The 72,089-nt window shown below is 36.9% G+C and overlaps 5 long non-coding RNA genes across 6 annotated transcripts; all 5 read right to left on the bottom strand.

Moving 5' to 3' along the window:
* Positions 1-1,272: 1,272 nt before the first annotated feature.
* Positions 1,273-9,019, bottom strand: LOC141379906 (uncharacterized). The gene is made up of 4 exons (XR_012396872.1): positions 8,553-9,019; positions 6,472-6,543; positions 1,575-1,640; positions 1,273-1,487 (listed from the first exon to the last, which is right to left on the bottom strand). It is a non-coding gene; the product is annotated as an uncharacterized lncRNA (long non-coding RNA).
* Positions 9,020-14,718: 5,699 nt separating this feature from the next.
* LOC108180813 (uncharacterized) lies at positions 14,719-19,833 on the bottom strand. Its single transcript, XR_012396867.1, has 3 exons — positions 18,341-19,833; positions 14,965-15,054; positions 14,719-14,879 (listed from the first exon to the last, which is right to left on the bottom strand). It is a non-coding gene; the product is annotated as an uncharacterized lncRNA (long non-coding RNA).
* Positions 19,834-24,526: 4,693 nt separating this feature from the next.
* Positions 24,527-29,932, bottom strand: LOC137488842 (uncharacterized). Its single transcript, XR_012396864.1, has 5 exons — positions 29,700-29,932; positions 28,207-28,275; positions 27,276-27,341; positions 25,979-27,189; positions 24,527-25,458 (listed from the first exon to the last, which is right to left on the bottom strand). It is a non-coding gene; the product is annotated as an uncharacterized lncRNA (long non-coding RNA).
* An 8,898-nt stretch (positions 29,933-38,830) lies between these two features.
* On the bottom strand, positions 38,831-43,400 carry LOC108180815 (uncharacterized). Of its 2 annotated transcripts, XR_012396862.1 has the most exons (4): positions 42,526-43,400; positions 41,369-41,413; positions 39,110-39,199; positions 38,831-39,022 (listed from the first exon to the last, which is right to left on the bottom strand). It is a non-coding gene; the product is annotated as an uncharacterized lncRNA (long non-coding RNA). The 2 variants fall into 2 exon arrangements; XR_001797094.4 differs by lacking the exon at positions 42,526-43,400 and having other exon boundaries at positions 41,369-42,388.
* Positions 43,401-66,470: 23,070 nt separating this feature from the next.
* On the bottom strand, positions 66,471-70,697 carry LOC101886193 (uncharacterized). Its single transcript, XR_225382.6, has 3 exons — positions 68,800-70,697; positions 66,713-66,802; positions 66,471-66,630 (listed from the first exon to the last, which is right to left on the bottom strand). It is a non-coding gene; the product is annotated as an uncharacterized lncRNA (long non-coding RNA).
* Positions 70,698-72,089: the final 1,392 nt, after the last annotated feature.

Raw genomic sequence — 72,089 nt, 5'->3', positions numbered from 1 at the left:
TTTTATAGTAGAAAAATAGTTTAAATTACAATTTAGAAGCAGCTGAAATCAGGTTAGTCGATCTTTTAAACAGCAGGTGGCACTGTGAAGGTCTGGAAGTGCAGGTCTAGCCGTCTGAGCGAGTAGGTCTGAGCGTGCGGTTAGGTCTCCGGGCCTGCAGCTTCATAGCAAAGACAGACTGTGATGCATCAGAACTGCATCAAGTCTCGTCACTCAAAAAGCTGCCTGCTCCACAACCACCTCTGAGCCCACCTGGAAGAGCCTTACGTCTTTTGCCATACCGCCAGGGCATAAACAATGCCCCATCTTTAGCTGGTGAACACAACAGCTCTCATTGATGTGTCTCGGGTGACTGCTGTTTAGATAACAGTATCTTTATCAGATGTTTACAGAACAAGCAGGAACCCAGTGTGTCTGTAGCTTTCTGTACACAGATATGTGTTGTATTATGTGACAGAAAACCGAAGACTTCTTCAGGCCGTATAGCAAACCACTTAAATCTAATCTAATTGAATGTGTCTATTAAATGAGACTACTGTAGAAAAAAGAGCTAATACTGTTAAGTAAGCACTTTTAAACATCAGATCACTGAACAATAAGTCTCTTTTAGTCAATGATTTTATCAACACAAATTGCCTTGATTTTATGCTCTTAAATAAAACTTGGCTAGATGGCAGTTGTAGTGCAGCATTTCTAAATAAAGCAGCTCCTTTAAACTTGAGATTTTTTGAGGGTTTGCAGAGTCAATAGGAGAGGTGGAGGCATCGCTACCCAGTTTAAAGATGCCTATGAATGTAAACAAGTGTCATTTGGTGACTATTTGTATTTTGAATATCTGAGTATAGCACTAACAGGTGCTCCATGCATCTTACTGATCATTATCTGCAGACCTCCAAAATATTCTCCAACTTTTATTGATGATTTTACAGAGCTGTTATCAATAGTGACCTCTGAATTTGACTATTGCTAAGGAATTTAATATTCACATTGATAATCCAGAAATCAATGCTGTAAAAGCTTGTGTTGTATTAAAAGCTTATGACTGTTCTTAACACTTTTGATCTGACTCAGCATGTTCAAGGACCCACACACAATCGTGGACTCACTCTTCTACTTAACCAAGGATTTATATATATATATATATATATATATATATATATATATATATATATATATATATATATATATATATATATATATATATATATATTTATATATTGTGTGTGTATGTGTGTTTAAAAACTTGCAAAATGATAGTTACTCTAAACTTTAAAGGAACTTTTTTATACAATTTTTAAAAAAGATTTAGTTTAGTTTTTAATTATTTTACAATAACAAATCAGCTGAGTTTTTTACATGCTGATTATAATGCCTTCATCTTCAGCATCTGGCTCAGCCTGAGGTTGCAGATTGATGGGATAAAAAGTTTCATCATATGCAATTTGCCCATGAAGTCCTCTCTGGTTCTCCACACACTGTACTGAAAGCTGGAAATGAGTAAACATTAGAAATGCATTTCAATTCATTTTTCAGGAATGAAAATACATGTATGATCTGAGGCCTCCTTTCTTTACCTGTACAGTAGATTCAGAACTGTTTTCTGAAAACTGCTCTTGGTTGTTCACAAATTGGTCAGAATCCTTAAAAGAGCAAAAAACAAACAAAGAAGTAAGCAGTCACTGATGCTGCACCCTTCCAAAAGATACAAATATGGGAGAAAAATTATATATACTTTAAAGCTAATATGTACTATTTAAAGAAAAATAAGCTCTTGTCTTACTCTGCCATTTTTTTACAGAAAAGTTGAATCACAGTTGAAGTCAGAATTATTAGCCCCCCCCCCCCTTTGAATATATATATAAAATTATTTATTTATTTATTTATTTTCCAAATTATGTTTAACAGAGCAAGGAAATTTTCACAGCATGTCTGATAATATTTTTTCTTCTGGAGAAAGTATTTTTTGTTTTATTTTGGCTAGAATAAAAGTAAGTTTTTAAATTTTTTAAACAACATTTTAAGGACAAAATGATTAGCCCCTTTAAGCAAATTTTTTTTTCGAAAGTGTCCAGAACAAACCATCATTATACAATTACTTGCCTAATTACTCTAACCTGCCTAGTTGACCTAATTACATAGTTTAGGCTTTAAATGTCACTTTAAGCTGCATAGAAGTCTCTTGAAAAATGTCTAGTAAAATATAATTTGCTGTCATTATTGCAAAGATAAAATGAATCAGTTATTAGAAATGAGTTATTAAAACTATTATGTTTAGAAATGTGTTGAAAATATCTTCTGTGAAACAGAAATTAGGGGAAAAAATAAACAGGGGGTCTAATAATTCAGGGGGGCTAATAATTCTGACTTCAACTGCATATATGATTTTGCAAACTTGAGCAAAAACATTAGAGCTGATTAAAGTAGACTGCAATCTGCCTGATAATAATAGAAGGTAACACTTTGCAAAACAGTACATAAATGATAATGTACTAATAATAATAATGAGTAACTAGAATAATAATAATGGTAATAATAATAATGGTAATAATAATAATAATAATAATAATAATAATAATAATAATAATAATAGTTCTTATTTTATAAATATAATAAATATGTAGCACATTCCTGCAGACTCAAGGTCGATTTACAATGTACAAATAATCAACATAAACAAGAGAAACAAGGTAAAATGCAGGTAATCAACAGAGACAGGGCAACAAGATACAGGTAAACATGAAATCAATTAAAATACAGTGGCAGATCATACAGTAAGCAAATAGGAAAACAAGATTGGAACAGGTACTTTTATGGTGGGTTTTAAAAAGTGTCTTGCAGTTTAGGTAGATCACAAATATTTTTGGGAACGGAGTTCCAGAGTGTGGGGTCAAAAACAGAGAACGCCCGTCCACCAAATAATCCTAATTTGTGGCTTGGAACTGCAAGTAGACCATTGTGAGAGTATCATAAAGGACAGGTAATCTAGTGACTTCAAAATGGAAGTAATATGAGTAGATTTTGGTGAGAAAGAAAAAAACCTTAGCTGCAGAGTTTTAGATATTTTATGACTTGTATGTTGTTGAGTTTGGTAGGCCATCGAAAAAAAATAGAATCACAGCAAGTCATGATGAAGGCATGAACAAATATTTTAGCATCTTTTGTGTTTAGGAAGGGACTCAATCAAGCAATATTACGGAGATGAAAGCAGGCAGATTTTTTCAGAGAAGAAAAGTGAGATAAGAAAGAAAAAGAGAAGTCAAAGATTACTCTTATTTCTATTATGGTGTTTAAGGTTGAACCAGGGTACCAGCAATATCAACATTGTCAACACAGAACTAAGAAATATGTTTCAATCAACCCGCAAGAACATCTGTTCTGTCTGCATTAAGCTCGAGAAACTTATGATTTATCCAGATTTTAAAATAGTTAATACAAACCAATATGGACAGAACTGTTTTATGGACAGAACTGTGTTGAGAACTGATATAAAGATGGGTGTTGTCTACATAACAGTGAAAGTTGAGGCCATGATAACTGATAATGTTACCTAACAAAAGTATGTGGTAAAGAGTACAGGCCCAAGAACAGAACCCTGAGGAACACTGTGAGAATCCGAAGTAGTGGATGATTTAACTAGGTGAATAATTACTACATTTATTACTAGTCAGTACATGTTTGCAAACTCACTAATTAACATTTTAGATTATGGTTCAATATAACTGGCTCTATAAGAAAGAATGACAATAAAAAGTGCACATTTTAAAATACGTTTTACTGATACATTATCCTCCCAAAGAAATGCATAAAGTTTCATTGATAAGCACCTGTTTTGCGTCATTATTTATATATTTATATTGAAATCTACCCATTGTAACACTGATCTGAACCCCAAGACACTGCTCCATTCTCTTAAAGAATGAAGTACTATTATTTGAAGCATCATTTTTCCAAACTAAAAATCTATTTTAGCTTACTTATAATTTTTTTTCTCCTTCTGAAGTTCTGTCTGCTGGTTTACTGTGTCAGGAAGAGATATAGTTCACCCAAAAATGAAAATTCTGTAATCATTTACACTCTTCTCACTTGTTCCAAACCTGTTTGAGTTTTTTCTTTTGTTGAACACTGAAGAAGATATTTTGAGGAAAGCTGAAAGCCTGTAACCATTTTCCCATATATTTGGAAGTCAATAGTTACAGTCAAGACTTAATTTGTGCCGTACACGCCGGCCCCGGATACAGCACCTCGGAAATCTGATCCAGCAAGTAGTTTTACAAATCCCTCTCCTTAACTGCCCTCCTCCCCCGTTCGCTGTTCACTTTCACTTTCTTCCGCGACTCCCCAACCCTCTTTATTTTCGTCGGCGACAAACCCCCGCTCTTCACTTTCGTCCGCGACACCTCTTCATCCTCAAGTAACATGCCAGATACCCTGATCTGTTCCTAGACCTTTCAATTCACAAATTAAGCACTGGTTACAGGTTTACAGCTTTCATGAAGATATCTTCTTTTGTGTTCAACAGAAGAAAGAGGTTCATAAAACCATTCATAGAAACCTTTCATAAACAGTGAGTAAATTTTCACTTTGGGGTTAATTATGCATTAAAACAAATTTAAAAATCATGTACTAGAAATTATAGTAGCCATTGTTTACACATGACCTGTGTAGTTAAGGTTAGTTTTTAATTAGTACAGTGCATCCAGAAAGTATTCATGGCACTTGACTTTTTCCACATTTATTTATGTTACAGTCTTATTCCAAAATGGTGTAAATTTATTTATTTCCTCAAAATTATTCACACAATATTCCATAATGACAATGTGAAAAAAGATTTTTTGAAATTGTTGCAAATGTATTACAAATAAAAAAAACCTTGAAAAATCACACAAACACACATACATATATATATATATATAAGTATTCACAGCCTTTTCTGTGAAGCTCTAAATTGAGCTAAGGTACATTTTTTCCCCACAGATTATTCTTGAGATGTTTCAGTAGCTTAATTGGAGTTCACTTGTGATCAATTCAGTTTATTGGACATAATTTGACACTTGTCTATATAAGATCCTAGGGTTGACAGTGCATGTCAAAGCCCAAACCAAGCATGAAGACAAAGGAAACGTCTGTAGACCTCCAAGTCAGCATTGTCTTTAGGCACATGGCTGGGGAAGGTTACAGAAACATTTCTGCTGCTCTGAAAGTTCCAGTGAGCACAGTGGCCTCCATCATCCGTAAATGGAAGATGTTTGTAACCACCAGGACTCTTCCTAGAACTGGCCGGCCATCTAAGCTGAGAGATTGAGGGAGAAGGGCTTTAGTCAGGGAGGTGATCAATAACCCGATGGTCACTCTGTCTGAGCTCCAGCGTTTTTCTTTGAAGAGAGGAGAACCTTACAGAAGGACAACCATCTGTGCGGCAATCCACCAATCAGGCCCGTATGGTAGAGTGGCTGGACGGAAGCCACTGCCTGCCTGGAATTTGCCAAAAGGCATCTGAAGGACTCTCAGACCATAACAAACAAAATTCTCTGGTCTGATGAGACTAAAATTGAACTCTTTGGAGTGAATGCCAGGCGTTATGTTTAGAGAAAACCAGGCACCGCTCATCACCAGGCTAATACCATACCTACAGTCAAGCATGGTGGTGGCAGCATCATGCTGTGGGGATGTTTTTCAGCAGTAGGAACTGGAAGACTAGTCAGGATAGAGGGAAAGATGAATGCAGCAATGTACAGAAACATCCTGACTGAAAACCTGCTTCAGAGTGCTCTTGACCTCAGGCTGGGGCAACGGTTTGTCTTCCAGCAGGACAATAACCCAAAGAACAACGCCAACATATCAATGAAGTGGCTTCACAACAACTCGGTGAATGTCTTTGAATGGCCCAGCCAGAGTCCAGACATGAATCCTATTGAACATCTCTGGAGAGATCTGAAAATGGCTGTACACCATCGCTTCCTATCCAACCTGATAGAGCTTGAGCAGTACTGCAAAGAGGAACGGGCAAAAATTCCCGAAGGCAGAGGTGTGCCAAGCTTGTGTCATCATATTCAAAAAGACTTGAGGCTGTATTTAATGCCAAAGGTAAAATCAACAAAGGATTGGGCAAAGGCTGTGAATACTTATGTACATGTGATTTTTAAGTTGTTTTTTTTTTTTTTTTATAAATTGCATAAATTCCAAAAAAATATTTTTTTCACATTGTCATTACGTGTGTAGATTAAAAATGGCTGTAGCAAAAAATTTTTGGAAAAAGTAAGGTGCTATGAATACTTTCCAGATGCACTGTAGATGCCTTAACTCACCATTAGTTCATAATAAAGTAATATTTAGTTAAAATGATAGTTTTTGATTATTTGTGTACTCTTTTTTTTAAAGTGTTACCAAACAGAACTTTTTTTATAACTAGTAAATAAGTGAACTAATGAAACATTACATTTGTATTAAAGACCAAAGTTATAATTTACTTACTTCATCTGTGATTGAGTTATCAAAACTCTCCTCAGTGCAAATATCTCCAATGTTTTCTTTTTCTGTTTTACTCTGTAAAACAACCAAAAGGCATTTAAATGCAACCAAGTAATGACAGGCTAACTGCATTTTGTCAATAAGGGCATAGACCAGGGGTGGGCAAACTCAGTCCTGGAGGGCCGGTGTCCTGCACAGTTTAGCTCTAACTCTAATCAAACACACCTGCTTATAGATTTCTAGTGATCTTGAAGACACTAATTAGCTTGTTCAGGTGTGTTTGAATAGTGTTGCAGCTAAACTGTGCAGGACACCGGCCCTCCAGGACAGAGTTTGCCCACCTCTGGCCCAGACCCACTCAGGTTATTCAATTCAATTAATAAAAGGGCACTGGTACAGTACATGATCTCTTTACTTCTCATACCTTCTTTTCTTCAAGAAAAAACAAAACAATTAACACAATCAAACTTCACACTATTACAAAATCAACAAAAGACAAAAGTAACAAAAATAAAAAAAAATCCAAATGGTTGCTCTGAAGTACAAATACTTCTCAACTATACAACCATAAAACACACATGCAACGCCACACTTGATTATCAAACAAACCAACTCTCACTGCACCACACCACACACCAATAGTGGTGGTTTTGTCACACAAAGTATGAACCCCTCAGTACCAATAAGAAAAGAATAAAACAAACAATCTATTCAGTTTTCACCTAACAAAATCAATAGATAGAATAGTTACATTGCATCTACATGCCAACTAATGCTCACTAGATTATAAGTAGACTGTTAAGTTGGGGTTAGGGTTAGTGTAAGTTGACATGTACTTGCAAAGTTTCTTATAGTCAGTTAAATGTCTGTTTAGCAGCAGTATCAACAGATATTTAGCAGACAGTCTACTAATACTCAAATGGACTATCAAAAGTTAATTCAAAGAGAGAAAAAAAACATTGACACAAACATTCAGTACTGGGAAAAAGTGATTAGATATATAAATATACAGTTGAAGTCAGAATTATTAGCCCCCCTTTAATTTTTTTCTTTATATTATTTTTCTTTAAATATTCTAAATATTTCCTAAATTATGTTTAACTGAGCAAAGAAATTTTCACAGTATGTCTGATTTTTTTTCTCTAGGAGAAAGTCTTATTTTTTTATTTCAGCTAGAATAAAAGCAGTTTTTATTAAAAATAAATAAATAAACATTTTAGGGTCAAAATCATTAGCCCTTTTCAGATATTTTTTTTTTCGATAGTCTACAAAACAAACTACATGGTTAAGAAATGTGTTGAAAAATCTCTCCGTTAAACAGAAATTAGGGAAAAAGATAAACAGGGGGGGGGGGGGGGCTAATAATTCAGAAGGGCTTATAATTCTAAATTCATCTGCATATAATAAGCTTCCTCAGAAATCTCCACAATGCATCCTATTTATAAGGAACCCATTGCATCACATTAGGCATCCATGCTCCTATGCTAGTTGCAGAATATTGTTGGCCACGTAGCAGCAGCCCAATCACAATAGAAAATGTACAGCTTTCAATCAATGGATGTCAAGTTTGTTATCGGGCATTATCAGTCTTAATAAACAACATGCATTTCAACTTTGATGACTACGATGCAATATGTATCAGCCACACACCCTTACAACCAAGAATGATACTGGCTGTGTACTTTGTCCACGCTCCCCTAATATAACGACAACGTCTATGTGGGAAAGGCAGCAATGTCCGGCAATCCGCCATTTAATTCATTTACATGGAAGTTTTGTAACCCACAGCCTTAGCATCAGTGCAAATTAAACCAAAAAGTAATAATAAAGGCAACCCTACTACATGAAGATGTTTTGTTACTAACCGTAATCATTTTGTTGCAACTTATGTGGGATATAGTTAAGATTAGGGACATGTTTAGGTGCTAACATGAGCCGCATGCGGTTACACACCACAGCAGCTGCCTGAAATGCTGATTTAAGGCATGACTGATTCATGCTTTCATGATGTTCACTCCAAATTTTGCCCTTTAAATCCAAATGTTGCCACAGAAATCGAGATACCTCAAACCTTTTAGACTTACCATTGTGCTGTTGTGCTGTCTCAAGCTGTTTGATAAAAGTTTCCTCTTCCGTGTCACACACGTGCACCAATAAGATTTGTGTACTCCAGTTTTCAAAAATAAGTTAAATGCTTTCAATTATTGATATTTTTATCAGCTAAGTGCAGCTAAAGCAAAACTAGACAAAACTTGAAGCCAAAAAAAAAGCCAAAATGGTAATTAAAGGTGAAATAAAAAAACAAAACAACAGGAAACGAATTGAAGTTTGACAAAAAAAAAAAAATCTGAACATACTGTATTCTTGGTGTTCTTATGACAGTACATTTATACAGTTAATTTCTTAAAATAGCATGTAAATTAAACAAAACAGGTGTCGAGAATGTTTTTTACAGTTATTGCTCAGTTTAATTTCGTTTGATTTATTTTGGAATATAACAACAAAGGAAAAAAAGCCATTTTCCCTTAAATAGTGTGAGATCGACAGCAATAACTCATTTGGAAATGTTTTATTTTATCCCTGGTTTACTGAACCTCTTTCAACAGATAGTAATTTAATCTAAATAAACACATAATTTTAAGTTAACTTTATCATTTTATAAGTTTAATTACTATTAATTAAAATAAAATTAGGTGTGCCCCTAGGATTACCGTCCTACACATGTGATTTGAAATGTAGAGAATTTAGAATGTAACTGCCAGATTTTTTAACCACGTTTAAATCTGCCCATCCTCTTGATTAAAGCATCATGTATCTCCATAAAAACTGAATCAGAATACAGTGTAAAGTTCTAAAGTGTTTTTGAAAAAAAAAAAAAAACACTACAGGAAGACAGTTGAGAATTTCTAAACTTACCGATAAAAATTAAAAATAAACCTACCTTCAAAAATCAAACAGGTCGTCGTCCTGTCCCTTCTGGATTTAAAATACATGGTTTATTATATATCAAATCCACATTCTCTAGTAATTAAATACAGATATTTAGCCTTGCCTCATGAACTGATTAAGTCTACCAGTCATTCTTCCAGCCATCCTCTGACCGTTACTGATTTGAATAGAGGTCTCCAAACCTATGTATTGGTTCAGCACGTGCCTGTTTTCATCTTAATAAGCAGGAAATACAGTAGGTTAGAACACAGAAATGGGGTCATGCATTAGTCATTACCAAAGCAGATCTGAACTGAAATTGGTGCAACCATTGGCGCCAAAGATGCTGGCAAATAACACCAGCTCTTGCACTTTTAAATACCATGCAATCTCCATCACTTCTCCAGTTAAATTTTACTTTCTGGTCATTTACCGTCCTCTCCATCAGTTGGGTCCATTCACTGAAGAATTGGATGGACTGCTGTTCTCATTCCCTAAGGATGACAGCCTGCTTGTAATATCAGGTGATATCAACATTCACTTGAACAAACCTTCTATTCTTTCATGACATAATTCAACCTTAACCAACTAACTACCATGAGCACACTATAATCAAGTAATCAACTTGACTTTATCTTCACAAGAAATTGCTGTTCTGATAAGGTCACAGTTAAACCATTACACACTTCAGACAACTTCAGCTTGACCTTTGACTTAATGCTTTCTACAAACACACCGCCACCCTCTCAACCAGTGTCTTTTAGTGTGCATTCACACTATGTTATCCAAACGGTGCCCAGGCACGTTTCCTGCTTCCTTTGAGAAGTGTGAGTCTCTGAATCGTGCTTAGGCGCGGTTCAGTTGCCCAGCCCTTGCCCTGTTGGAACTGGTGTACCAGAGCACAGCTTTGGAGCGGTACGCTTGTAGTGTGAGTGCAAAGTGCACCTGAGCCCAAAACTGAAGACACGTCATCACTTTTAGGGGACTGTTTCAAATGGATTTATTAGTCATTTATAATTTCAATGAATGCAAACTGTCATAGTTTATTAAAGACGCAAACTCCTCGCTGCACGTCAGCTGCATCTTCAGGAAACCTTGTAATACCTGCAGCTCGGGGACTCTTATGAGAATTTATTAGCATCAAAAGTGGTGGATTTATTCGAAAAAGTGTTTGACTGTGTGTCACTGCACCCCAAACAACTCAAAAAAAAATATAAATAAATAACTAATGCAATCTCCTCTGTGCTGAGCGAGATCGGTTCTCTTTCAGTTAAACTGAACAGTTGAATCATCGATGATGCAAGTGTGCTCAGGTCCAGTAGGTAAAAATGCTATGTAAATGCAGGCCGAGGGTGAGAGGGGATGGGGACAATCACGCTTTGACACAGTTAAAGGCAGCTGTACCTAATGATCTGCACTCTCTGTCCTCCACACATTTCCCCTCTACAGTCTCATCTTTGCTTCCCTCACACACCCAGTTCTCACTTCTTGATGTTAGCAGTGCAACAGAAACGCTCTGTTCCACTTTAACATCCTGCATTGATGACATTTGTCATCTCTCCACAGACCAATGCGCCCTACTTTCTCTAACTTAATTCTCCTAACTTAATTCAGCCAAAACCCTTTACTACACTAAAAAATTAACAACAATTTAGACACTTACTTATTATTTAGGATGTTCAATACTCTGCTCTGTCCTCCTCCACCACTTCCTTATCAGCTGATGATTTGGCCTCAATCTGTTTTCCAACACGTCCATCCCAATTCTTCCATCTGCAGGGAATTCACTCTCCTCCTTCTCACTCTTTACAGAGGAAGGAGTATTCACATTTCTCCTCTCCACCCATCCTACAACCTGCCCTCTGGACCTAATCCACTCGCACATCCTGCAGGATATTTCCTCGATTATTGTGGCGACCCTAACAAACATCATTAAGATCTAACTCTGCACTGGCACATTCCCAACTACTTTTAAGCAGGCCAGGGTAATGCTATTGCTCAAAATAAATAAATAAATAAATAAAACATAACCCAATACCTTATTGATCGAAAATTACAAACCGTAATTTCCATCTCCTTCCTTTCATTGGCAAAACACTGGAAAGAGTTGTTTTTAACTAATTTTTCACATTTCTATCTCACAATAACCAGCTGGATGCAAACCAATCAGACTTTAAACGTGGACGTTCCACTGCGACTGCACTACTGTCAGTCACTGAAGCCCTGCAGATTGTCAAAACAGGTTCTAAATGATCCATTCTGCTTTTTCTAGACCTGTCTGCTGCTTTAGATACAGTGAATCACCAGATTCTACTGTCCACCCTTTCCTCAATGGGCATCACTGGAACCCCGCTCTGCTGGTTGGAGACTTACCTCACCGGCAGCTTATTCAGTTAGCTTGGAACAAGTTCAAATCATTGATGCGCACTGACAGAACAGCTACTGGCACTGCTCCCTCTTACCTCCACCTGCTTCTGAATGTCTACATCCCCTCCAGGAGCTTTCGGTCAGGGAGTAAGCACCACCTTGTGGTACCATCGCAGAGAGTGGTACCATCGCCATAAGTCACTTTCCAAAACCTTTTCATTCAATGTTCCCCACTGGTGGAATGATCTGCCCATTCCCACATGGACTGCGGATTTACAGGTATCCTTTAAACCTGAATGTCACGTTTTAGCGTGATGAAAACAGAAACAAAAACAAAAAGGTGCGGATCCAAGTGCAGATATTTAATTATTTACAGTAAAACAACGAGGTGATCAAAATACAAAGTAACAAACAAACGACAAAACCAGAAACTAAAACAGAGACAAGGCTCAGAAACAATAACAATAGACTAAGGCAAAATTACAAAAACACAGTCAGGAACAACGAACTATGAATACAAGACTTACTGGATACTCGGACAAGGAAGACAATGTAGACAAACGACGCGATGCAAAACAGAGGTCAAATGGTTGTATAAATAGTCCAGATAATCAACGGTAACACAGAACAGATGTGATGACAGGTCAGTGTATATGTTCCGGTGTGTGCGCGGGGCATGTATGATAATGTAATTCTTTTCCTGGGACGCTGTAGTGCCTACAAAGTCCTAGTGCACTACAGCGCCCTCAGGTGGTCACTGACGGATGTGACACTGAACCCCTGTGAATAATTTAAGAACTCAAGGATTCTGGTAGTGCCTAGAATAGCAAAGTCCACTAAAGGAGGTCAAGCTTTTTTATATGTTCTCCTTAAGTCTGAAATAGCTTTCCTGATAATGCCAGTGTTATGTCCCTTTATGTATTAATAGTGCTCTTTTTATTTTTGGGAAGTGTTCTGTGTCTCTCTGCAGGAAGCAGCTGCTTGCTCCTTTGTTTGGTCCTGCCCCTGCTCCAATTGATGCCACACCCTGCCTAGTCAGCTGACTCCTGGCTGCCTATTAATTCTTCTATTGGCACTTTCTGTTTAGCTGTTTGAGCTCACTTGTGGTTGGTAGTGGTGTGTTTTTGATTATAGAAAGAAATTGTGTGTTTAGTAGTTAGATTTGTTGAATTTAAGTTTGTCTGAGTATTTTAAGAAAATCTGTAAAAGTATTTAGTGCATTAGTACTTGCTTTGTTGACACTGACAATCTGACCTCTACCTGTTAAATGCCTGCTGTTTTGCCCCTTTTGGATTTGCTTGCTTATTGTAAATATTTATACATAGTAAGTAGGGAGCTTTTCTTTTATACCTTTTTTAATTGATTGTTTTTGTGTAGTTAAGGAATTAAAGTGTATTTTATTTTCTTTCTTTTTGCTGAAAAAAGGGAATTTAGAGGGGATTTAAATTTAGATTGATTTGTTTATTGTTTTGCCCTGGTCAGCTCCTGAATTTGAAAACAGAGACACATTTTGTTTGAGAAAATCATTGTGAAAATAAAATCTTTACATATTTTTTAAGCAGCATTGTGTGTGCAGTCTTCCCTTTCATGTTGCTTCCTTACCCCTAGACGGGGTGTACAAGCCAGAGGCTTAGACACTCTCTCAGTTTAAAACTAAATTGAATATTTATACCCCTGCAACGAAAGAGATAAATTAAAAATGAATAATAATTTCAAATTATACGCTTTGTTGTTGTTGTTAATAATGACATTACTGTTATTATTGGCGTTACTATTGTTGTTGTTGTAAGGGTTAGAAATGCTTGCAGTTTCACTCAAAAAACTAAACTTTTTAACTTAATGAAGAAAACTTTGATTTAGGTTAAGTAAACGTGTCAAATTTGTACAGACATTTTACTGAGTTTTGACAAAACCACAAAAAACAAACAAATAATCTCAACTTTTTTTAAGTTGGGTTTTTTACAGTGTAAAAAAAACATTGTATAAATGCAAAAGTTACCTATGCTTTATACAACCTATGTAAAGATGGGTATTAATGGAAGTGGTGCTGGCTGACAAATGCATGACCGAAATTTCAGATCTACACATAGGTTACACTTTTTATATAATAATACAGCATTTGCTGTTGCAAGCTGTAAGAATGTGTTTTTAACTTCAGCGGTTCGAACTGTAGTTCTGCCGAGTCATGATTAAAAGTTATCAGTATGATGGTGAAAAACTGTACATTCTAGTCAAACCATCCTTCTGCAATCTCACACCAAAAATGGAAATAAGGGCTGTATTAAAACCTTAAAATTGGGAGAGCGTTGCTATTGTGTGAATGCATTGTATTACAATATGGAGCGATTAAGTGTTGATGTTTATCCGAAAGTAATTCACAAATACTTGAAAATTAAATAATTTAATGACAATAATTCTCTTTGGTTACAACTGAATTAGTTACAGATAACTGTATAAAATGATTATGAAATGAAATGATAAAAAAACATGATACTAATTGTACCCAGCTTAAATGTAAAAATTCAATTACCTCAGAGAGAGAGAGAGAGAGAGAGAAAGAGAGAGAGAGAGACAAGGAGAGGGAGAAACCAACAAAGAGAAGATAGCCCTGGAGCCTGATAGCAGTTGAGTCAGAGAAGATAGACTCCAGAGCAGGAGAGGAGCAAAGCAGGAAAGAAGCAGAGCAGGAAAAGAGACAGAGCAACCTTTACCAACTATTTTGTTTCTTTCTTGATCATGTGACCAAAGCTCAAATACTGAGACATTCAAACTGACCAATCAACATGTGACCACATCGTAAAACCCCCAGAGTCCACACTCCAGGCCACCAGTTTCTGCCTTTGGAGTCATTATGGACCTTCTTTGGTGAAAAAGACATATTTTGCCATATAAACAAATGAATATGATAATTTACGGTTGTGCTGCAAAACGGATAAAAGAAAGAAACATGCATGTGTATACTTTTATTTGAAGCAGTTTATTAATTAATCAAAACATCCATCTTTTACAATAATTCAATGATCATGTTTAGGGGTGCATGAGATGTTGGGGAATTATGACAGTGTTTCGCTTAAGGCAGCATTTGAGTTTGCACCAGCCTTCCAGGGAACAGCCCCCTGCAATAGACAAAACAAGCCGTTTACTAATTTAAGTCACTGATAATCATTGAAATGAGGAGGTTAAACCAGTGTGTTAACCTACCAGGTTGTGTTGGTTCATGGCGAACATCTCCCCATCACATACTATGACTCCACCTGTTCCTTCAGGATTTTCAGAACATTGTACAGGGGTCTAAACATACAAACAAATTAGTTAATGTCATATACTGATATATAGGTGACACGGTGAAGCATTAGGTAGTGCTGTCGCCTCACAGCAAGAAGATTGCTGGTTCGAGCCTCGGCTGGGTAGTTTGGCATTTCTGTGTGGAGTTTGCATGTTCTCCCCAAGTTTGCATGGGTTTCCTCTGGGTGCTTCAGTTTCCCTCACAGTCCAAAGACATGCGGTACAGGTGAATTGGGTAGGCTAAAGTGTATGACTGTAAATGATTGTCTATGGATGTTTCTCAGAGATGGGTTGCACCTGGAAGGGCATTCGCTGCGTAAAACACATGCTGGATAAATTGGTGGTACATTCCGCTGTGACGACCCCAAATTAATAAAGGGACTAAGCCGAAAAGAAAATGAATAAATATATATATATATATATATATATATATATATATATATATATATATATATATATATATATATATATATATATATATATATATATATATATATATATGTATATATATATATATATTTATTTATTTATATACGGTTGCAATCAGAATTATTACCCTGTTTATTTTTTCCCCAATTTCTGTTCAACAGAGAGAAGATTTTTTCAGCACATTTCTAAACACATTTCTAAACATAATAGCTTTAATAACTCTAAACAATAGATTTATTTTATCTTGCCATGATGACAAAAAATAATTTTTGACTAGATATTTTTAAGACACTTTTATACACCTTAAAAAGACATTTAAAGGATTAACTAGGTTAATTAGGTTAATAGGCAGGTTATGGTAATTGGGCAAGTTATTGTATAACAATGGTTAGTTCTGTAGACTATCAGAAATAAATTTGCTCAAAGGGGCTAAGAATTTTGTCCTTAAAATGGTGTTAAAAAATTAATAACTGCTTGTATTCTAGCCGAAATAAAACAAATAAGACATTCTCCAGAAAAAAAATATATTATCAGACATACTGTGAACATTTCGTTGCTCTATTAAACATAACTTAGGAAATATTTAAAAAAGAAAAAACATTCTATATATATATATATATATATATATATATATATATATATATATATATATATATATATATATATATATATATATTTATTTATTTATTTATTTTTTTTTTACTAATGTAGTAAACATTGGCGGCAGCAGTAATGCGGTCGATGTACTGGTCCGTTGTGGTGAAGAAGGAGCTGAGCCGAAAGGCAAAGCTCTCGATTTACCGGTCAATCTACGTTCCCACTCTCACCTATGGTCATGAGCTTTGGATCATGACCGAAAGGACAAGATCTCGGATACAAGCAGCCGAAATGAGTTTCCTTCGAAGGGTGCCAGAGCGCACTCTTATGGATAGGGTGAGGAGCTCTGACACCCGGGAGGAGCTCGGAGTAGAGTAGCTGCTCCTCCACATCGAGAGAAGTCAGCTGAGGTGGCTCGGGCATCTGTTTCGGATGCCTCCTGGACGCCTACCTAGGGAGGTGTTCCAGGCATGTCCCACCGGGAGGCGGCCTCGGGGAAGACCCAGGACACGCTGGAGGGACTATGTCTCTCAGCTGGCCTGGGAACGCCGGAGGAGCTGGAGGAAGTGTCTGGGGATAGGGAAGTCTGGGGTTCTCTCCTAAGACTGCTGCCCCTGCGACCCGGCCTCGGAAAAGCAGCAGAAGATGAATGAAAGAATGACTAATGTAATATAAAAATTCATTCAATTAAAGAGACATGTAAAATGTTGCTTTAAAAAACTGTTACTTTATAGATAGACTTAATTAGTTTTTGTTTCACCCCAAAATAACAGTTCTGTTATTAAGTATTCACCCTTGTGTCTTTCCAAACCTCTGAGACCTTCTTTGGTCTTCAGAAGGCAAGGCAAGGCAAGGCAAGGCACGTTTATTTATATAGCACATTTCATACACAGTGGCAATTCAAAGTGCTTTACATAAACAAGAATAAAAGAAACAAGTAAAATAAAAATAAAAACAAATAATAAAAATGCGTAAAAACAAAACAAAACAAAACATAAAAACAGGTAAAATGTGATATAAAAGAATGAAGAAGAAGAGAAAAACATGATAGTGCAATTTGTCGGACGCAGCACAGTGTTTATTCAGTAAAGGCACAGCTAAACAGATGTGTTTTCAGTCTTGATTTGAATGTGCCTAATGTTGGAGCACATCTGATCATTTCTGGAAGCTGATTCCAGCTGATTTCAGCAGCAGAACACAAATAAAGATGTTCAATCATTTATTTATTGATTTTTCTTCAGTCTAGTCCCTGATTATGAGGAGTCCCCACAGCGAAATGAACCACCAACTACTTTGGGATATGTTTTATTTAGTGGATGCCCTTCCATCTGCAACCCAGTACTTGGAAACACCCATACACTCTCACATTCACACAAACACTCATACACTACTGCCAATTTAGCTCGTCCAGTTGAACTAATGCATTCTTTTGTTAATAAATACAGTAACTAACATTATTTTATTGTAGAGTGTTACTGATTTTAAACTCAGAAGACGAAATTAGTGGTGAAAATGTAAATATTAATTAGTTGTTCCCTACAATTAAAGCTAACAGATGCTAACATTGCCTTCGTTGATGTTTAACACATATAAATCTGTAAAAGTCTCAGATCTTTTACAAATTTTGTTTGTAGGGTTCATGATCCTTTAAAAAGACTGAAGACTGAAATAAGTATTGTCTTTGGAATGACAAAAGGGTGAGTAAAAGATGAAATAGTTTTATTTTTGATTTGAACCCTTTAAAAAACTAAATACTTCACTTCAATGTTCATTCATTCATTCATTTTATTTTCGGTTAAGTCCCTCTATTAATCTGGAGTTGCCACAGCAGACTGAACCGCCAACTTATCCAGCATATGTTTTACGCAGCAGATGCCTTTCCAGCTACAACCCATTAGTGGGAAACACCCATACACTCCTACTCTACTCTATTCACCTATTGTGGAGGAAGCCGGAACACCAGGAGGAAACTCACAAAAACACAGGAGTACATGCAAACTCCTCACAGAAATGCCAACTGACCCAGCCGAGGCTTGAACCAGTGATCTTTTTGCTGTTAGGCGACAGCGCTACCCACTGTGCTGCAACTTCAATGTTGTTTTAAAAAATAAATTAATAATAGTGATATAATTTTGAGACTTTTTCCCAGATATTAAATTGCTGTATATTAAATATGTTAATGATATGTTAGTTATAAGTTAAATATGTTAATTTTGCTGGTTGAACATTTCATAAATGAACATTTTTACTTAACAAAGACAAATACCTTAATCTGACCCACTGGTCTGAAGAAGAAACACAGGCTTGAACCCTAAAAAAAAAAAGAAAAAAAGAAATGTGATCAGCAGGATGTAAAAAAAGTGTCTTAAATATATTTTGATCATCATAATATAGTAAAAGAAGTGATGTATGTATTCATACAGAAAATTTGATCTTGTCCTAAAAAAACAGACTGTTAGGGGTTCAGTAAATTATTATTTTTATTATTGCATGCAATGACAATCGCTTATGAATTTGGCCTTGTGGGTTTCCAACTTTCAGTTTGAAGTCGATAACTTTAACCATTACACCTTAAGCTGTACAAAAATCATATTTGGTACTGCATCTGCTGTTCTCACATATATGTACTTGAATGATTCAATTTGTGAAACCCAGACTGATCTTGTAAAAGAAAAATAAAAAATCCTAATACATGTATCGTATGCAATTGTGATCACATAACTAATCGGTCCCTGTGGGTTTCTAACCCGAGACCTTCAGACCAGAACTTTGACCATAACACCACGTTGCACATAAATCACACATCGTATCCATTCAGCATGTGCTGTAAAGTAATAATAATGGAAATGACAGTAAATCAAAGATATTTCTAGTATACCTTCTAAAAACAACACAACGACAACATCAATTTACATTAGCCTCAAAGCTAACACTTTTACAACGGAATCATATAAACACTGAAAGAAAGTAGACTGCTGTCATTATTCCAACTGTACAACATGATGCTCAGCAATTACTCAACATAAAAATGATCTGTTTTAATAATATTAACAAAAATAGAATAAAATGGGAAAAATCCACAAGCGAATTTACATACTTACCATAACAACAGCAACGAAACGAAACAAGAAAGAGCGCCGTCTAAAGAAAGTCCTCCAAAGATTCACAATTCAAAGTAAGTAAAAAATTGTAAAAACAAATGTTGTATCAAATAAAAATATTTTCCTTAACACACTTTTAAACAACTGATGTGTGATTTACCTATATAATCAATGTTTATATGATTAACTATTTGGGAATCATTAGAAGCCACAAACATCTATTGTAACAATATTGTAACAAAATTGTAACAACTCAATTATTACATGCCTACAGAGATTGCAAAATAAAAAAGCATTGTGCTGAGCAGCCTGTTCTGACTGGCTGTGTTGCTGTGTAGTCTGATTTCCTCAACAAAACCACAACAATACAGAGAAATTACTACAGAAGTAGACCACGGTGAAAGATGCATGACATGTATATACACTTAAAACAAATAAATGTGGAGATGCATATTTTACAGTTTTTAACAAGCTCTTTTAACTGTAAAAAAAAGAAAGAAAAAAAACTTTACAAACCCACAAATTAACAATAATTTTATTCAAAGACAGTTATGTGGATAGAAAAAAGAGCAGTCAGAGAAATTGGGGAATCACCAGATGACTAATCACTCTGAAGAGTAAGAAAACAGACCAATGAATGCCTATGAATTGGCAAAGCGCAGCTCCTAACAGGAGTGGCTAATTATAATCAGCTGAGTATATAGGCAGCACCAGAATGAAGCCAGGTTTTAATCCCTAAAGAAGCAAAACATTCAGCTATCAGCTGGAGATGCAGGTGCTGTGGCAAGGAGACATGTCTCCATTCCCTCCTTTAGAAAAGGTGGCTTGCGGTCGTAACCATGATGTTCCCCTTCAGATCAGGAACTTTAACGTTGTGCCCTTGACACATTGGGGTGTATGGAAATATATATGGAAAGCACCACAGCAGATAGACCCATCACATGTTTGGTGAGCAGATTGCCAAGCAAAGCTCTACACAAGCCTTTAAGGATGACAAAACACGAAAACTTTTTGAGATGTTGACAGTCATATATGTGTGCCATGTTGCTAAAAACACTATTAGGACACATATATTTTGCTACCGCGTGAAAATTGGTTGTTTTTGCATAATTTCCAGCAAATTCCTTCTTCTGGTTTGAAAAGAAATTTTGAAGCAACCGTCACAGAGATTAGACTATTGTGTGAATTCCAAAGTGGAGACTGAAAAGGATTTAGTTACTAAGTTAACAGTACATTACTATCACTACAATATTATGCCCTGAAAGAGCCGCTGTAAATGCAGCTCTCCGAATGTAAGCATGTAAACACTTTAATCAAACTATTATCTTCGTGTAGGATTTTCACCACATTTTGTGACGGGATAGTCTATACACACACTGTCTGACACTATTCTCTGCACCTACCGAGTGTATCTAAGTTACCAAAAAAATAACACGTTTTTTTTTCTCTCATACAGCATGTGGTATCAAAAATTCCATTAAAACTACACTCTTCCAGCAGTTCTCCTTTGTCACGGGGGGCATGCATAAAATGATCCTGAATGAAAGTGAAAGTTGCATGCTGCCATTAATATCAACCAATTAAGAATGAAACACCTGAAATTACATAAAACTCCAGAGGAAATGGAAAATGGGGTTCATTGCCTTTTAATTACCAGAATATGGGAATATTTAGACTAAAATTTAGGGGATTGAATGAGTCTTTTACCTAGATAACTGCAGACTAGGGATTTTAGAGATGAAACAGTATGTTGGGAAAACATATCAAAGTCCCAAAGATGAAGGACGCTGCGAAGGCCACCTGCCACCCAAATGGGGAGACTTGGTGTCACTTGGTGACAATATGAGCATATGTGTTAGCCCTATGCAGGGGAGCACTACATATGTTAAAATGGTTAGCAGGTAGGGAAGACGCAGGTCTGCCTGAGAAAAGAGACTACACCATGGTTGAATGATGCATATGGGATCGCCAGCGTGGACCACACATAGCTGGCATCAATCCCCACAAAGCAGACTGACCAAGCAGGCATACCAGCTATGTAATAGGCAAAGCATCCAGCTCCTCCGCCAAGTCAGGTGTTGGGGACCTTGGAGGAACTCTCTTGGGTTTGCCACACATCTTCAGGTTAGGGAGAATGGTGCAACAATCATTTTTTAACATGGAGCTTCTGGCTGGCTGGAGCTACTCAGCAACCGGAAGGAAACTGGCTCCACTCTAGGATTGGAAAATCTTATGAATATGTTTGGTGTCGTCAGCCCACAACTCTACAGACATCTGCTAGAGAGGTGCTGCATGCTAATGCCCAAGAGGAGGCAGCACTTCTTGTTGAGTGTACTTTCACTTCCAGGGGACATGGCTTGCCCAGCTCTGATAAGTGAGGGCGATGGCATCCACTATCCAGTGGGTCAACCACTGTTTGGATACGGCCCTTCCCTTCTGCCGAATACCATAACAGACAAAGAGCTGCTCAGAGGATCTTATACTCTGAGTGCAATCTGCATAAAAGCACAAAGCATGCACAATACACATCAGTAAAAGGGCTGGATCTACCTCCTCCACAGGAAGCACTTGCAGGCTCACTAACTGGTCCCGAAAGAGTATGGTAGAAACCCTGGGCACATAGTCAGGTTGAGAACTCAGGATAAGATGAGAGTCAGCCGTCCCAAATTCCAGGCACCGTTTGCTGACTAAAAATGCCTCCAGATCCCAAACCCTCTTGATAGATGCCAAAGCGACCAGCAGAGCTGTCTACATGGACAGAATCCTTTTAGATACTGAGTCGAGTGACTCTAACAGATTTCTCTGCAGACCTGCTAGGACTACAGATAGATCCTGAGGACATGAGAGGAGGGTGGGATGGATTTAATCACCTCACACCTCTGAGTATCTTTTTGGGCACAATGAAGTACTGGCTGTAAAACCTTCTCTTCATCTTGGCTGGAGAGACCGGTTTAATTGCATCCTTTGCCAGGAGGACAGTAATCTCCCTGCAAAAGACAGGGGTGGTCGCAGATTTGACTACCGTGAAATACACACCCATGAACTTGAGAATTGCAAAGTCCGGTCTGATTGTGCAAATGTTCCACCTTGGAATGCTGGGCAGCACTACCTCTCTTCTCCTGATGGACCGTCTGTCATGACTGTGTTTGTCCACCTAATGCCACTGTAGTTCGCCAGCAACCCCCAGCGAACTACAGTGGCTTAAGAACTACATTTCCATACATTCTTTCGCGCACACACCCGGTCTGTCATCTACACTGATTTACAACCACAGCTGTCTCCGTTCTCTGTTGATTACCTGGACTATATATTCAGTCATTTATCCTCTGTTGGTCATTGTCGTCTTTATTGGTATGTTTGTTCCTGATTCCAGTCTCTATCCTGTTATTCTTGTTAAAGTGTAGTTCGAGTTTTATCTGTTTGAGTTCCTGGTTTGTTTGTTTGTTTTGTTTGTTACTTTGCACTTTTGATTTTTGTATTATTGTCACTTTCTCTGCACAATACTATATTAAACTGCACTTGAATTCTACTCCCGTTTTTGTTCCTGTTTCAATCCTGAAATGTGACACCGTCTCAGGGTCAGAATCCACAGGTAGGTGCCCTCAACAAGGAGCCGGTAAGGTGGGATTCCTGGACCACTAAAGTGACCTCGTCCTCCCCAGGACACAAGCAGCCAACTTGGGCAGTATTAACTCCAATTCCAAAAAAGACGGTTGTGAGATTTAATATCCGAACAGACAAACCATTGTTGTAAAATTTAAATCAGTTTGACTTTATAACTCGCATATGAGAGGAACTGAACTGATTATATGAACTCATGCATAAGCATCTCACATTTATCCTGTCTGTTACCAGAAGGTGGAGTCTTCATAGTGGTTATAATGCCTTTCTTACTCCTAATATTAGGTTTATTTACAGTCAGTACTTGCATAAAAAGTATGGTAAAGGTAAAAAAATCATTGCTCCTATTTAGGTGATATATGGTTCAGACAGAATTGATTCATGCTTTTATAATGTTTACTCCAAAATTTGCTCTTACCATCTAAATGTAGCAGCAGAAATGGAGATTCGTCAGGCCAAAGAACCTTTCCCCAATTGTCTATTGTACAACATTGATGCTTTATTTTTTATTTGTCAGAGTTGTCACTGACTGGTGTGCTTTTCCCCTTGCTGCTGTATTCAAGATAAGAGGTTTTGTGTGTTCAAAGATGCTCTTCTGCTGATCTCAGTTTTAACAAAGAGATTATTTGAGTCACTGTTCATTCAATCAGTCTGTTCATTCTCTGACCTCTGGCATCAACAAAGTTGGGTATTTCTGACAGCGTTTTTTCAAACTATTATTTGTAAGATAGTAGTGTGTAATAGATCAGCAGTTTCTCAAATACTCAGACCAGCTTGTCTAGCACCACCAACTTGTCTAGAACAATCACTTCTGAGGGATAGTTCACCCAAAAATAAAAATTTACTCTAAATTTACTCACCTTCAAGTGGTTACAAAACTTCATAAGAAACAAATCCTAATAGGTGTACAAGAGGGTGCAAAATAAATTAATATTATCAAATTATAATTTTAAATATATGTTAATAGTAGCTAATGGTGATATTTTTTGTACTGTCTAGATCAGGGGTGTCCAAACTCTGTCCACGAAGGTCGGTGTTCTGCAGATTTTAGCTCCAACTTGCCACACCACACCTGCACAGATGTTTCTAGAAAGCCTGGTTAGAGCTTGATTAGCTAGTCCAGGTGGGTCTAATTGGGGTTGAAACTAAACTTAGTAGAACACAAGCCCTAGGGAACCGAGTTTGGGAACCCCTGGTCTAGATTATTTGTACAGTGAAATTGTTTTTTGATAATCTGCTGATTTGATTTTATACGGTAAGTCCAGAGCACCAAGTTGTAATGGGACATCCAATAATGGCCAAATGGGACAGAGATAACATTTGCACAATATTTGCTTAAATGTCATTTTTACTCAAAAATGACAGTTCTTTAACCATTTACTCAGACTTCATTTGTTTTTAATTTTTCTCTTTTTTTAAACACAAAAGAAGATGTTTTTGAAGAAAGCTAAAGACGTAACCATCGTCTTAGTATTTGATTTTCCTTCAATGGTCACCAGTTTTCAGCCTTCTTCTTTAGTGTTCAACAGAGTCAAGAAACTCATAAAGATTTGGAACCACTTATTTGTATACAGTAAATATAATATTGTATAATATTATTTAATATTATAAAATAATATCTAAACATAATTTGTTGGTGAAGTATAAGTGTATTTCAAAAGTGTAATTCAACCATACAGTATATTCATTAAACAACCTGATTTACTGGAAAAATCATTTGACACCAAATAAAAGAAACTTTGTTTATTTTACTTTGCAAAAATTGCTCAGAAAAACAACAACAAAAAAACTGAAAATAAAAGAATACTGACTGCATTATAGTCAGTTATTATTTTATATTAACATTTTGGAACAAAGGGCAAAGAAGTTATTTTTCCTATACCAGACATCACCTTTACTCTCAATAACAAAATCAGTGAAAGAGGTTACAGTCTTTTTTTAATATAGCAAACAAAATATAGTCTTTGTTTACACCAGGGGTGCTCAACCATCTTCCTGTAGATCTACCTTCCTACAGAATTCAGCTCTAATTAGGACCTGGAGCAGCACTTGATAATTACAGGCAGGTATGTTTGATCAGGGTTGCAACTGAAATCTGCAGGAAGGTAGATGTCCAGGAACAGGATTAAGCACCCCTGGTTTACACTCTTAAAACTAAGGATTAAAAAATGTCCATTTCACAGTGATGTATCAAACTTTTTGGTTGTTCTGAAAAGAGAATTTGTTTTATTATTGTAAAACAATAGAACATTTTGTCATAATAAATAACCTTTTGTTTATATAAATGTTAAATTTTCACAATCAATGCCAATAAAGAACAATTTCCTAAGTGTGGGTTACAGACCATAATTTGCTGCGCTCTTGTTGCTTTTAGCTGTGAGGTTGTTTAGCCAAAATGTTGTTGTGTTAACCTTTTTATAAATTATTAATTTGGTTATTCATTCATTTTCCTTTTCCTCCTTTCCCTTGCTTAGTCTCTATTTCAGAGGTCACCACAGTGGAATGAACCAACAACTGTTCCAGCATATGATTTATGCAGCAGATGCCCTGTCAGCCAGAACCCAGTATTGGGAAACACCTATACACACTCATTCTCACACACACACTCATACACGATGGCCAATTTAGTTTATTCAATTGACCTAAAGTGCATGTCTTTGGACTGTGGGGGAAACCGTTACACACGAAGGAAACCCACTCGAACACGGGGAGAACATGGACCCTCCACACAGAAATGCAAACTGGCAGGATCTCAAACCAGTGTCTTTCTTGCTGTGAGGCGACAGTGCTAACCACTGAGCTACCATGCAACCTAGTTTGGTTATTTCAATTTTATTTTAAAAATATCACAAATCTAGAAAATACTGTCTTTTAACTCCTAAAGTTTGAAATGTTTAGACCATAGGTCTCAAACTCAATTCCTGGAGGGAAAACACTGCTGATCCAAATAACTGAGGTGTTCAAAAAGAATCTTGAACACCTTGATTAGTTGCATCAGACCTATGGCTTAGAGCAAGGGGTGTCCAAACTCAATCCTGGAGGGCCAGTGTCCTGGAGAGTTTAGCTCCAACAATAACCAGCTAATTCAGTGCTGCGTTCCAATCCGCATACTATCCGTCCTAAATAGTATTTGAAAATAGAATTAGTATGCCCTAAACCATAGTATGTTTAAAAGAGCATGCCAGAGGTTCCCAGATGGTTTGCTATTTCCAGTAAAGAATTTAAGTGTCGAACCGTCCATACTAGGCGGGGCAATGGCGCAGTAGGTTCATTCCGCTGTGGCGACCCTGGATTAATAAAGGGACTAAGCCGACAAGAAAATGAATGAATGAACCGTCCATACTCTAACAGCTGATATTGCCCACAATACATTGCGTGTTGGACGTGAATTCGATTAGAGCTACAAACGCGTGTGAAAAGTGTAAATAAACTACAAACATGATGGACGCGCGAGATCAACAGTTAAATAGAGAGGCTTTAGTAAAAATGTTTACATGACTGTTAGTCAATATCTAGCCCACTGGAAAATATTTAAATCGCATTATCTGTATTGTATTTCATCTGCAACAGCAGTACTGAACTTATATAAAGACACGTTTGGACGTCAAAATATCTGAATGCATAATTACCCAAAGACCTGAGGAGATTTGTCTGCATAAAAGAGTCGTGAATGGGAGATTAACCTGCTGCTGCTTCTCCAATAAGGTAGGAAATTAAATACAACAGAAATGTGGATGGTGTGTGGAAGATTGACAGGGGCATAACTAAACAACACAACAATCTTTTAGAGGAAGTAGTATGTCCCAAAGCTTGCATACTCATCTGTTGCACACACGAAAGTATAAACTTGTCGTTCACAAAAAAGTACATACTTTTAGGGTGTAGTATAAGTATGTGAATTGAGTGAATTGAGACGCAGCACAGCTCTTACTAAATATACTAAATATACACCTCCTGGCACATGTGTTGAAGCAAGTTGAAGCTAAACTCAGCAGGACACATCGTTATTAGCCTGAATTGGCATTATGGCTGCAGATTTTTTCTTTCATTCCCATCCATAAAAGTGCTGGTGAACATTCTTGATTCCACTCCATTAAAAATCTTTAACCAAATTCAGTCTGCAGAATCAGTCTCATCCTTCATCATCATTCCCTTTATAAAATATATCCTTCATTTCATTTACACATGTAAACAAAGAGATTCAGCTGTAATCCATTGCACACTTTGCAGTTTAATAAAACTACTCTCCTTCGTCTTCTTCTATGCTGATTATAATGCCTTCATCTTCAGTATCTGGCTCAGCCTGAGGTTGGAGATTGATGGGATAAAAAATTTCATCGTATGCAATTTGCCCATGAAGGCCTCTCGGGTTCTCCACGCACTGCACTGAAAGCTGGAAATGCATAATAATTAGTAATGAATCCAAATTCAATTTGAGTAATGAAAATACCTGTATGATCCAAGACTTCCTCTTTTTACCTGTACAGTAGATTCAGAAGTGCCTTCTGAAAACTCTTCTTTGTTGTTCACATACCGGACAGAAACCTCAAAAGAAAGGTACAAATTCATTTGTAATGCTCAATAGGCTCTTGTAATAGGTCTAATAACTTCTTGTACTCTGCCTTTTTCCACAGAATATAATCGAAAAGGTACACAAGCTGTCATTGGGGACGACATTGTGGCTCAGTGGTAAGCAGTCACAGCAAGAAGGTTACTTATTCGAGTCCCGTCTGGGTCAGTTGGCGTTTCGGTGTGGAGTTTGTATGTTCTCCCTGTGTGGTGTGGGTTTCCTTTGGGTGCTCCCCCACAGTCCAAAGACATGCGCTATAGGTGAATTGAATAAAAACTAAATTGGCCGCAGTGTATGTGTGTAAATGAAATCGTGGGAAGGGAAATGGAAGGGCATCCTCTGTGTAAAACATATGCTGGATAGGTTGGCGGTTCATTCTGCTGTGGCGACCCCTGATGAATAAAGGAATTAAGCTAAAATAAAATGAACGCATGAATCTGTCCCTGGGGCAGTACCTCCTAAAGAAGTACACATTTGACCACTTTTGAAAGGGTTCATATTGGTAGCCCAAAGGTATATTTTAGTATAGGTTAGTACTTACTGTAGGTACATATTCATAGTTTATAACAAAATCAAAAGGTGTATTATCATACAGTTTAATCACGAATGTGTTATTAAGTTTAAAAACGTAGCCTTTGAAATGAGAACACCTCAGTGCAAAACTATGTACCTTTGTTTTTGAGAGTGTACTGTATATCTGATTTACAAAGCTTGAGTAAATACGCCAGGGCTCTCTTTTAGTCTTTAATCGGACTAACAATAGTAAACACACAAGCAGACTGTTAATGCAATATTACATTTGTAAAGGCCTATCTCTGACAATATGTATTATTTACTTACTCCAGATGTCTTTCCGTGATCAACACTGGCTTCAGAATGCATATCTCCACCGCTTTCTTCTCTCTCGGTCTGCAACACACCCAAGAGTCATTTAAAGATGTTTTCTTACTAACTGTAACTTAAATAAAAATAATTCGCTTTTTCGGATATTGGTAAAAAATAAAAATAATAGGATATTGGTAAAAAGGCTAAGGTCAGAACATGCTAATGTAAACTATTTGTTCACGCATGCTGCTGCACATTTGCTTAGTGCTGTTATTGCGAGTCATTTTGTGGTAGAAATTTCTAAAGGTAAGTTGATTCTGTTAGCTATAAACATCACTGCAGGCAATTATTGTGGTTTTCTTTAGTTAATCTAATAAGTAATCACATACCATTGTCTCAGTGACGGACTTGTCGAAGACCCAAATAAAACAATTGTTGAACGGTTAAGATGTGTTTGGAATTAAAACGTGGAGGTTTGCAACTCTAGTCCTAGCTTAATACCAATCCTTGGTAAGTCTGAATTATTTAAATCAAATTAAAGCCCGATTTTCTTAAAGCCTCAGTCCCTGTTTCTTTTGTTCTTTGAATGTGTGCAAAGGCGGTAAAAGTTGATCTCGTGATTCTTGGAGTCATCATGACCTCATGTCCGGGCTTATGATATGTGATGCCGGAAATGCGAGTTCCTAGTTCAGATCCATTTTAAAGATTTGAATCGTACAATTCTTTGTTGTTAAAGCTCATCAAATCTGTATGTTTCAGTGCCAACGGATAGTCAAATTGTACTTCTACTGGTCTCTAGGACAACAACCTACCAACAGTACCTGACAGCAACTTAACAAACCCTGCTGAAATGCATAAAAGTGGCAACACCATAGCCAAAAACATACATTTATTAACTTAAAAAGCTGCCACAATGCGTGTGACGTTTCAAGCACACTTGCTTCTGATGACGTTAATAAAGTTATAATTAAGTTTATAAGCGTATATTTTTAGAGCTTTGGTGTCGCAGCCTTTGTGAACTCTTAGCACTTTGTGTTTGGCTGAGCGCCCATTTAGACTAACGCACATGCTTTTGTGCATTTTATCAACTTAACAAACTGTTTTGTTACATTTTTGTTAGCCGGTTTAGATAAAAACATCTGCTAAATGAATTAATGTCAATCTAAATAGCTCTGACAGAACTGAAACTGTCTCGATGTTCCTCAGTGGACTCTCAGAAATAAAGGTACGCAAGCTGTCAATGGGGTGGTACCTTTTCAAAACGTACGCGTTTGTACCTAAAGGGTTCATATTGGTACCTTGAAAGTTTATATTAGTACCTAAAAATTTTAAGAGGAACACTTTTGTACTTTCTAGGTACTAATATGTACCCTTGAGGTCTTAATATGGACCTTTTAAGTACAAATTTGTACCTTTTTAAAAAAGGTACCACCCCAGTGACAGCTCGCGTACCTTTATTTTGGAGAGTGTGGAGTCATTTGTAAAAGAGTAAAAGATCAGTGACAAACCTTTAATATTTTCCTTTTCTTCAGTTAACCTTGTAGATCTTGGCTTTTCTTGATGCGTAATCCTCATTGTGGTTATCAGCAGTATATTGGAATGATGCCATTATTAATTCAGTGTGTAAATAATCCAAATAGAGAAATAAATATGGATTAATAAAATAATAGAAGAGGAAAATAAAGTAAATCAAAAGAAGACTGATTAGAGATGTTCCCTGTCTGACTGTCCAGAAAAGACTGACAAGATTCCTTCTTTCTAAATGATGGGTGAGCACACAGGACTCCTCCCAATTGTAATTTATTGGCATGAAGTTTATACAAGCTTCAACAAGACACTCAATAGCATCTGCTGTAATGATTTCGGTATGTCAATATTAGTAAAGTTAAAATTTCAGTTGAAATCAGAATGATTAGCCCACCTGTGATTTTTTTATTCATTTTTTTTTTCAAATATTTCCCACATAATGTTTAACAGAGCTAGGGAATTTTTACAGTATTTTCTATAATATATATATATTTTTATTCTGGCTAGTATAAAAGCAGTTTTTAATAAAAAAAATAAAATAAAAAAGACATTTTAAGGTCAATATTATTAGCCCTCTTAAGCAATATTTTAGTTTGATTGTCTACAGAACAAACCACTGTTATACAATGATTTGCCTAACTACCATAACCTGTCTAGTTAACCTCTCGTATTTTAAATAAAATATTCTGTACTGTCATCATGGCAAAGATAAAAGAAATCACTTATTAGAAATGAGTTATTATGTTTAGAAATGAGCTGAAAAATCTTCTCTCCGATTAGCAAAAATGACGGGAAAATATGAAAGATTTAAAATTTAACAGAAGGGCTATTAATTCTGACCCTAACTGTATATTGTGACGCCCTACCCAATGCCAGGTCAGCGTCGCCTTGGAGCACCATACACCTGCTGGTCATCAGTACCTGAACCCACTCAAGGCTGCTCTACTTAAGCAGCAGCAGAAGAAGAAGAGCTAGCTGAACTTGGACTCCACTGTGAGAAAGACTCATGCTTGTTTGTTGCTTCACAGAGATACCGTGTGATGACCGGCAAACACATTGCACACCCTGGAAGGAACACTCACCTCTCTACACTGAGCACCAGCACAGCACTTCCTGGATTTGTCTGCACGCCTGCATGGTATTCACTAACCTTTATTTGACCTTTCATTAAACAGACTCTGATAATTATCATTATACTTTAACATCTTGTGTACACATATTCATTCAAACAATGCCCGGATTCCCTACCGGTTGTCACAAGGGAGAATGAAAATATGAACACAAGATGTTTATTCCCAGAGGAGAATATTTTCCAGGGTGTGCAATGTGGCTCATGCTATAACAAGCAGTTACCGCAACTAACACAAGAAATCAAGAGTCAAAGACTCTAAAGAAAACACTGCACACCACAATGATAACTTCTGTAAATTACAGCTTTTTAATAAAACCATTAATAATATTACTAAGATTAATTCTCAATAAATGTAAGGATTTTTGCAGATGTCTGACAGAAGAAATAAAGTCAAACAGATCTTGCACTCTATGAATGTGGATGTAAATGAACTAGTGATAATCGAATGATGGTATTTTTTGCAAATATGACATCAGCGGCACAGTGGGTAGCAGTCAGTTGGCATTTTGTGTGGAGTTTGCATGTTCTGCCTGTGTACGTGTTGGTTTCCTCTGGGTTCTCCGGTTTCCCCCACAGTTCAAAAAATGCGCTATAGGTAGATTGGGTAAGCTAAATTGTTCGACGTGTATGTGTGTGAATGTATGTGAGCGTATGGGTGTTTCCCAACTTCCTGCAGAACTCAGCTCCAACCTTGATCAAGCACATCTAAGTAGGATCTGAAGGTGCACTTGGTAATTAAAGACAGGTGTGTTTGATCAAGGTTGCAGCTCATTTCTGCAGGAAGGTAGATCTCCAGGAACAGGGTTGGGCACCACTGCCAGACTGATTATTCTCTGGGAAAGGGCCCAGACATGTTTTTACAAAGCTTAATTGAACGCTTTGGGCTCCACAAATGCACTGTAATCTCTATAAATAATTGCCTCACAGACATCATAAATGTATCTTCATAAAGCTTCAAACAGTGGCGTAGCGGACGGGCCCGCAGGGCACGCACCGCGGGGGGGCCCCGCGTGATTAGGGGGCCCCACGTCGTCGCGATTTTCAATGATTGAAAATCCAGGAACCGCAATAATCAAACTCTTGGGAACAACTGTGGTCGGAACCAAAGTTCACAGAACTGTGTTCTCTGAACTCCTCTCAAGGTGGACTACTTCATTCTGATTGATTGCCGCCGAACCGCATCATAGCCAATGAAGACACGCCGCTGTTTCTCGCCCCCGGTTCTCGTTAAAAAATGAATGACTTCTGGCTACTTTGACGCTCTCGCCGCTTTCGGTTTGTGGTCGCTCCTCAGTTTGTGAAGGATTCCCCGCGTTGTCGCTCCACCCCGCCTCATTTCCCCACTCCTCAATTTGTGACATAGATATATACACTAGATATCGCATAAGGACCCTGAGCATGCGTCTATAGCGTCGCCACATTGGTACAGTGCTCCCAGGACAAATGTCATTCAACCGCACTAGTCAAGACAGTATTATTACGTGAAGATGCGGGACTTTAGCGCTGTCTACGAGTGTAGTAACGAGCAAACAAAAAAAACAAAGCACAAAGGCAGAACATTTCATAGGTAAGATTACGTTTTTTATGTTTTTGTTTGTTCTAAAATTTGTGCTAATCAGGTAACGTTATTGATGATAATACAGTCACTTATTGCATTCATCATAAGGCAAAGCAGCTCCAACTCGCACTAAACACTCGGCTTATGCTAGTTTTGTTGAATAAAATCAGCAAACAATGCAAAAGAAATATGACAACGAGATGCTGCGCTGCCAGAAACGTGTATTATTGTCAGCTAGTGAACGAGTCGTTCATTACGGAGATTATGAACACCTTCATCTGGGGCCCCCGTCGGGGATCCCTGCAGGGGGGCCTCCGCATTTTGCGCTACACCACTGGCTTCAAATATTAATTGAACACTTGAAAACAAAAGTTTTTAGGTTTTTTTATCTGTATGAAATTAACCAGATAAAGTCTGCCTTGTCTGAGCTGATGAATGACCTCCATTTAAATGCAACTCGCATAACAGCAATCACCTGAACAACCACAAACTTGAGAAAAAAAAAAAAAAGATTGCTGTAATTTTGGGAGGATATTTGGCAACAGGAATAAGTTGGAAATTACTTCAGAAGACTAACGTGAATGGATGTGCCATAGACCTTTTTCACACTTCCTGGTTCCAATAAGCTAAACATCGTCCCACAACATCCGGTTTCAATACGACGGAGCAAGAAAGAATGGCAGGGTCATCTCATCGCTGTGATTGCTGCGTTCCCGGCTGCTCCAACTCAAAAACGACATTCTTACTTTAATGACCACGATCTCCCGAAAGATGAAGGACAGAGAAAATCATGGATGACATTATTAGAGGGGTTGAAGGTCGTTTCAAGTTATATGCGGGAGTACGTTTGTATGCTGTATGCACTTCAAGATTATCATGTTTTATCAAAGACTGGTGGTCTTAGTTTTATTTTGATGAGTAATTATAATATAGACAAAACTCCAGTTAAGCTATCTGCCTTCTACAAACAAGTGCTCATCATGGCCATTCATCTATAAGCATGATTTCTCCCTACATTGTTGTTATTTTGGAATAATAGACAGTTCATACAAACGCAAATCTCTTTTTTTTAATTGGTTTGACAGCAAAATTATTTGTTCAGTCAGTTATATAATAAAGATGCTATACTTTTCTTACCATGAAGTCCTTTGTCATTACAAAATCTCAATAACCCAGCAAGTTTTCTACTGTTATTGGTTCAATTCCTTCAGAGATGTTATTCATTCATGTTATTTAGAGGTATTAATAAGACCATCCTTCTGATGCATCATCTTTTGATATTACTGAATCTTATGTTGGCAAATTTTGTTTTACTAAATACCAAGAGTAATGATAGAGCTATCCATACTCTTTTCCAAAAAGAAATCATTACTGTACCTTATATGCAATTTTATTGGATGCCTTTATTAAAGGGTGAATTAAAGAAAAGTGTGGCTGTTACCATAGAAATATCATGTTAGAAATAGAATTATAGATATATCCTATAAACTTATCCACAGGTTTTATCCAGCAAAACATTGTTTGCAAAAAAATTAAAAGTAAGATTGATGTAAATTGTATTTTTGTAATGAATATGAGGAGACGGTTTACACTTTTTTTGGCATTGTACATAGCTTATAGACCTTTTTCTTGGAACGCAAAATTACCCATTATGCTTTGCGTGTATGCGCAAGGAGAATGCGAAGAACTTCCGGACGGCAGCTGATGCATGTAAACAGTCACATTTGGACAGCTTTGAAACAATCGTTTTAATCTATTTTACCTGCTTTTATCCTCTTTGAACTATTACTGTTGTCCATCAGCACCATCTCCTGGACTGATCATTTAAAGAAATGCGATCTCATAGGATGGAAAACAGCTGCTGTGAGGCGTTTTCCCCTCGTTGTCAGACGGCATCTTCTGCCGTTTAAATTAAGTCTTGTCATTGGTAAAGTCAACATTTTCTCTTTATTTCAAATATATAACCAGCCCAAACAAATGTAATTCACCAAAATGTTTGACACACACACGAAAATATAGGCTAGTGTCATTTCAAAATGACAGAAAAACACAAACCGTGGTAAAAACAACACACGAAATAAAACACAAACGGCTCGCAATTAGAATGAACAGCAAATCAGCCAGCAGAGGATCAATAATAGACTTTTATTGGTCATTTTTGTAAATTGCACGACTTTCATACCTGTTAAGTTTCATACCAGTACTCTGGTTTTCTCTCTCTCTCTCTCTCTCTCTCTCTCTCTGCGCTGAGCTAACAGCTGACAGGCCGGGAACGCACAAACACACTATTTCTGACGGCAAACACGTGAACTACAATAGGAGAACGTTTTTCTCGTATTTCTTTATATTATAACGGCTTTAACAGATACATTTCTAAGTTGTGTGTCACAAAAACGCTCTGTTATCCATTAAAAACGTTATTAAAACCCATTTTCGGAGCGCAAATTACCAGTAGTACACGCTGTAAACGGAAGTTTTTCGCATTCTACCGGAAGACGCTGGTCGCTATGGCGCCCTCCATGCAGCAGCCATGAAAAAGGTCTATAGGGTGAGGTGCAAAATGTATTAATAACGATTCTTTTGTGTTCAAAACCTCTTTCATCATTATGGAAAAATGTACATTTGGGCTTTACTTGATTATCCTAATCTAGAGGAAAATAGTTTTATTTATTTCATTTGCTTATGTTGTTACAAAACTGTACATTCATAAATGTAAATTTACTATTAAGAAACTAGATTTTAAGGTATTGATGACTGAAATATGCTTGTATAATACCAGTATCAACTCTCTAAACGAAAGCCCGACCCACTCTACAATGTATTTCATTATTACATATGTTATATTACATTTTGTATATTTGAATTTTATTTATAATTACCCCCTTGCATGTATGTTTTTGTTTCGTAAAATGTTATTTGCTGTTCTTCAAATAAATAATAAAATTGAATATTATCCACGAGTAGGAGCTAACGTGTTTCCAGACTTGAGAAAACCTCACGCGCATTAAACAACCTGTAATGAATGGGGCTCCCGCATTGCCCGATAGCAACTCGCCTTTACAACTAACTCGCCATTCACTATATCTGACTCTGAATAAAAAGGAAGGAAGGGGTTAGCACAGTTTACAGAAAGGACAACTGACATAAAACTCATCCTGCTGGATGTTAAATAGCCAGGTTATCTTGCTTACGAATGGCTTGAATGAGCAGATCTTATGCTGTTGGCTGTGCACCTTGCTGGAACCTGACGTTGCAAACGCTGTAAGACACGTTTTCTGCACAAATTCTGCAAATCGGTATCATCTTTTAAATGCTGTTTTATTTAGGCAGTTTTACACATTCACCGAACAACATCTTCCTGTCCAAATTATAGCAAAGTTGACTGTGAGAAAGTCATCCGCTGTCCCGAGGCTGTCATGTCTCTGCGACTCCTATAGCGAACCCGGAATTATCGATACACTGCTTCGAAGGGCGCTTCCGGTGTTCAATTCCGCTGTGAAAAAGGTCTATTATTCAGAGGATGGTGTTTAGTTACATCATTTAATTGAAAGGATGACGTCTGATGTTTCCCCATTCTAATAGATAGGCACTTGCACTTGCAAAGATGGCTGCCAAATTAAATGCATTTATTCATTCATTCATTCATTTCTTGTCGGCTTAGTCCCTTTATTAATCCGAGGTCGCCACAGCATAATGAACCGGCAACTTATCCAGCATGTTTTTGACGCAGTGGATGCCCTTCCAGCTGCAACCCATCTCTAGGAAACATCCACACACACACACTCATTCAAACACACACACACTCATACACTACGGACAATTTAGAATACCTAATTCACCTGTACCGCATGTATTTGGACTGTAGGGGAAACCGAAGCACCCGGAGGAAATCCACACGAAAGCAGGGAGAACATGCAAACTCAATACAGAAACGCCAACTGAGCCGAGGCTCGAACCAGTTACCTTCTTGCTGTGAGGCGACAGCTCTACCTACAGCGTCACTGTGTCGCCCCAAATTAAATTACTTGCCTTAAAGGAACTTTGGTAAGACACACCTCAAATTCAAGCCGATGCCACACAAGCATTTCTGGCATGTTTAAAAATAATTGCAAGCTTGTGAGCTACTTGGCTCGTCTCCTATATTCCTCTCACTTGGTACAAGCCATGACCATGCAAGCATCAGCAACCATGCAGCTACTCCCAATAGAATAAAATCACACCAGGAATGCCCACCTTTAGACTGGCAACATACACACCATCATAAGCATCCAAAGTATCTTCAAAACAAAGACAACTATATGGAAATAAGTACAACATATATAGTTTTAAAGCCCAATACATATTTATAAGATTTTAAAGGTTAAATGGGACAAAAAAAAAAAACATCATCTGATTCACCTTTTCACATTCATATTTTTGTGCCCTTTATATTCATATTTGCACCTGTCACAATTTTATAAACATATATGTAACCTATTGTAAGGTTATAAGCACATAATATGAATCAGATGATTGTGCTATCAGTATCATATGTAAAGATGGGTGCTAGTGGAAGTAGTGCTGCTAGGCCTGTACATATTTCTGTGTTAAAAGTTCCAAGTGTATTGTACAGTCAACTTTTGTATAGTAATGTTAGTCATCATTTTAACACCAGGCATGCATTAAAAGGACATTTTTTGCTTCCCATTTCAAAAACTAATGCAAAGCAACGTACCGTGATGTATAGAGGAATGAAAATATGGAATGATTTGCCATCAGACATTACATGCTTTGTAACAAGTAAAATGAGGTTTAAAAAATCATTTAAAAAATATTTAATGGAACAATATTAAGTGGATTGTTGATTTGGATGTTATGTATGAATTTTGTATTTTAATGTTTTTATTAGTCTTTGTTGTTGTGTATTAATGTAATTTTGTGTTGTTCGATGGACCCCAGGAAGAATAGCCACTACCTTGGTAGTGGCTAATTGGGATCTTGATAAATAAATACAAATAAAAAATATGCTACATTTTTTGTATAATAATATAAATATAATATAAAAAAATAAAGTAAATAAAAAAACACAAATGTGTGTATTTTTATTTTTAAGCTGCCATCGTCGAGAGCAGCAGTTGAGTTCGCATCAGGGGCGGACTGGCCATCTGGCAGAGCGAGCAGTTTCTCGCTGGGCCGACGTACTTTTTGGACCAGGCTGATCATCTTCTTATGATCTGATCAGCCAATAAAATATAGCAGTCTATTGTATTTTTTATGCCTAATTATTGCTGATGCTGTGATCTGTGATGCTTTGAAAGCAAGGTGCTTTTTTCAGACAGACTGGCCCATGTGACAATCTGCAGCCCATTGGTTCTTTTCTGTATTGACATACACTCTTTGTGAGCTTGCAATATCGGTTTGTATTTGTCAAAATTGAGTCAAAGAGTTGAAGAAGAAGCACAAGGGAGGTTCAGAGAAATTGCAAGAAACACACTGTTTTCCGTCCACACTACACCGCTAAAAACGCACATCATGAGAACACACATACACACACACACACTCTATGCGCTGCAGCCAGACAGTGAGTGGGTGCTTTGACTACAAAACCCCAGGTGAGAGCAGTCCACGTCAGAGAGTTGATCAAAGATCTGCTGAATCTTTTCTCACTATAGTCGTTAAACGTGATATTTAATTCATCTTGTTGTCTCTATGACTCTTTGGTCTTTTGAATCTATTAGCTACTTGTCAGGTAACTCGTTTTGGCAAGATAAGTTAATATATGTAACCACGTACAGTGATCCTTCATTGTATAAATTTATTGTATGTCAATCTTTTGATTATTGAGTATTGATTATTAAAACATATTCAACAAAAGAGACCGGGTATATTTTATATTTTTCAAAGAAAATGAAAGGAGGCAGTGATGTTATAGGCTCTGTTTTGTTATAAATATGCATAAACAGTGAAGACAACGGTAATGTAAATATGTAGCTACAAGACGTCTCAACATTTCTGCTGGTTATTAAGTTGTAATATTGAAATGAAAATAGGCATTTCTTATCAAATGTTTTCATTTCATTGTTCCATTGTTGTAAAGTAGCCTACACTCTTCTCTTTAAAGATTTACCCATGCGTCAGCAGACAATTTTTGTTGTTTATTATTTAATATAGGCTGAGTGAATTGTTTATTGAATAAGCTAAGTTGGCTATAGTGTGTGTTTGAATAAGTCTGTATGGGTGTTTCCCAGTACTGGCCTGGAAGAGCATCCGCTGCATAAAACATATACTTAATAAGTTGGTGGTTCATTCCGCCGTGGTGACCCCTGATTAATAAAGGGACCTAGCCAAAGGAAAATGAATGAATGAAAAGTATATGTTTATAGAACCTAACAAAAAAAAAAATGCATGGACAGTATACAGAAATTAAATAAAGATCAATGACTGTATTTGTTTATTTATTTATTTATTTCATATATATGGCTTTTGTGCTTTTGTAAAATAGGAGTTGGTAAACATATTCAAGGACGTGCACAGATATGTAGCATTTTGTTTTTATGTAGTGGGCCGATTGTAGAGGGCAGATTTATCGTCCCAGTCCAGCCCTTGTTCGCATCACCGCACCATGGAACAGCCCCCTGCAGAAGACAAAACAAACTGTTTACTCATTTAATTCACTAGATATTAACTTGCTATTACCATGTTAAATCAGAATATTCACCTACCAGGTGGTGTTTGTTCATGGCGAACGTCTCCCTATCATATATTATGACTCCACCCACTCCTTCAGGTTTTTCACAACACTGGACAGAAGTCTAAACATACCAACTGATTTGTTAATGTCATAAAACTGTCAGCTTTATTTCAAACTAACACAAAATAAAGTTTTAATCTAATCTAAGACATTTTTTCCTTGTGTTGAAGATTTTGCTATTTAATCGCAGACAAACATTAATCAGTAAAATAATCTGAGACTAAATTTGATGTAATAAAATCGCTGTGAATAAGAAATAAGTAAAAATAAATAAATCTCTGATTGAATTAAAGGGTTATCTCACCCAAAAATGTCAAATTCCATTATTATCTACTCAACTTCATGCCAAAAAAACTATAAAAACTTTTGTTCAGCTATATTTTCCACATCACACTTAAAACACACGTACAAAGCAGACAACTGTGCACAATTCAATGCTTGTGCATTTGCTGGGACAGTCTTTCATTAATGCTGAAGGTACAGTACAACCAAACACCCCCTATTTCATTAACAGGGAGGAAATGGAAGCATGTAGTGTAAAGCTCCGTCTCTGCTTCTCTCTCACTGTGGACTCTTTGACCTGGTGGAGTGTCTGTGATTAAACAATTTCTTTCCTCTCTCGGTTAAAGCCATACTTGTGAATTTAAGCACCTCTATCAGAGAGAGGTCTATCAGCTGATAGATGTGAATTTCTTCTAAGTGTAAGAGTATCTGTGTAACTGCATTGATCGTCAGAGCCAATCACAGCCCTTTTTTGAGCATGACCAATCACTGGTGTTTAAGATCTGCTGACTCTAAAGACTAGGTCACATCAAGCCAACGGTCAAACACTGGGCTGTGCTACACACATCACTTCTCGTTTAGTTAACATTGGGGCTTGCTGGCCTGATTCAGCACGTAGAATCTGGGCCAGCTGTCGGTTGAAGAGAGCACTTTGACCAGGGCCGGAGCAAGCTGAACTGCCGCTCTAGGCAAAGGACGATTACTTCGCCCTCACCCGAAAGTGAAAACAGAAATGACTGGTTATCAAATTGAAGAGCGGGGGGGTTGGGGTATATGGGGTGCTGGGTCGCGGACATAACTAAGGGTGCGGGTGTTGAGCGAGGTGTCGCGGATGCCGTCCTCTCTATTCTGCCGCCCTGGTCGCGGATATATCTGAGGCGGCGGGTGGTGAGGGAGGTGTCGCGGACATAGCTGAGGACGCTGGTGTTAAGGGAGGTGTCGCGGACGCCGCCCTCCCTATTCTGCCGCCCCAGGCGGTCGCCTAGGTCGCCTTATGGACGCGCCGGCCCTGACTTTGACTGGTTATTTAGCAACGAATCAGAACACGAGTGTGACCTGGTGTAGTGACATAGCAAGAAAACAATTGAACCAAGAAGGATCACTAAGAGGCCGGCTGTAATTTTGCTAAATTAATCAAATATTTGCAAACAATATGAATTATTAGATTATCAGACGTATTTACTGGAGCTAATCCCTTTATGGTGAGTAAAAGTTAACAGTTAACTTAACGAGAAAACAGATGCCCCCCACTGAGCATAGACACGTCCTCTTGTGCAGGTGTAGGACCTGGTTTTCATTTCAGTTAGCTTTCGCCCATTTGGTGTGTTCACCAAATAAATGTGACAATAAAGTTGGGTTTCGTTGGTGCTAGTTGTTTGGTGTCGGCTTGGTATGTCCTGGCCCTAATGTAGGGGTTTTTCTGCAGATAATTGTTCATATGATGATGACACAAGAAATATTTTGACAATGTTATTGGTTTCTTTTCTGGACTTGGATGAGGGAGCTTACAGATTTAATCAAAGTTTTTTAATTTGTAACTCGGGATTAAAACAATAAAAGGGTGAGTAATTAATAATAGAATTTTCGTTTTTGGGTGAACTAATCACATAAAAAAGGAAAGTCTTCTGTGTTTCAAAAGAGAAAAGGATGAGGATGATGAAATCATTTTAATGTTGATGTGAACTAACTAAATTGACTCATTGGTATGACAGAAAGAAATGTAATTGTAGTTTATTTTTAATATTTGTCACTTGAAGTTTGTTTTACAAAATAAATAAATTGTTGGTTGTGATATAATTGAGATGTTTTAAGGTTTACACAACAGCAGGACTAATAAATTTGCTGTTTAATAAATTCATACATATGTTAATAGTGCAGCCATTTCGCTGACTTTCCTGAGAAGTATAAATATGTCTTAAACAAGCACTTTTATGGCAAAGACAAGCACCTTAATCTGATCCACTGGTTTGCGGGGGCAACATAGCTTTGAACCCTGAAAACAAATACAAAAACAAATGTAATCAGCAGGACGCAAAAGCATGATTTATAATATGGTTAAAACAAAGTTATTTATGAATTCATTTGTTCATTTTCTTTTCTGCTTCGTCCCTATATTAATCTGGGGTCGCCACCGTGGAATGAACTGCTAACTTATTCAGCATATGTTTTATGCAGCAGATGCCCTTCCAACTGCAACCCATCACTGGCAAACACTCATACACATATACACTACCGACAATTTAGCCTACCCAATTCACCTATAGTGCATGTGTTTGGACTGTGGGGGAAACCGAAAACACACATTAACACGGGGAGAACATGCAAACTCCACACAGAAACAGCAACTGACCCAGCTGAGGCTCAAACCAGCAACCTTCTTGCTGTGAGGCGAACGTGCTACCCACTGCACCACAGAGCAGCCCTTATTTCGGAATTCAAACTGAATATTTTATCCTGTCCAGAAAACTCAGACTGTTCAAGTAAAAATAAACTGCACACACTTTATTTCTATATGCATTTAAACCGAATGTTTTGGTCTACCGTGAAAACCCAAATTGAGCTAGTAAAATAGGTAATGTTAATGTTTGCAGCAGCGATCCCTATTAGGAATCAGGTCTTGAGGGTTTCTAACTTCTGACATCCAAACCATAACTTTAACCATCACACCACAAGTTGTACATACAGTAAATCACATAACGTATCGATGCAGCGTGTGCAGCAAAGTAATATTTCTAAACTAAACAGAATGTTGACAAGGCTTCACTAGGCCTTTACGTTATGCTGAGCTCGATGGATAATCAAAAGTAAAAAAAAAAGAATGAAGGCAATCAGCAAAATTTGCAGCTAAACAAAGACTGTAAATCTAAAATATTTCCAATTTAGTTCTTAAACACGTAACAACATACAACACAACCAATTACAGGAGCCACAGAGCTAACACTAGCATCCAAATAACTTTTGCTAAACCGGGACAAAGTACCGCTGTCATTGTTAAATACAAAATGATCATCTGTAATCGCTCAACAGTATCCATGCTTCAATACGAATAACAAAATCATAAAATGGGAAAAGTTAACCGTTTCAAGAGCAAATTTAAATACATACCATGCTTCCTGTCATTTAACAAACAAAGCAGCAAAGTACGGTGGCCGAATAAATTGCAGCGCGTTAAGCTCTCTCGGCCAGCGTAGCATTGCGTCATCTAGTGAAAGTCCTACATTGAAAATATATAAGTTTAACAAAAGGGTGACTAGCAAATAAAAATGTATTTTTAAAATTATTATTAAATATTCATATCTTCATGGACCTTTTTCAAGGGTTTCTCAGTGAAAGTCGTCATAACCAGGTAAACTTACAGCACAGTCAATAGGAAATTACAACAAATCTTTTTTTTTTCAATTCTATTTGCTAAAATAAAATAAAAACTCCACTATGGTGTAAGACTTTCAGAAAAAGCAAAAAAAAAAAAATAATTTAATAAATAAAAAAAAGTGTGTGACCAATAATGGCAACCAAAAAAAGAGAATAACGTCAAATTTACTTTCCCGCCCATAAACAATGCATTTCAAATGCCTCGCACAAGCTGTAATTAGTTTTTTTGTGTGATTTGATATAAAGATGATATAATACATCCGTAAATGCATATAAATGTTAATGTTTTCTTTTTTTATTACAAAATTAAAAACTTTCAAGGATTTAAGACACTCATTACTGTTAAATGCATCAGTCTTGTAAAAAGGATCTATAAGAGCTATATTAAATCACAGATGTATAAATTTAGTTTATAATAAATGCATATATTTAATTGTGACATCTACATATGATAATGAATATCATCAAAACTATTATGTATCTCTTTTTGTTCTGGAGAGCATCATCAGACACCACAGATGTTAGTTGTTTATTAGTAATTATAAAGTGGTCTTATCCTACATCCCTAATACTTACTATTAAATAAAACTATAGTAGTTTCTTGAGCTAAAAGTCTTGTTAAATAGTTTGAATAGTTAGGATTGTACCTTAAAATAGTAACCAGACCTCTACTAACAATATTGTAAATACGCAATTACTACATGCCTATTACACATTAATGACATGCCTATTACAGACTTTACAAAGAAATTAATTGCAATAAATCAAATAATTAATGTAATTTAAACAAACTTATCTGTTGCTCGCTGGTCACAATCCAATTACATCTTGTCTTGTCTGTTACAGTCATCAGAAAAGAGTTGCTCTTCTTAAGGTTCTTCTCAAATGATCTTGATGGGACTTGAGATTGTCGTTTCAACTGAATGATTCACATTCAAATTGATGGGTTCTGTGACGTGATGAGATGCAAAAATTAAACCCATTTGCAGAAAAGAACACCCACATGCAAATGAAAAACAAAATCCACTCACTTCCAAATAATCAAGGCGTTCAAGACTACTAAAGACTATAAAGCAGGTGTGAGTTGGAGGTGGTTGAATTTAAACTACACAGAGCTGTGGAGCTCCAGAAATTGAGTTTTAGACCATTGCTTATGGTTCGAATAAGAGGGAACTTTCTGTGTGACAAACGGATGAAAAAAAAAACAGGAAATGAACACAAAGGTTATGTGGTTTCAAAGAGATGGCATACTGTGACAAATCAGTTTTCCCCTAAAACATCACAAATACACATTTGAATACACAATCAGAAACATTTGACCAAACATTTTAAAGAGGACCTTTTCTTTCAGTAGATTCACTGAAGAGTATTGTATTAAATAGTCAAAATAGTGCTTTGTACTATTTACAACTTATTAGTGGTAATTTTTAGAGGATATGTTTAAATAATCTTTATGTTTGAATTAAATATATAAACTGACACTTTTTATTAAAGGTGTCTAACAAATATGGACAAGAGAAGTAATCAAACTCCAAAGTAACACAAGTAAATAAGAATTGTCAGTTCTGCTAATGCAGCACACAAATTTAATATTTATCATGAGCTTTGAAAAAGAATGATCAAAAATCTGTTTGACATGTAAATCTTATACATAACATGATTTACTGCTTAATAAAAAAGGTAAATGCAGTATAAACAAAAAAAAACAAAGCAATACTGCAACTTTCCCACCAAGCAAATGAATGATATCTGCATGCTCATCATGATGTTCTGACTGGCTCAGCTAAAAAATGGTGTGTGACTTCCTCAATAATACCACAGAGCACAGAGACTTGATCATAGAAGACAATCAGAATGATGGTGCAAAGTATTGTGCTTTTACTTATAAAATGAAACGATGTGGAGTTGCCTTTTTTAGCAAGCTGTTTTTCATATAGATAGACACACAAACACACAGATTACCATTCATTTAATTAAAAGACAACAGCTTGGATAGAAAAAAAATGAGCCGTGAAACAGTGAGCCAAATTCAGCAGTTAGAAATGACTTCTGGTGCTTCGCCTTTTGCTGTGGCTTTTCTCTTTTTCCTGAAAATAAATGCATAAAGAAAAAACGTGAATTCACAAACTGAACTAGGACCACCTTTATAATAAAATTAGGTAAATTTTCTAACAAATACACTATAATTACACTTTTACACATTGCTGAAAAATCTGTATTTTTTTTAATTAAATGTATTAAATAGTTGTAGTAAACAATCCAAATGTTTTTTCTATGTTTTCTATTCTGTCAAGGACCTAAATACAGCTCATACAGAACTGGTGTGAGACAATTTTGAACAAAATAAAGTTCAATTGGAGTTTAATTTTGGAGATTACCATTAAAAGCTTGCCATTGTGAATTTTCTGGAAAAGTATGTTATTTTAAATTACTGTTGAATAACCTTGATTAAAAAAAGGATTTACTTTAAGTATACGAGTCCTTGAGGAAAAACAACCTCTTTCCGTCATCTGCACTAAGATTTAGAACAAACTTTTTTCCCTTGCCAAGCTTCTTGTCAAAGAGCATGCGTGAAGTCGTGCGAATAGTGGCCCGTGTGGGTGATTTTGTCACAAGCTGGTTTTTCAATTTGCTGTGAGGAGAAAAATTAGAGATCATACATGGCGAAATATTATGCTAAACAAGCAAAATTGTATTCAACAAACAGCCTCATTGAAAGTACTGTGCTTAAGGTATGCTGTAATTAAGAAAGGCAATAAACAGAATACTCAAAATTCTATTTAAGTCAAACATTTTTCGTTTTATTCTGTAAATTACTACTGATGTTTCAAACGAAAAATATAATAAATTTATGGGTAAATATAAAAGAAAATGTATAGTAAACACTAAAAGTCTCTCTTTCTCTCTTTTGAATTTCTAGTCAGCAGGTCCTGAAATGTTAAGGCTCTCAATGACAATTGTATGGGACTCCATGTTTTGTTAAAAGAGTGAAGTGATCCTTTAAAACAATGTCTCAGTTTCTCAAGACAGATGCAATGTAGAACCTCTTTAATCCAGTGTTCTGATGATTGAGGAGTGTCAGGAGGGTCAGGAGGGATGATTGTAATAAGGGGCTTGAGAAAGAATTTTAAAAATATTAGACCGATAGTTTGTTAATTTTGAAAACAGAAAACAAGGGAAAAGTTTTTCTTTCTTGAAGGAAACAGAAAAGATAGTTATTTGGGAGATCAAATTTAGTTGATAGGAGTGAAAAGGAGGAGAACACATTGTTATTGCTACAATAACCAGCGATCATTCTCCGGAGATCGCTGGTTTCCACTATACTTGAACTACACTTCCGCATATCCCAGGATTACATTTTCATACATGCACTTCTTCCTACACGCACGCCTGTTCATTCATCTATCCTGATTACAATCACCAGCTGAACCTTGTCACAGACTGATATCACACCATACTTAAGCCACACATTCACGCTTCCAGTTTGCCGAGTCTTGTTTACTGTTAAGTGACATTACAACGCGTTTCTCCCTGTCTTGTTTCTCCGTGTCTGAACCTAGCTTTGTATCCTAGTTATCCTGTTTAGCTGCCAGCCTTTCGACCTTTTGCCTGTACCTTGATTACGACTCTGGATTTGCCCGCACATACCTGTTCATACCTGTTTTGACCATTGCTTGCCTGACAAAGAATAAACCTGCATATTGGATCTTACCTTCTGTTGTGAGTGTCACTCCCCGGCGTTACAGTTATCATACAAATCGGTATAAGTGGCTAGGTTATTGGAAATTGGCATATGAGCTGAGGCACTATGAAGACCAAAATGTTTTCTAAACTGCTGCCAAATTTGCATAGTGTTCATAACTATTGAGTTGCTTGATGTTTTGTGTATTTCAAGAGAAAGTTGGGCTCTAGAACATAGACAATGTGAAGAGGCAGATAACTCTACTTGTGTCCAAGGCAGGTCTGGAACACCAGTTTTGTGACCAATCCAATAAAGTATTTTGATAATATTACAAGCCCAAAAGTAATATTGAAAATTTGGGAGAGGAAGACCCCCTTCAGATTTGGGACGCTGAAGAACTGACTTTCTGATGCGAGCTGGTTTGTTACACTAAATAAACCAGGCTAAAGTTGCTCTAGGTTAGTAAAAAAATAATAATTTATGGAGACTGGGACATGTTGAAAAAAGTATAAAAACTTGGGAAGAATGATCATTTTTTAAAGATTTACCCGGCCTATTATTGAAAGGGGGAGGGAACCCCAGCTATATCTGATTTGCATTTATCTAGAAGTGGTATGAACTTTTTAAGAAATATATCTTTAAAAGAACCCGAAATAGATATACCAAGATAATTAAACCCTTCTAAAACTGAAAAGGAAATAAAGAGTAAGGGAGGGCTTTAGCCAGCCGATTAATAAAAAATAATAAATTCTTTCAAAAATTGTATCCTGAAAGGGCACCAAACTGGTCCAGAATTGAAAGTATGGGTAGGACAGAGACTAAAGCGTCTAAAATATAACAGCAGAGACATTTAACAGAAAAGTAATCCTTGCGCTGACACACGTCCATGACTGCACACGTTACATACTCAAGTGCGTGCAGTGTACCTTATGGAGTCACTCTCTTGATATTGCAAATTGAGGACACATAAAATCCTGTTGTGTGTGGTTCTTCATTATATTCACAAGTCCTGCCGTTAATCCGTGGGTCAGGTTATCAAAAAAGGAGGCTAGGCTACATGATCTTTAACTATATGGTCTGGTCGTGAATGGATAGGTTATCAATGGTTGGTTGTGCAAACTTTGTCTAATTTCTCTAAAATATTAAGATGTTTTAGGCAATTTTATCTTGACATACTGCCACATATACACATACTCTCATTTTAAAAATCATGCTACCATAATCTCACAATGTTTTCTCATCCTTCCGACTGAATTTGTTCTTTCGAGGAATTCTGGGAATACTTTCAGTGCTGCGAATAGGCTATTGAACTGAAACTGACAGACGCAATGGATATATATATATATTTTTTGTGATTAACAATGAAAACAGTTTAATACAGGTTTCTATGATATGATTGATATTTCACCTACACTATATTTATACTATTATTTTGTTTAACGAACCAGTGTTTGGGGCTGAAGTGTTTATAGCGGACTAGTTTTGAAGCACTTCACCTCTGTTATTCATGTTCTTGGTTTTTTTTTTTTTGTAGATAATGTACTAACAAAACATACATTAAAATGAATATACAAATTATTTAAAAAGAACTTTGTTTCAAAAAGATAATATATGATGTGTGTATGTTTGTTTCCGCCTGATATCTGTGCAGGTGGACAGCTTCGTGGAAAATAGGGATTTAATTAATGTGCCACTGCAAATTGTTGTATCACAAAGCTCTGTCATAGGCATATTTGCTATATTAGTAATATAAGTCATTATTTTAAAGATTATGTCTTGAGAATCATTTTTCCACAGTGCTGATGATCTTTCATTTTCATCTCTCTCGCAGTGAGTTCAGGCGAGAGTGTGTTTAATAAGTAAAGCTGGCCCAATTTATTTTGCGTGCATCAAACTGGCAGTAAATTATACATTTGAAATACATTAAATACAAAGGCAGGTTATGTTATGGGCATTGAGGGATAACAATGGTATTACAGATTTCAAAGAAAATATATACTAAATATAGGAAGGAAACAAAAGTTTGACAACAACAGATCCTATCAATATCATGGTGAATGCTCTTATATAATGTAGTTGACAGGAAGCACCGTGTTCATTGAGGTTGTGGTCTGTCATGTCACTTGATCTTTACAAAAGCTGTAAACAGAGGCACACACAGTGACAGCAGTGATGTTCAGCTCTGACGAGGTGCTGTTATTTAGCCAGTAGTCTACTACATAAGTTTAATTTTTTTGCAGATAACGTTCAATTACTCAAAATGTCTTTAACTGTTTATATTTATAGTTTATATATTAAATGAGTGCTAGCTTGTTTTGCTGTGATCATTTTACAAGAATCATGCTGCATATTCAGTTTATTCTTCAGTAGCCAATAGAGTCTCACAAAATTTGCATATTTAAGTTTATTTAACTTGATGGTTTTGTAGACTATACTTAAATTGTTCAGTTCACCAAACTTAGTACTTAGTATTTATTTATTTTTTTTTGTTATCCATGGAATAATGGAAATAAAAATGCTGTTCCAATTGAACTACAGGGCACTAGAGGTGCTGGTCAGACACCTAGAATGTATAAAAGGTGAGTGGGTGAATGAAGAAGAGATTCAGTTGTGGTAGACTGCGTCCGAAACCACCTACTACTCAGTAGTTACTGCATTTGATTTTAAACGTACTACTCGGCCGTTAGAAAAGTACGTTCTATACAGTATGAATGTGAAAAGTATGAATGGAATTCGGACGTACTACATCCGCCATTTTGTCATGGTCACGTGACCTACCTGCGTCAGTTGCGTCACCTCACTTCTATTCATGAATTCTCTCACGGGGCATTATGGGATAGCGCAGCGTGCATGGGATGCGCACTTCAGAGGCTGCGTCCGAAACCGCATACTTCCATACTATATAGTACGCCAAAATCAGTATGCGAGCCGAGTAGTATGTCCGAATTCATAGATTTCGAAAATCAGTATGCGAAAAGTACCCGGATGACATACTACTTCAGGCGAGATTCCGGAGTGCGCATCCCATGCATGCTGCGCTATCCCATGATGCCCCGCGAGCGAATTTATGAATGGAAGTAAAGCGACGCAACTGACGCAGGTAGGTCACGTGACCATGACAAAATGGCGGATGTAGTACGTCTGAATTCCATTCATACTTTTCACATTCATACTGTATAGAACGTACTTTTCTAACGACCGAGTAGTACGGTTAAATTCAAATGCAGTTCCAACTGAGTAGTAGGCAGTTTCGGACGCAGCCAGAATCTCGCCGGAAGTAGTAAGTCATTCGGGTATTTGTCGCCTACTGATTTTCGAATTCTATGAATTCGGACATACTACTTGGCTCGCATACTGATTTTAGCATACCATGTAGTATGGAAGTATGCGGTTTCGGACGCAGCGACACAGTTGTGTCAAACTGTTTGTACTGAGCAGTCCTATGGGAAACCTTGCGTTATAAGCTCAGACTAAGAACTTCCTTATTGTCCAGATAGCTGAATGTTTGGAAAATGTATTGTTATGCTGTCTGAATCAGATTTGACATTTTAGATAGCGTCATTATGAAGTTTAATTATCTGCAATTCCTTAAATCAATGCAAAAGTAGATCAACGCACTCAATGTTTTTTTTTTTTTACTCCGAATCAGTGACCAGTTTTTTTTATGTATATATATATATATATATATATATATATATATGGAAAATATGCTGAAGTGAAGAATAATGTACCCAAAATAAAGTTAAGAAACCCCTAATATCTTTGAAACTTCTTTCAAAACAAAAGAAAACAAGCTTAGCTGTTGGATGATGGTCTTTCCCTTAAGTTAAGCATAAAAAAATGAAAAATAAAAATAAAACTGATCACTGATTTGGATTTTTAAAAAAACATTGAGTGCGTTGAAATATCTCTATAACTCTTGGGTTGATTTAAGGACTTGCAGATAATTGAGTAATAAAATATCATAATGATGGTGTCCAAAACATCAAATCGTATTCAGACAGCATACCAATACATTTCCAAACATTCAGTTATCTAGACAATAAGGAAGTCCTTAGGCTGAGTTTAAAATGCAAGGTAACCCAACAAGATCTTCACAATACAAACAGTTTGAAGTAGCTCCAAGAAACCATGTGTTCCCATTACCACAACTGAGTCTCTTCTTCATTCACCCATTAATAATATGCTTTAAAAATGTTAACAAAAAATGAGTAGCTATTTATTCACATTATGATGTATAATTAGACCTGAAGCCATTTGTTTTCTGATTTAAAAAAACAACGTTAGGGTTTGCAGTGTAGGAATTGATAACCAGATTGATGCCCTTGAAGTCGATGCCTCAAGCCAGAAGAGCAGTGCAGGTCTTTACTGAGTGGAAACTGCTTACCACATTATCCCTCTAAAGAGAGAGAAAGACCAGTTAAACATCTATAAATATGATCCACTGAGGTGAACTACGTACAGTATGCATTAATTTCCATTTCCGCTGTCAATGGTACCAAAATTGTAAACCATACCACTTTTTTGACACCTTTTGCCAGGTGTGTCATGCAACAAGTCAGGACAATGACAATACAGGAAGCTGCATTTTTAAATCATAACCACGGAGCATGAACCATGCTCAAACTATAGTCATCTTCTTGAGACAAACAACCACATGACAATAAGCAAAAACAGAAAGTACTGTATGTCTACAAACATGTAACCAATTGTTCTGTCTATTTGTGCATGATCGCTGCTTATCTAAATATGAAAGAAAGAATTTGAGTGGGCAAAAGGTGTGATATGGATGTGAACAGCCCATAAGGCTTTATTCTTTAAGTGAGAAAGATGTCAAAAGCACTTGTGATACACCACCCAGGAAATGTTTCCTTCGTGACTACATGACATTAAACATCAGCAGACTGCTGTGCTGTTAAGAAAACATTCCAGGTGTCTAAACATTGTGTGTCTAAGTCATTGTGGTGTTCACACTATGGAATGTTACACAAATTATCCACAAGAGAGGGTCACACACTACACCATTTGACAACAGCTGCGTCCCAAATGTCACACTATGCACATATGCACTATACTTATGCACTTACACACTTAACAGTATATGTATGCTGTGTCATCCCAAATGGAACACCGTTTTTTTTAATAGGCGGAAATTCAAATTGTATCCCAGATGACGTTTGACGGTTGCCAAATTAGTGAAGTAAATGACCAAACTACCAAATAATTTCTGCCCCGAGTAAAACTGCATTTACTATCGGGAGGAGCTTTAATCACTCTTGTAGGAGAATACAGCTTTTACAATCTAAAATAAATAAAATCCAACATGAGCGCCTGAAAGCTCCACCCCTCCCATTACATGAGCAAAGCAGCAACCGTTGAGTGCATGAAGTGTCCTCTAACAATCCACACTTAATTTTACCAGTTGCATAAGTGCACCATCCAGGTAATTAAAGTGCACTTATTATTTTTATAATTTCAATGTGAACGCACTACTTACACTATATACACTACAAAATGGCGTAGAATAGAGCAGTGGTCACCAAACTTGCTCCTAGAGGGCCGGTGTCCTGCAGATTTTAGCTCCAACCCTAATCAAACACACCTGAACAAGTGAATCAAGGGCTTAGGTATACTTGAAACACCCAGGCAGGTGTGTTGAGGCAAGTTGGAGCTAAACCCTGCACGGACACCGGCCCTCCAGGACAGAGATTGGTGACCCCTGGAATAGAGCATAAGTATGGGATTTAGGACGCACCTATGTTCCAACAACTATGGCAGCATTCCAGTCAAATCTGTTATGCCCTTCCCTCACTAACTTCTCTTTGTCTTGTTCCCTCACTGATTACAACAAAAGCGTCCACTACTAGTGGAGCATCTGAATAAGTTGAAATGGAATCCCCTAAACCCTTGAGCACTTGGGAACTACACTGTTGTGACGTCACAATCGCATTGCGTTTGGGGACATATAGATGCTGGAGTGGATATATGAAGCCGACTCGCTCCCTTTGATCAGAATTGAGGGTATGTTCATGTAAGCCTCTCTCGTTCACTTAATGAAGTGGAATGTACATTAAACAAAACACCAAAACACATTTTTTGAGCTGTTGACAGTCGTATATGTGTCCCATACTGTTAAAAACACTATTAGGACACCTATATCTCACTAAAAAGTTAAACATGGTTGTTTTTGCGCTATTTCGAGCAAATTCGTTATTCCGGTTTGAAACAAATTTTTGAAGCTGCGTCATGGCCATGACATAATAGCGTGTATTCCAGCGTGTGGACTGGACGTCTGTACCAAGGCGTCCCATATTACATCTCTGAGTGTGTTGCATTTATTCATGAGTATAGCTTGGTTCAAACCAATCAGCGCGCTCCATTATGAATGCGCTGCAACTTCATTAATATGCATGCTAGCTTTCTTAGACTGTACCTGAAACAGTGTTGAGACGGCAGAGAGACATCACACGTTGTGTTGCCAAAAATTGTGGGAAAAGAATAAGAATTGTTTGGAGATGCGTGTCGCCAGTGTTGCTTTCGTAATGTGAAGGTTTTGTTTTCATTTTCTCTCTATGTGAGCACTGCTAGACTCACGCGTGGATACGTAGACGCAACGCGCGGAAGAAATGCGTTTGTTTGGAACATTTTTTACTCGAGAGCATTTCTCATTTATGGTGAGATCTAGATTTGCTGCTCGTCTCCTTTAAAAAAAAAATGCAGCTCCAGTATGTGCTGATTGTTCTGTCTCTACAAGTTCGGTAAGTGTTTGCGATCAGCGCCCTTTCTTTGTTCATTCAGATGGTAAAGTTATAGTTGGTATGGTCAGCTGTACTCTTTCAGTGTTTAAAGACAGACCTTAGTCAAAATGATTTCTACGTTACTTAGTTTACAGTACTTTAATATCACTACAATATTGAAAGATCCGCTGTAAATACTGCTCTCTGAGTGTAAACACGTGAACACTAAGCAAACTTTTGCCGACCGTCGTGTTGAATTTTCGCCGCATTTTGTGACAGGATAGCCTACACACACGGCTTTCTGACCTCCTAAGTGCATCTGAGTTACAGAGAAATGTAGAGGCTTTTTCTCTCATACGACGTGTGGTATCAAACATCCCACCGTCATTAAATACTGTCTTTCTCCCCTGCGTGTGTTAGAGATGCGCGGATGGGCTATTATTTCATCCGCAACCGCATGACAAAATTCATCATCCGTCCGCCATCCATCCGCAGTAACATTTTTGACCAATTTTTAAAACCGCACCCACCCGCCATCTGCTGATTGGGCTCTTTATTTGAATGGCTTATTCCTTTTTTTTATTAAATGAATGTTTCTTTATTGATCATTATAGAATGACTTTAATGTAGACATGCAATTAATCCAAACGTGCAAGTCATTAATTGACGACGCTTTGAAGTTACGCTAAAGATACGAGGACGTGTCTTTTCACTTGGTTCGATTCCTCGGTCCTTCAGTCTTTTTGCGTCCTTCCCTCGTAACGTTATCCCGGTGGGGTGGAAACACGAGGAAAGAAAGCAAGGAAAGGAAACGAGGATGCACAAATAAGAAATGAGAAGCACCCGAGCTCTCAGAAAATCAGCAGTAAACTCCATCTCCAATCGGCGCACAGGGACAAAAATAAATAAATAGCCTAAATTAAACGCACTGTACTGTACAACTTTTTTTTTTTATTGTAGCCTAATAGAAAACGCATTGACGCATCATTTCAACATGCTGCTATTTAGCCTACTACTAAATGCCTATTTCACTTAATTTTTTTGTAAATAGATAGAATAATAAGTCATTTACATTATAGCCTAATAATGTTTACATTTGTAGTTGTCCATAGCAACCCCAAAAACGTACCTGCTTGCCTTGCACATCTAATTAATGGGCACAGTTTTTCGACTATTTTTTATTTTTTGCTGTGGATGTTATTGATCTGAAATCGGAAACAACACAGTTCTGCGACACAGATGAACCTTTATTGATATCTCTATCAGACAATACCTATTTTATATGCCAAAAGAAACAACAGGCAGTAAAAAAAAATATTAACATAAATATCTTAATGTAGGCATAGGCTATAGTCGCATGCTTTGGCAAACAGTTGAAAATTTTTTAATAAAAACGTCCTATCGTGCCTAAGCCTTGTAGGCTCAGTCACCCCCACAATTAGAAATTAAATTAGAAAAATAGATTTGCCATCCCTCTTTGAGCGAACCTGACCAGGCTAAAGTGCATGTATGACAAGTGCCCCCATAACCATGGACTTAGGATCATCCCCATTCCCCTCAAACTTGAAGCATAACGAAATAGGCTACTACGCCATTAAATTTGCGACAAAGAAATTCTGGCAAAATAACCTTAGCCTCGGAACGTCAAAGCGAGGCCAACATGTCTAGAATAGAATAGGCTAAACCAATATGAACGTAAAATTATCAGCTGACCGAACTCAAAAGTTTATATTGAACATATGTGTAGCCTAAATAACATAGGCTAATTGGTTTAATATGCCTGACTTTAGGTCTAGTTTGATTTTTTCTTGGCACAATGCAGGAATAAAATAGCGTCTGTGTCAGGATTCAGACGGGAGCGCCTGCATAGCCACTGCGCCCTGCTGCACTGAAGGAGCGCTCGCTCGCAGCACTTGTTGCTAAAATGCATAGAATTCTCTTGGAAAGGTGCTGTAGTCGGGGGAATGCCTGGCCTTATTTCTCCCAAAAGGAAAGTAGATTTTCCTCTGCTGATCCGTCTATACAGAAGTTTGTAGAGGAATACTTCTGTACACTTCATCCAGAATTAGTGTATCCGATTCCTCCTCCCATTCTGTGAAGTCAGTAGGCTTTTTCGTTGGTGCGCCAGCTATGAATATAAAAACAGTACAACCGCCCGCCACCCGCCCGAATTTAATTAAAATATTATTTTTTCGTAACGTCATCCGCCCGATCCGCGGTCCGCGGCTATAACCGCCAACCGCGCATCTCTAGCGTGTGTGTTTGTTTGTATTCGGTCAGAAGCGCGTGCCCAAACGGCAACACCCATTTTTATTCAAACCCTGCCCATTTTCCCTCCCCCGACACTCCCACCCAAACAAAGCTAGACACACCCACTTTCCTGACTTTTTCCAAACTAGAGGTGTGAAAACATCCTGCTAAAACAGGGGGTTTCATGGCCCTTTAACATGTTAGCGGGGATTCCTCCAAGGGAACAATTGAAGGGAGGTTTGGGAGAGTGAGCCTGATCTGGGTGACGCACACTGTACTGAAGTAAATCAAACCACTCAATGGAAATGAGGCAAAAAGTGTTTTGTAATTTAAGATACACAGCCTAGCCAAAAATAAGTGTTTTTATTACAGTAAAACAGTTTCATCTCAGCACTTCTATCAGTCAAAACAGTTTACCATATAACAATTTGTCGTTTTTTTATATGAAGTAATGCACTTACTTTTTCATGTTTATAGTTTGTATATAAAAGAATGCCTCAGCTTAGTTTGCAGTGATCATTATGCGAGCATGCGTATTCATGTATTCAACAGTTTTCAGTATATTTGTTTCAGCAAATCAGCAAAATTCCTTGATTATTATGTTGGAATTAAAGTATAGTTCCTAGACATATCGATTTAGATAGCAGCAACTTTTCATCTATTGTTGGTCTTAGCACACAATGTAACTACAGAAGTGTCAAGCTTTAAGTAGGAAAAATATTACAACTCTTTGGTCATTTTAAAACAAGATTTTAAAGCTAGATGCTAATGGTCTAATCCGATTCAATGATTTATCCTAAGCTAAGCTACATTCCACTGCCAGATCCAGAGATTTAGTGAATGGGTTAAAAAATGGTAAAACGGACTGTTTAACACTAGAGGAGTTGTAAAATGAGCCTTTCATATTTGTGTTAGCAACAATGTGCTTCTTTTATTGTTCATGGCTCCCCCTTGAGGTTAATAAATGCAATTGTCTGTGTGTTGTGACTGTTGCCGTATATGCTTCTCCATGAACAACAAACATGCGAGTTTGCTGACCAAGCTCATGTAACCTGAAAAAGCAGAAACCTCATTTGGAATTGAATGTCTTTGCTGGTTCTGCGATTGCATTGGTTTTGAGACTTCCATATTACATAGATTGTGTTATCTTATAGCTGTTGACTAATTTTACTTATTAACATAATATGTGCCATATGCCTTAAAGCAGATCTCACAGTTTTGCTCACAGACATTTCTATAAATGACTGTAATTCCACTGTTGGGCATAGGCAGGGCTGAATGTAACGATCTGAACACCCAACGACGCAAGTGTGGTTTGAGGTACTGGTGACGCTGCACTGGTATTTAACCTAGCTAGGTTTTTTTTGTTTTGTGTTTTAATTTAATGCTTAATGAATTCATGGAATAGTTACTTAACATCTGCATGAATTAGACTTAGTCCAGGTATTTTTTTATTTTTCTATAAAAACAATTATTTAACAATTATTTATTCTAATACTCAACTTAATTGCACATTGACATGGTTTTCGTAAAATTATTATGTAACATTATTAAATATTGACATATTCACTACATCTAAATACCATCAGCTGGTGCATCCTCATCTTGCATCTTCCATCTCCATCCCGAGATAAGAGAGGTTCTTCTCCACAGGGTAAAGCTTGCTCTTTTCCTGGTTGACCCAAAACTTTTTTTTACTTCTGGTCACATGTAATGTCTTTAGAATAGAATAAAATCAAATCACATGCAAAATACAACAACATACTCAAAAAACAAAACATTAGCAATGTTGACAGTAGTAAGTAGAAGACAATAAATAGGTGTGATCATACTGTTGCTGGCAAATTATTGTAGGCAATATTGTTTTAAGTATAGATTGGATAAAGTGCAGTGCATGCTACATCTTGATGGTATGTAGTGAGGGGTATGGAAAGAGTTTGTATGAGGTGTGTTAAGTGTTCGGGGGCTAATGGCACTATCTTTACTTCTGTTTCAATCCTGTTTCAACAAAACAGGAGGTTGTGGGATTTATTATAGGTTAGCGCTGTCGCCTCACAGCAAGAAGGTCGCTGGTTCGAGCCTCGGCTGAGTCAGTTGGTATTTCTTTGTGGAGTTTGCATGTTCTCCTCATGTATGAGGGGATTTCTTCCTGGTGCTCCGGTTTTCATCAAAAGTCCAAAAACATGTGATATAAGTGAATTGGGTATGCTAAAATTGACCATAGTGTATGTGTGTGAATGAGTGTGTATGGATGTTTCCCAGTGATTGGTTGCATCTGGAAGGGAATCCAATGCGTAAAACATGCTGGATAAGTTGGTGGTTTATTCCACTGTGGTGACCCCAGATTTATAAAGGGACTAAGCCGAAAAGAAAATGAATGATTGAATGAATGAAAGATTATATAGAAACAGTACAATTTATGACTTAATTAAATACTACACAAGTAACTTATTTAATGCTTATATACAGTAGCATCTTACGTTTATCACATCTGCTACCCCAAGGTGGAGTCATGACTTCATTTTGATTTGAATGTTTTCTTATAGTACATTTGTTATTAGTTGTTTTCAAGTATACTTGCATGAAAGGGTAGGTAAAATGATTATGTTTTAATAAAAATAATATTGTTCTTATTTAGATTGGATATGGTTAAGTAAAGTAGATATGGACATGGCAGGATCGATTCATGCTTTTATGATGTTTATGCCAATATTTTCTCACTATCTAAATGTTGTCATATAAAATCAAGATTTTTCTTCCGTAAAAAACAACCATTTCTTCATATAAATGTTAAATAGTCGCTATGAAATTACCAATGGCAATAAGGGACCGTTTTGTAATGCTGCATTGTTAAGCATTGCTGCTTGGCTACTTTCCTTAACAATATTGTGTCTATACTATATAATGCTGCTTTTGGCTGGCAGGTTGTACAAAAACAAAGCCAACCAAGGCTCATTATAAAAATGTACCACAAATGCAATTCTGGACAGTACCAAATACGTCCCCAGCAGGTAAGTTTTTTTTTTTTTGTTTTTGTTTTTGCAGTTTTTGTTTTCGCAAATTTACCAGAGGCCACTGTGTATACTTTTTCAGATCTCGAATTTCTCTCACGAGTGCCATTTGTACCTGCATTTCTCACGCAAATCCTTCAGAGGCCGCTGGCCCACCTTCCTCCTTCCCACCCTTAACCCAACTGACAGTGTTTTTTAAAAGAAATCCAGGAAAAGAAAAGCCTTCACGGTAGCCTGATTTGTACCACGTTTTCAGATTTTACCACTCTCTTACAATACAATTTGGTAAATTTGGTAATTAAGCATCCAATTTAATAAGGAGAAATGGCAACACATGCACACAGTATATATATGCACATAGTTTTATTTGTTTTATTATGTTTTTTTATTTTGTTGTGTTATTGTTATTTGTCTTAATTTTTTATTTTTTTATTTTTTTATTAAAATTGTTACCCCCTTGAAGCTATTTCTTTTTTCAATAGTCTACAGAACAAACCATCGTTATACAATAACTTGCCTAATTACCATAACCTGTCTAGTTAACCTAATTAACCTAGTTAAGCCTTAAATGTCACTTTAAGCTGTATAGAAGTGTCTTGAAAAATATCTAGTAAAATATTACTTACTGTCATCATGACAAAGGTAAAATAAATCAGTTATTAGAAATTAACTAATAAAACTTATGTTTAGAAATGTGTTGAAAAAATCTACTCTCCGTTAAACAGAAATTGGGGGAAAAAATAAACAAGGAGTCAAAAATTCTGGGGGGCTAATCATTCTGACTTCAACTGTATATATATATGTGTATGTGTGTGTGTGTGCGAGTGTGCGTGTGTGTGTAATATGTGTGTCTGGTGCAAACGTGTGTAATGTGTGTAATGTGTGCAAAAAAACTGGAACAAGTGTTTATTGAAGTGTCAGAGAGATAAAAGAATGTGTTTTCTACAGGTGGATTGTTAAGCTCCTTGATAAACTTGATAATTTTTATTGGTTGGAGTGTTATTTATGTAATGCACTTTTCAAAATATTGTTTATTTATTTTAATGTTTTTGAAAGATTAATATCAGCAATTTATTGTCAAATTCTATTTTGTTTTTTAAGACCTTTGATGAAAAAAATCCTGGGTTGTGTTTAGTAAGTTCGGGGGGCTGGAGAATACAATTACTCTATCTGGATCCTGGTCCATTTGTGGGTATGCGGGCAAACTGTTGCTTGAATCTCACTGATCTGAAAGAGGACAAAATAAAGTCAAATAAATAACTCAGAGTATGTCTCAATAATAAAGGCGTACAAAATTTAAGAATAGCATTACTTTTTTTACCTGCATACTGCAGCAACACACTCTTCAGTTGGTGTTAAAAGACTGGTGTCTGGGTGGCCTTCTTAAAATAATAATTGTTATAAAATTTTTACTATTAAAACATTTTTTCCCAACTCTTTAAATTTGACAGGTTATGTATATTTACTAACATTTTATTATTCAAACCTCAGCCAGTGTTGGACTTGCCACATCAACACTATTGACCACAGCAGTGATCTTGCCAAACTGCATTTTTCTGGGTTCATTTATTTCCACTTTTGCCAGACACGCGTCGCTCGGTACCTTTTCACTTTCAGACGCCTCACACAACTGAAAGAGTCTTTGTTGTTTCTCCGACTTCATTCGAGATAGAGAAGGAGAGAAAGCTGCCGGCTACTGAGAGGCTGTTTCTCTTTGTTCTCCCGGAGCGAGCTACAACACAAGCAGCAGTGGCCAAGCTGGGTTTATTCTCCCTTTCCTGGGCATTTCTCTGGTCCGGTTCTCCAAGAGCAGTTATTATATTAGAGCAAGTTTCACTAAAGAGCAACATGGTTGAGCATCACATATTTTTTAAGATGTCATTCTGACCATGCATTTCTGGATGCGGTGGTTCCCTGTCCCCTGCGACGGCATGTCTGTTGTGCAGCTAAGATCGCGGCTCGTTCTTGCAAAGGGCAAACCACCTCTGTTGTCCCCCACAAGTCGGTTGGCACTCGAGCAGATCTGAGGGTTACAGTAAGGGGATCACCCACTCCTCAGTGCGCTCCATCTAAGCTTCGAGTGAAAGAAGAACTCCATCCGCCTGGATAGTCATCCTCTCACTCAATGACACTGAGGACCAGATGCCCATTGCTGCATCGAAGAGTGGGCTATTGTTGTCTGAGGAAGATGCACAGTGAGCTCACACAGAACTGGAGGGGACCTGTCTGCATGCGCTTCCGCCCTTCCCACCCTTGATGGTGGAGCAGCCAGGGGGTACGAGGCGATCCCCCAGGTTCAGCACACAGTTGTGGTCAATCTTTGACCGCGTGGCACCTCTTCCTGGAGCGGTCAGTCTCACCTTCCGTCCAGAGCATGTAGGTTGTCTGCGTCCCTTGGGGCCAGAGCCTACACTGCTGCGGGCCGAACCAGCGCTACCAAGTGCAGGCATTGGCCCAGCTACACAAGGGTGGTTCTGACCCAGGCTTGATGCATGAGCTCCGCACCACAGCCAACTATACTATGAAAACCACCAAGGCTGTGCGTGCCCTGGGAAGGATGATGGCCATATTTTTGGTCTAGAACGCCACCACTGGCTAAACCTTTCAAATATGCATGACGTTGAAAAGTTTGCTTTCTTAATGCACCCATATCCCAGGGCAGGCCAGACTGTTTGTCGACACGTTGGTGAATTCACCCAGGAGTTCCCTGTGGTAAAAGAGCAGTCTAATGCAATGGGTGTGAGGTCAAGCTATACCTTCTAGCTCACAGGATCAGTGCACTTCGCCACAGGCTCTGAGTGTGTTAGAGGACGGCTCCCTTCTCTCACTTCATGGGACACTGGAATAAAGGTGGGGATGAATCTCTTGCCTCATCTCATACCTGTCAGGCCTCCTGTTTTTCCTGGGATTTTCCTGGATTTTACAGTTTATGCCGCTATCATCCTGTAAAGGTATTTTCCCATATTTCTCCCATATTATCAGGCTTTCTCTGAAGGGTGACAATATACATTAAAGAGCCAATCATCCCTATACACCACTCATACCGCCGAAACACCAGGGGCCACCCCTTGCTCTTAAACATGAATCTGTCCTGTGCTTTCAGTTAATTTAGACATGAAAACACTTTGAAATAAATATAAAAATGGCAGGATTCCTGTTCCTTTTCATTACAGGTGCCATTTCCCCTTCTATGCAGTCTTCAAAACAGTCATATAGCAATCTGTGACTGTCAGCTGATCCTCTCCATAGTGATAAACTTACAAATTAGTAGGCGGTTTTGGACACAGCCTTATTTTGGTGAGCATATCCCTTATTTTTACATAAGGGATATGCCCACCATTTTTCCTTATTTTATTTGACAGGTATGGTACCCGGATGACCTACTACTTCCATTGAGATTCTGAAGTACACATCCGATGGATGCTATGCTATCCGATGATGCACCGCAAAAGAATTTATGAATGGGAGTGAAGTGACGCAACTGATGTGGGTAGGTCATGTGAGGATGACAAAATGGCAGATGTAGTATGTCCGAGTTTCACTGACATTCATACTGTATAGAGCGTACTTTTCAAACAGCAGAGTAGTACATTTTAATTTAAATGCGGTGCCTACTGAGTAGTTTCAGACGCAGCCCATTTGATTTTTTCTTGCTTAAAGTTAAAGTCAAAATTATTTGCCCCCCTGTAATATTTTTTTTTCTTCTTTTTTTAAGTTTTTCTGAAATGATGTTTAACAGTGATTAGTTTCTCGAAAACGAAGGTTAGATCTGTTACAGCTAAATTCCGTATTTTGTACAGAAATGAGCTGTTAATCATTTAACAAGTTTTCACTGTGGATTGTACAGACTTTTACTGTTAAAATACCAGACTTTTTTTACAGTGTAGAGTTAAAAAGTTGAACTTGCATTGTATGACCCCTTTAATTTTACTATATATGCAGGTTCTGTTTTAGCACTAGGAAACCTGATCACCCTGTGTATGTATGCGTGAATTATAAAATCTATAGGGCTGTATTTTGACGGTCCATGCGCAGAGCGCAAAACACAGGGGCGCAAACGCTTTCAGGGCGTGTCAGAACACATTTTTGCTAACTTAAGGATGGGAAAATCCGCTTTGCGCCATGGCGCATGTTCTAAAAGGGTTGAGTTTATTTTCTTAATGAGTTATAGGTGTGTTTTGAGAATAAACCAATCAGAGTATCATCTCCCATTCCCTTTAAGAGCCAGCTGCGTCGCACCATAAGCGCATTGCTATTAACACGACGTAAAGTAGGTTCACTTTCGCTTTTGCTCTCGTGGATAGGGAAACCTTACCGCACAGACATCAATTAGTCTATAAATAATTAATTTAGTTTGTTAAGCGCAAAGATTTGTTTCAAAACTATTTCTAAATTCAGTTCTAATTTCCAGCAAACAAATAAATGAACAATAATAACAAAGTGTGGTCAAAATACTGAGTTATTTCCAAATACACCTGCTGTGCCCCATATGGTCTAAAACCTGACAGGTGGACAAATCTAAGCTTGTTTTTAATAAAACAAATATAAATATGGATATAATAAATAATACTGCTAATAATAATAATAACATTATACAAAAGCAAATTGAATGAACTGAAAAAGCCTCCCGAGATAAAGAAAGTATGACGGCAGTGGTTTTTAAATTCATGTAGGCTAGAAATTAATATGTTTTGTAATATTTTAATCATTTATATTTATATCCTGTATATATTCTTATTATATATATATCTTTAAGATATCATATCTTTTTTATATGTAAAGATATTTGCGTATTGCTCTACATCTTGTGTGTAGTGTGTAAGCCAGGCGCACTTTGCGCCAGACAATAGACCGACTTTGTTCTGGTCTAAAGAACAGACTATTTACAGTTTCTCAAAATAGCAACGCGCCAAAACATGCCTGCTTTTTTAGACCAGAACGCCTATGGGCGCACATTTGAGCGCAAATGCATTTGCTATTTAAACAGTGTGGCACAACACCTTAAAATGACCCTTGCGCCAAGCTTAAAGTAGCAAAAGACATATAATAGGGCCCATAGTCTGCTCAAAATTGATAGTAGTCTGATCCCTGACCTGTTTGCTTTATCTGGACTCTTGATTTCTCATGTGTGACACCTCATACAGCATTCCTGATTGGTCAGCCTCTGATTGATTGACCGATCTCAATTAGCAGCATCAAAGATTTTTATAATATACAAGACAAATCACTCATAAAGTTTTAAATGTTGAAAACTGCAACGGTCAATGTGACCAATCTTTCGGTACAGGAGCCAATCATTGAATGCTAAAGACCCTGTTGCTGGAGATCTACCTTCCTGTAGAATTCAGCCCTATCCCTGATAAAACACAACTAAACCAACTGAAGCCGTGGTCACACTGCACATTTCTCCCTATAGACTTCTTTTTATACGTCAGAGCGGAAACGCAAGATCGTGTGACAAGTTTTGCTATTCGCTGCATTGGAAAGTTCAAGCTTGGTGAACTCTGACCTGTAAAGTCGCATCACATGATTGCATGAGACCAATCAAAGATCAAAGCATGACCTCTCTGGACATGAATTAACAACGTAAAGAATTACTTACGCAATGTAAGTAGCATCTGAAGGTGCACTTGGTAATTAAAGACAGGTGTGTTTGATCAAGGTTGCAGCTCATCTCTGTAGGAAGGTAGATCTCCAGAATTGGGTTGGGCACCCCTGTAGACTTTTGGTTCTCCAGGAGAGGGGCCAGACATGTGTTTTTACAGAGCTTCACTGAACACTCTGGACTTCACAAATACACTGTAATTTCAGTAAATACTTGACTTAAACCAGAAATGTATCTACATAAAGCTTTAAATCTCTTTTAATTGAACATTTGAAAACTAAAGTAATCAGTGAGAAATGAACACCAGGTAAAGTCTGTCCAGTCTGACATGATGAATGGGCTCCATTAAAATGCAATCACATGATGGCAAATACCTAATTGTTCAAAAAAAAAAAAAAAAAGTAATGATTTGCACTCAATTGCTTCGTACTGTTTTTATTTTTTATTTTTCTTACATTTTACGGGTGATTAAAAGACAGATGTTTCGGCACAAAGCCTTCCTCAGCGTGACACAATTCTTCAACTCCACCCTTTTATCTCATAGTCAATCACAATGTGCAATTAATTAGACATTCACTCTCATTTTATTATCCATTAATCACACAATAACTTATAATCTTCACAGCAATAACAATAAAAAATCTTCACATTTCCGACCTCAATCTACAGAGATAAAGTGCATCAACTATATCATTAATCAGGTGTACATCATTACAATAAAAATCCGACAGCTAATTAGGTAAGTCTTTACAACCGTTGAAGTTGCATATTAGCGAATATAAATTAAGTATACGAGGACAAGACATAACCTCGGCAGTAGCAAGACACTTTATAGAATGCGAACATGACGTCAAACAACTGGAATGCATAGAGAGTGAAGAAGTGTTTGTCACATAGAGGAGGTAATTTAAATAAAAGATTATTACAAAGAGAAGCGTTCAGAATTCATGAATTGAAGTCACTTGCACCAAAAGGAATGAATGAGGAGTTGGATCTGTCTGCATTTCTTTAACAAGTCTGTTATTTAATTGACATTAGGATTAAAAAATCTTGAACTTTAAAGTTGTTGTTTTTTTTAAAGTTGTTGTTGATTTTTTAAAATGTTTTTGAACTTCGGAATAAAGTAGATAAAAATGGGAGATTAATGATAATTGATAGGTTCTTGTGAAAATGTTTTTGGAGGTAAGGGTATTTTTCGTGTGGTTTATCATGATATATTGAAGTGAAACAGAAACTATTGGTCAACACAGTGATAATTGATATGCTGTTTTGTTTTTTTGTGAAATGTTTTTGTGGATAAAGGTATTTTTCGAGAGGTTAATAATGATGTACTGAAATGAAAAAGGTAATGTTGTCTTTGGTAGTAATGTTCCTTGAAGGTAAAGGTATTTTTTGTATGTTTCGCAAATAGTTTTTGAAGATGAGGGTAAATGTCTCCTTTATAATTGGTTATGTGGGTAGAGGTGAAGGTAAGATTTGTGTTTTTTAATCCTTGAGTAGTTGTCAAATGTAAACTTTTTTTTTATGTTAGCTGTCGGATTTTTATTGTAATGATGTACACCTGATTAATGATATAGTTGATGCACTTTATCTCTGTAGATTGAGGTCGGAAATGTGAAGATTTTTTATTGTTATTGCTGTGAAGATAAAAAGGTATTGTGTGATTAATAGATAATAAAATGAGAGTGAATGTCTAATTAATTGCACATTGTGATTGACTATGAGATAAAAGGGTGGAGTTGAAGAATTGTGTCACGCTGAGGAAGGCTTTGTGCCAAAACGTCTGTCTTTTAATCACCTGTAAAATGTAAGAAAAATAAAAAGTAAAAACAGTACGAAGCAATTGAGTGCGAATCATTATCTTTTTTTTTAATAATAGCATTGATAAGATTGACGCACCAAACCAAAGAAGTAACCAAAAAAAAAAAAAAAAAACGCCGGGCAAACTTCAGTAAATACCTAATTGCCCACAAACTTGCCTCCAGGAATAAGTTGAAAATGGCTTCAGTAGACTAGCACTATCAGATGTACCTTTATTCAGTGGATGATTTTTAGTTATATAGTTTGATTGACTGGATGACATCTGATCATGTCCTTCAGAAACAGCCAATAAAAAAGGTTGGTGTCGTGATCTTGTTCCATTAGCTTGGTCAGACAACCTTAAAAAATACAGCTTTTTTGATTGATTTGAAATTAAATTACTTGCCTTAAAGGGACTTTGGTAGCACACACCCCACAATTTCACTGCTAAGGTTGAGCCCTATGTGTGCACGTGATTGTGCCTGGCCAACGCTTGAAAAAAATTTCAGATGGACAATCCGGGCCTAAAGATAGGCATTTTTTAATATAATGATACAGAGTTTGCTGTCTGAGATTGAAATAAACAAAAAACAAAACATGTATATCTTTATTTATATTTAATTAGTCAAAACTGCCAAAGTTCACAAGCACTCAACGATCATTTTTAATGCTGCATGAGATGTCAGGGGAGCATGGGAATGTTTTGCCGAGAGCAGCAGTTGAGTTTGTGTCGACCCACCAAGGAACAGTCCCCTGCAGACGACAAAATAAGCTGTTTACTCATTTAATTCACAAGTCATTGATATTCGAATGTTGAATCAGCATGTAAACCTACCAAGGGGTGTTTGTTCATGGCAAACACCTTATCATCTTGTATGACAACTCCATTCAATCCTTTGGGGTTTTCGGTACATTGGATAGACGTCTAAACATACCAAGTGATTTGTTAATGTCATAAAATTGTCAGCTTTATTTCAAACTAAAGCTTTATTAGAACTAAAGTGACGATGAGGTCTTAAAATATTCTGAGGTCTTTAAAAAGTCTTAAAAAGGTATTGAAACTACCATTAGGATTCCTGCATATACCCTGATAAATGACACGTAATAACGGGTTTTGAACTATTATTAAACTGCTACCAAATCGTTCTAGTCTGCTTTATGTTGCATCGAAAAAATTATCATTTTGACACCACTAACATGCATCATGACCTTATATGGAAAATATAGGTGAACAAAGTTCATGTTGTATATATTTTTTGCTTATTTTGGCCAAATTTTTCGGTGAGTTAATCCTTTAATTAAATCACAAATTAATTTTTCTCCGTTTTTTATTCCCAGGATTAAATTACATCAAATTTGGTCTCCATTATTTTACTGATTATTGTTTGTCTGTAATTAAAGACCTAAATTAAATCTGTCCATCATGTAGCAGTTTTTTTTGAAGAAACATATTTCAAAAGGTTTGTTTTAAAGATTTTCCATGCAAGTCTGTCAGATTAGATTAACTTTGGACTGAGGGGGAAACAGGAGCACCCGGAGGAAACCCATGCACGCAAACTCAGAGAGAGCATGCAAACTGTATACAGAAATGCCAACTGACCCAGCCGAGGCTCGAACCGGCGACCTTCTTGCTGTGAGGCGACAGCACTACCTACTGCACCACCGCGTCACCTTGTTAATAAACAGTTGTAGTTAAATCAATCAATAGAGCACAACCAAGCAACAGAACTCAGATAAGCTCAGAAGAAACAAAGCTTAAAATAATAAATTACGCGGTTGTTTTCAGCAACAGGCTTCAGCCACTGTTTAAACTCATCTTTCTCCAACCAGGAGTATGCAAACTTACATGTTCCCATCTTGCTGTCTTTTTCGCTCTATGGTTTCGCTACAGAGCCTCACATCACCTTCCCACATTTGTCGCAAATTACATGACATCACAGAGGAGCTTGGCCGGACGCGCCAAGCCCAAACCAATCGTGTGGATCGAGGAAAATAAATTATGGTTTTTTGAAGTCAAACACTTTGAACATTGCTTGAACAAAAATTAAAAACACCATAAAACGTGATTAAGATTTTTTAATACCTTTCAGGGGCCTTAATTTTCTCATAATTAATTTACCAATTTTTAATACTTTTAAGACCCCGCAGACACCCTGCAAATGCACTAAAATTCCCAATTACGCCTCTCATCAGGTTAGCATCGGAGCTCGTTGGCTTGATTCAGCATGTTGAATTGGTGTTGGCAAAAGAGAGCGCTCTGACTGGTTATTCAAGACTTAATCAGAGTGTTTGCTGGTTGTTTGGTGTCGCCTTGGTGAGTACTGACCCTAATGCAAACACACATCCTCTGTCCTGTCAGGACAATGAAGACTTGCTTTTATTGTGGGGTTTTTCTGCAGAAAATTGTTAAACACAAAGAAAAGTTTGGACAATGTTATTGGATTCTTTTCTAGACTTGGATGAGGGAGCTTACAGATTTAATCAAAATTATTTTAATTTATTTCTCAGGGTTATTGAAACAACATAAGGGTGAGTAATTAATATTAGTATTTTCATTTTTGGGTGAACTAATTATTTAAAAAGACTGAATGAAAGTCTTCTACATTTGAAAAGACAAAAGGGTGAGAATGATGAATTCATTTTAATGTTGATGTGAACTAACTAAATTGACTAATTGGTGTGACAGAAAGATAATTGTAATTGTCATTTATTTTCTTAAATTCTTTACTTCAATGTAGTTTTACCAAATAAGTTAATAGTCGTGATATAATTGAGATGTTTAATGGTTTACACAACGGTAGGACTAGTAAATTTGCTGTTTAATAAAAAGGTAAACATGTTACTGTTGCAGCCATTTCGCTAACTTCATTGGGAAGTATGAGAAATGTCTTAAACAAGCACTTTTATATCAAAGACAAGCACCTTAATCTGATCCACTGGTCTGCGGAGGCAACATATGTTTGATCCCTGAAAACAAATGCAAAAACAAATGTAATCAGAAGGAAGCAAAAGCAAAGTACGAATTATAATATGTTTGAAACAAAGTGTTTGAATATGTTTGAATATTTTACTCTGTCCAGAAAACTCAGACTGTACAAGTAAAAATAAACTCCTGCACGTGCTTTATTTCTATATGCATTTAAACCGAATGCTTTAGTCTACCGTGAAAACCCAAACTGAGCTAAAAAAAAATAAGTAATGTTTATGTTAGCAGCAGCGATCCCTATTAGAAAACACAAACCTTGAGGGTTTCTAACTTCTGACTTCCAAACCATAACTTTAACCATCACACCACAAGTTGTACATACAGTAAATCACATAGCGTATCGATGCAGCGTGTGCAGCAAAGTAATATTCCAAACTAAACGTAATATTGACAAGACTTCACTAGGCCTTTACGTTATGCTGAGCTCGATGAATAATCAAAAGTCCAAAAAAAATAAATAATTAAGGCAATCAGCAAAATTAGCAGCTAAACAAAGACTGTAAATCTAAAATATTTCCAATTTACAGTTTCTAAACACGTAACAACATACAACACAACCGATTACAGGAGCCACAGAGCTAACACTAGCATCCGAATAACAAAGTACCGCTGTCATTGTTACATACAACATGATCTTCTGTAATTGCTTAATATTATCCATGCTATTTTACTAATAACAAAATCATAAAAAGGGAAAAGTTCATCGTTTTATGAGCGAATTAAAGTACATACCATGATTTTAACAAACAAAACAGCAGAGAACAGTGGCGGAAAGAGCTTAACGTGCTAAATTGCAGTGCGTTGAGCTATCTCAGCCAGTGTAGCAGTGCGTCATCTTGTAAAAGTCCTCCATTAAAAGCATACAAGTTTAACAAAAGAGTGACTAGCAAATAAAAATGTATCATTAAAATTATTATTAAATATTATTCAAATATTTATCATCATGGACTTTTTCATGAGTTTCTCAGTAGTGGAAGTCGTTATAATCAGGTAAACTTAGAGCACAGTCAATGGGAAATTACAACATTTTTTTTTTTTTTACAATCCTATTTGCTAAAATAAAAGAAAAACTTCACTATGGTGTTAGTAAGATTTTCAGAAAAAGCAAATATAAATAAAAGTGTGAGACTGAAAATGGAAGTTAGATGAGTGAACAACGTCCAATTTACTTTCCCTTCATTAAACTCTGCATTTCAAATGCCTCGCACAAGCTGTAATTAGTTTTTTGTGATTTGATCCATCATTGTCTTGTGAAAAGGATCCATTACAGCAATTTTAAATCACAGATGTATACATTTAGTTTATTGTAAATGTATATATTTATATGTGACATCTATATATGATAACGAATATCATCAAAACTATTATGTATCTCTTTTTTCTGGAGAGCATCATCAGACACCACAGATGTCGGTTGTTTATTAGTAATTATAAAATATGGTCTGATCCTACATCCCTAATACTATAAAATACAACTATAGTAGTTTATTGAGCTAAAAGTCTTGTTAAATGGTTTGAATAGAGAGGATTGTACCTTAAAAAAAGTGACCAGACCTTTACTAATATTGTAACAACACACTTACTACATGCCTATTACACAATAATTATAGGCCTATTACAGACTTTACAAAGAAATTAATACCATTAAATTAAATAATTAGTTTCATTTAAACAAACTTATCTGTTGCTTGCTGGTCACAATCCTATCACATCTTGTGTCTTGTCTGTTACAGTCATTCTTGAGTTCTTAAGGTTCTTCTTAAATGATCTTTATGGGATATGAGAATGTCGTTTTAACCAAATGATCCACATTCACATAGTTCCGTGACGTGATGAAAAGCAAAAATGAAACCAACACAGGAAAGAACACCCATATGCAAACTGCAAAAACAAAAATCCACTTCTGACTATTGGTTTTCTCACCGCGGAAACACAACTTTAGATGTAGTGCTTGATTAGCACAATTTCAAGCAGTGGTTAAAAATTCAATTCATTTTGTGCATCATTCATTAAATGACTGTAGTAATATTGCATACATATCCTGTGTCATTCATTCTTGTTTTACTTTAGGTAGCTTATCTATTCATGTTCTGTGTAAATTATGAGGCACGATCAGGTGCTATGAGGCACCGTGTAGGATTTACATTAAATTTCTCTTATTAATACTTACATAAAATACCTGCATATACACCTATAGCTATTGGACTTTAAAACAACACACACACACACACACACACATATATATATATATATATATATATATATATATATATATATATATATATATATATATATATATATATATATATATATATATATATATATAAACTTGCAGAAATATAAAGGAAATATAAACTTGATGCATGCATACATACACCGTGGGCTGAGGTTTGTGGCTGGTTAGGCACTAACTAACTCTTTCCGTGTCATACCCTTTAGCTCCAGCATTGGTCATCCATTATGTATTCACGTTTAATATAAAGTCCGATATTGAGAAATGTTTAAGCTGAGATATTAAATCCATGATTTTTGCAGTCAGTTAGAGCAAAATATAAAGTAACAGGCTGTAACTGAACAGGAAATGTAAAATACAGCGATTTTGAATATAATATGATTGAAATCTTTTGAATCATACAGAAATAGCATTTATAGACATATTTATTTTATCATTAGTATACATATCATGATGGCAGGTGAGGATGATGACAGGTGAGGTACTGCCTCTATGGTGCATACGCATAGATCATGTGCTCATGCGTGAGATCAGGCTGGCTCATGCGAGTATAGGTGTGTTTGCATGCATCAATTTTATATGTATGTGCATGTGTTAATGTGGGTGTTTATGCAGGGATAGTTTATATGTATAAGCAAGTGTGTGTGGGTTTATGCATCAAGTTTATATATCGCCTATGTAAGTTTCCTATCAATACTACAGGTGTTCATTTATTCATTCACTTTCATTTTGGCTTACTTTTTTAATCTGGGGTTGCCACAGTGGAATGAACCGCCAACTTATTCAGCACATGTTTCATGCACCGGATGCCCTTCCAGCTGCAACCCATCTATGGGAAACATCCATATAAACTCATTCACTAAGAACAATTTAGCCTACCCAATTCACCTGTACCGCATGTCTTTGGACTGTGGGGGAAACCGGAGCACCCAGAGGAAACGCACGTGTACGCAGGGAGAACATGCAAACTCCATACAAAAACGCCAACTGACC

This window comes from Danio rerio, chromosome 21 (assembly GCF_049306965.1).
Source record: "Danio rerio strain Tuebingen ecotype United States chromosome 21, GRCz12tu, whole genome shotgun sequence".
NCBI lineage: Eukaryota > Metazoa > Chordata > Actinopteri > Cypriniformes > Danionidae > Danio > Danio rerio.
Note: the sequence above shows the minus strand (reverse complement) of the source record. Positions and strands in the feature narration are given on the sequence as shown.